At 44.7% G+C, this 72,089-nt stretch overlaps 1 long non-coding RNA gene and 1 other non-coding gene across 2 annotated transcripts; both read right to left on the bottom strand.

Annotated features, from left to right (window-relative positions):
* Positions 1–5,076: 5,076 nt before the first annotated feature.
* On the bottom strand, positions 5,077–54,020 carry LOC148110658 (uncharacterized). The gene is made up of 3 exons (XR_015726476.1): positions 53,912–54,020; positions 40,631–40,761; positions 5,077–5,189 (listed from the first exon to the last, which is right to left on the bottom strand). It is a non-coding gene; the product is annotated as an uncharacterized LOC148110658 (long non-coding RNA).
* On the bottom strand, positions 46,026–46,132 carry LOC123785880 (U6 spliceosomal RNA). Its single transcript, XR_006777801.2, has one exon. It is a non-coding gene; the product is annotated as a U6 spliceosomal RNA (small nuclear RNA).
* Positions 54,021–72,089: the final 18,069 nt, after the last annotated feature.

Here is a 72,089-nt window from a genome sequence, read left to right on the forward strand (position 1 = left end):
AACACGGGATGAAACACTTTGCTGGAAACCCATTTCTCCCACAGTCAGCCATCTCCCTGCATCGGCTCTTCCCTCTTCCAAAGACAGCTGCCAGCCATGGAAGACCAGAGTGCACACTGAACTCACCGGAGCCCCAGCCCAGGTCTGCGGCAGGGCCCTGATCTCTCCCGGCCGGGGGCCAGCTGGCCAGCACCCACCACGGCTGCAGGAGCCCCCTGGGTTGCCGGTTTTGTGCCCATCCTTGCAAGCACGCTTCCGCTGGAAAAATCGCAGACCTAGCCATTGCCGTGTTGGAGGCCCCAGGGGGTGGCTGTGGCCGACCAGCCGCAGGTGTCTCATCTTCCCTGATTCCGAGGGTGGAGGTGGGTCCCTGAAGACGATCTCAGTCACTCTGCCAGGAAATAACTGCTTCCCAATCAGGAACAGGGCCTGGTATGTATTTCCTGTGGCTGGACGTGCAGAAGTCAAGTGAGTCTGCTTTAAACATTTCCCTGCAATTTCGTCCAGGGGTTCATCACTACCCATGCAACTGTGGGGTGTCAGGTGCTTACAAAACACAGGGCCATGAAATAGGTTCTTGCCAAACACCTCTGAATGCAGAGCCCCAGTACTGATTTCCCAGGACCGGACTCCGACGCGTCTGCTGTGCCCATTTCCCGGTGGGGTCACTGGGGTCACACGTTCGCCCCACGTGGTAGTTTGCACCACTTCAAGAAAACCAAGAAAACCAATTCCACAGCAGGTCAGAATCCAAGCCGCTCCGCCCACCACCCCGCATCCCTCAGGGAACAGGACCCACCACCTTCTCTGGAAGGTTCCGGCTGATGGCTCTGGGAGTTGGAGTGTCAGTGACCACACTCTGCCCTGGCCTGATCCCAAGAGCACAATGACATAGCAACCTGGAGGGGAATGCGTGACCCCCAAGAGAGTAATTACGTCGTCGCCAATAAATACACAATCACTAGAACAATTAGTGCTCACCACTTTGGAATGTGCAGCTCACCTTAGGACAGCCTTGCTCTCCCACCTTGTCGATACATTGATATGTTATAAATAAGTGGTTTTACTGGGGGTGAGACGCAAGCCAGCTTGAAGCTAGCTAAGCGTGACTAGAATACACTATCCCTCACCACCCAGGAAATGATTTGCATGCATTCTGATGCAAGATGATGCTAGAATCCCAACCCTCACCATGGTCCCCAGCAGCTAGTAGGGAGCACTGACCCAGCAATGGGCTGAGTAACGTTCCTGTCGGCGACACTGAGCGAGGAAGAGAAGGAGATAAAAGAGGAAAAAGGCAAGCCATTATCTGGGAACGTGAGATGATGGGGGGAGGGAAGAACATCCGAATAGCAAAACAAAGAAGGAGCAAGAGACAGAAAGGGTACACGACAGGGTGCCATGGAGGGCCATTCACGGCATGCGGTGGTCTCTCCGTGTGGCCCAGTTTTGTCCACTTAATTAATTCAGTACAAATAGATTACAGGAAGGCTCTCTGGAAATCCCCAGGGATGAGATTCAAGGATGAACCAAATAGATGATTTCTCACTTCAAATTGCATACAGTTCCGTTGGGACGAAATCATAGATACAGAGACCAATACTACGAGTTGGACATTGCCAAGTTTAATTTGGAAGTGTACATTAGTTTCAGAGGAAGAGAGATTCTGGGCCGGGGGCAGGTTTGCGGGAAATTTCATGGAGGAGCTAGAATCCGAGCGTCATCTACGCTACACGAACACCCTCTTGCCTGGCACTAAGGAATTTCTCGTTTCCAGGGATTCGTGGTAAGAAGATACAATCCTAATGGCAGACACATGCACAGCCACGCATCTCACTTACTTACATAAGGCCTTCAACATGTCTTTCTGGCCGCCCCCTCCACTGTCATAAGCGTTCAGAACATCTCCGTTTCCTGTAAGAGCCCCAGTTTATGTCCAGGGCTGCAGCAAGATCTTCTGGGAGCCTGTCAGAAAGCAGGTGAGTAGGCCCTCCGCTGAGCTCACTGAATCAGAACCACAGTGGGTGAGCCTGACTTTCTGTATTTATAACAGGATCCCAGAACGAGTCTAACGAATCTCTACAAATCAAGGGCCAGTGCTTTGGCTGCAAGCTCTTTCCACCTGTTACATTGAGAACACTAACCTTTCCCGATTATAATGTAGAAATAACGGTGACATCTCCCTTCTGAAAACCAACACATAATGATGACGGCAATGCTTCACTTAATATTTTTCATTTTTCCAAGGCTTCGGACCTTCTTGGAGAACAAGTTTGGAGCAGGAGTTAGAACTCAGGATTTCTTTGTCCAGCTTGGCTGCAAAGCCACCTGTGATCTGGGTCAGACCTCAGTTCATCAGGTCGCCCAATTAGTCTGTACCGGCCGCATAAACCCGAGGCTGACAAGTCTCAGGTGAAAGGTTCTTAGAAGCAACACAAAAACCTTCCTTCCCTCTGCAAGGAATTCTCCATCCCGGGGATGTTATTTCTACCCAAGCAACACAAATTAACTAGCTGCCACTAATGACCTCCAGACCAGCACAAACTCATTTCCCCTTGAAATTAACCTTCTATTCTGAATCTAAACAATGTCTAATTAGCCCCAAGCACTGGTGAGCTTACTGGAAGAGAAGACGGTAGGAAATTAAAGCAAGGGGATAGCTCTACTGGTGGGGGGAAGGAGAAGAAATAGCAAAAAACCATCCTCCAATTATCCTCCTTCTAACCTCCACCCCTGGTTCCTTATCCTACATCTTCATCTGTCTTCCTTTCTATAAACCTTGTAAAGGAGTCTGCTTTTCAGACAAATATTTTTGCCATCTCATTTGACACTGAGAAGGCAGGAAAAATATTGCCCATCACGATAAATATCAGTATAATATTCCAATTTTCCAGCATTTGACAGCAATCAAGGGAAGAGTAATGTGTTCCCCCTGTGACTAAATCATTTAGAGACCAAGGTATTCTGTCTCATTCTCATTAGGAAAAAAAATATTCCAATAATCTCATTATCCCAGTGTGAATAACAGTAAAAAAGCACCAAGACTAATGACTTCTTCCTCGCTTGCCTCTGCAGATACCAGCCGGGCTGTGCTTTTAGGGGACATGCCATGGTAATGGGGTCTCCTTTAGCAGCGATCCGGCAGCATCTGCCGCGATGAAAGTCTTGCCACCCACGTCCTGCTTTGTCTGCAGCAAGGCTCACTCACATCCCTGGACTCCAAAGACTCTTTTTATGTACTTTTTTAAAAAACTAACTCCAATGGAAAAAGAATGTGTCATGGCATGTTAAACTTTATGGAACTTCTTCTGGAGAATAACATAATTTCACGGCACATTACTCTGAAATGACCTAGTACTTGAACAATTAATTTTTAAGGGGTAGCATTGACTTCCCCTTGCTGTATTTAACCCATATCCGAAAATGTCAACAATGCCAAGGGTTGGACAATGAGTTGGGAGAAGAGCTCAAGCCTGAAAATTATTCCCCATCTACCGTGTTTGCTTTTTATCCGACATACTGCTACCCTCTTTGGTTCAAAATGAAAGAAGAAAGAAAGAGCAGTTGCTCTAATTAGGGGCACTTCATATGCAGGGCAGCCCGGCAGAAAAACAGGAGAGTCTAGGAGACATAACCTCTGCTTCTTGCCTTAGCCACAAATGTAATGTGTAACCTTGAGCAAACTTCTCCTCTGTGGGCTTAGGTGTGGAAAGGAGAGACCTTGTTATGCCCCTACAAGGAATTCTATAGTGGTAAGTGAATAGATTTATAATGTGTCCTCTGACTTCTTAGGAATAAAAGCTCAGAATTTCTCTTATTTTTGTTGTTGTTGTTGTTGTTGTCCTTTCTATACCCTATTTTTGTTCTACCTACTTGCTTTCCCCACCTCCCTTCCTACACCCACTCCCCCTCCACATACACACAGATAAGCAGAGAATTGGTATGCAAAAGCATCTTCCTAAGACTCACATGAGACTATTTAAATTCATAGAAAAAAGCCATGGTAGGGTAGAGTTGGAAAGAATCTTATAAAACCTCCATATGAGTTCCTTCACTCTGGGAAATAAAAAGACTCAGAGAGAAAAGATTTTTTTCTCAAGGTCACAGAGTTGCTTATTGGTGAAGTCACCAGTTCTTAATCCAACACTCTGCCCTCTTGACCAAGCTAGTGACACAATGATTGTTTCTGTTCTACCAAGCCCAGAGTTCATGAAGGCAACACCGGACGTACATATACAAGCATCAGAACAAAGGGGTTTTAGGGTTTGAGAAAAGCTTCACGAATCACTGAGGTGGACCCACTAGGTGGGTGACCAGACATCTAGGTTTGCCTGGGGCTGAGACATGGGGTTTAAAACCAGGAGAGTCCCAGGCATACTGGGATCTGCTATTCATCCTAAATAACCCCCAAATGATGCTTAATTTTATTCCCCAACCCTCAGCATCCTGGCATGAATCTTCAGCACAAGGACATTGATGACATTGTCACTTAGCCAATTGAGTTGCTGGAACTCAACCTGTAACTACGCACCTGTATTCCGCCCTTTGGGGCCCCACTGAACAAGAAGATGGATCTGTAGGCAGCTGCACACAGCCGTCCTCATACACACCCTCTCTCCAGGAATCTGAGAAGATATTAAGATTAAAAGCTAGATGGACACAGCAAAATATTCTAAACATTTTTTTTCTCTCTCTCTCTGCCAGTCTTTGATGAAAACAATCTTGTCTTTCTTCTTGGCTACTCATAGGAAGCATTATTAAGTGACCATAGAACAAGATTTTTTGCTTTGTTTTGCTTTTTACTTATCTGAAATTCCAAAGTGCCTGATCCCATTCTGAAGCAGTATTCCTCTCTGGGGCTGGCCTTAAGGTGATCAGAAAGCATGAGGACATGGATTTCTGAGGCAGTAGAATGACAGAATCTGTGGTTTTTTGTAAATCTTTCTGGGACCCAGATGACTTTTCCAACCATATATATCTGATAGGGCAAGAAAGAACCCCCCTACCCCCACAAGGATGATTTTCTCTAGTACTCTGATCGGATGGGTGACTGCTACAAACTCACCAGTTACTATTCCCTTGGAAATTGTCTTGATCGGCCATTAGTTCTGTTCAAGGGATTGGCGATTACCTTCTTCCCATAGGTCAATGACCATTTGGGTGACTTTCCAGAGCATAAAGACAGGTAGCTGAGTCCACAAAAAAAAGGGGGGGGGAGAAAACAAAATTTTCAGTTGATCCTTCTCTACTCCTAATCTTCAACTTTTCCCTACATGCTTCTCACTATTACAGGGAGATGTCTTTCAACTGCCCTTCAGCTACCCAAAGTGTCCCCACTCTCTGATTACATATTTTCTTTCTCCAAAATGCCATGTGCTCCAAGTAACCACCACCACCACCCCCCCAAAAAAAAAAAAAAAAAAAGTTTGATTAAAAAGGAAAAAAAAAGATTCTCTCAGTTTGTGATTCTGCAGTTTGTTCAAAAGAAAGCAATTTAATTATCTGATTAAAGAAATTCCTGCTAAGGTGAGAATAGGAGGTTTAACGTTCATAAAGGTTTTGTCTTAAAGGAGGAGCTCCTGGACCATACAGCGAGGTCCCTCATGGTTGTCCAAAACATATGGGGAGAATAGGGGTCTTCCCTAGGCTTTGCCTACTCTGGCCAACTGCCCCCCTTTCTGTCTTGCCCCATTGAAACCTTCCCATTTACATATTGAGGTAGGATGGAAGCAGGCAACACATTTGGCTGATTCTTTCAAAATAATAATCATTGTTACATACAACCTATTTATTTGTAGAATAACCTATATATTTGTAGAATAACCTTCAGTTATTCTGTTCGACATTTCCTCAGAAATGATGCTGTATGCTTCTAAATGAAACATATCAGGAAGCATACCATCTCTATTTGTCCTATTACTGGTGATGTTAACTTATATCTCTTGATTAAAATGGAGTCTGCTAAAAAAGACTCCACTGTAAATTACTAAGTAAATGTACTTATTAATTAATAAGCAACTTGTGGGAAAATGCTTTAACAGTACATAAATATCTAGTTCCTATTCAAACTTTTACCCACAATTTTAATATCTACTGATGATTCTTGTTTGAATAATTTCATATTATGATAGCACTGAAGTGTTGATTTTTCTAATGCCTATAGTACTTCTACATTTATTAGTTGTCATCCTACCATAAGATAGAGCTTCCCTTTCTCTTCCATCAATTCATTAATTTATATTAATATAAAAAAACACCCGATTCTTATTTTATCCAATGGATCATAACCTGTTACTATCACTATTTATTGTGATGTTCAAATTGCCGGATTTGGCTAGCAGGAGTTCACATAAGCATGCTCTTATATGCTTCTGTTTTATCTTCCAACATTCTCAGAGTATTTTCTTGCTTTCTGATGCATGAAATATTGCATATTTACCTTGAACTTTCCCTGACCCAGTCCAAGAATCAACGATTTCTTCAAGAAGTTATGGTTTCTTTTAGTGGATAATAGTATTTAGAAAGCAAAATCTAGGTATGTTTATTGTTCCTGGAATATCATTGATTCTAGGTCCTCTCAATGGGCAAAACTAGAAAATATATTTATGTATATACCCACAACATCTGTATTTATTTCTAGTTCCATATCTATATGTTTATCTATATACCGATTGTTAGATAGATAGATGATAGATAGATAGATGATAGATAGATAGATAAATGTAAAACCATGAGCTCACACCAATACCTCCCATCCTAACCCAATACCAAAGGGTTTATTATGGCCTTTCCTCTTTCTATATTTATAACTCTAATAGTCAGACACTCATTCCCACTATTCTCAAAATATTTGCTTTTTGCTCAATCTCCCTGCATTTAATCAATATCAGGTTCTCTCCCCGACTACAGCCACACAAACTGCCTCACCGGCCTTGGTCCTGCAAGACCCCCCCAAACCAAACTCTTATCCCTGGTCCCACAGGATCCACCAGACAACTGGGAAATTCTTCACGCTCAGCCAACAATGCTAAAATTGTTATGTTGACAGCCAATGGCCCATTAGAGAAGTTTAAAGAAAATATAAAGATCTCTTATATTTACTCACAGTTTTACCCTTTATGGTGCTCTGCATTCCTTTCTGAAAAACCAGACTTCTATCTGGTATAAGAATATCCTCTCTAGGGGCGCCTGGGTGGCACAGCGTAGTTAAGCGTCTGCCTTCGGCTCAGGGCATGATCCCGGCTATGGGATCGAGCCCCATATCAGGCTCCTCCGCTATGAGCCTGCTTCTTCCTCTCCCACTCCCCCTGCTTGTGTACCCTCTCTCGCTGGCTGTCTCTATCTCTGTCGAATAAATAAATAAACATCTTTAAAAAAAAAAAAAAGAATATCCTCTCTCATTTTCATAGTTCAGGTCTTCTGAAGAGGAATTATTTCTGCTCTATTCTGCCTGAAAAAAAGCACAGATAATCTTCCTGTATCTAGAATCTAAGGTTGACGATTTTTGTTTTATCTTGTTAAATCTTTCAGCGCTTTAAAAATGTACCCATTGTCTTCTCCCCTCATTATTTCTGATAAGCTTTGCCCTTCATTATTTCTGATAAGAATTCAGTCATAATTATTATTGTCCCACATCCCATGAGTCTTTTATCCAGCTGCTTTTAAGACTTAATTTTTATATTTAGTGTTTATCAATTTGATTATGAGATATTTAAGTATTATTTTCTTTCTGTTTATCATTCTTGGGGTTTGCTGAGCTCTTAGGAACAGTGAATTGATGTCTTTCATCACCTTTGAAAACTTCCAGACCATTATCTATTCACATATTTCTTCCGCCCTGTTCTCTCTCCCTCCTCTACTTCTGAGATTCTGATTACATATGTTCTTGACCTTTTGGGATTGTTTCAAAGGTCTCAGGCACTCTGCGTGGTTTTTTCTATTGTCTTTTTCTCTTTGATTCTTGGTTTGGATAATTACATTAACCAATATTCCAATCCACGGATACTTTCTCCCACGGTACCCGGATTGCTAATGGAGCCATTGAATGAAGTCTTTATCTCCAATATAAACTCCTCATTTCTGATACTTTCATGTAGTTCTTTTTTATACTTTTCATTTTTCTGTCAAAATCCTGAATATATTTATAATGATTCATTTAAAGCCCTTATCTGGACTGTCTGGGTCTCCATTTGCCTCTTCCTATAAGACTTCACATATTCTTGCCTCTTCTCATGTTTTGTAATTTTTATTGCTTACAGGATATCATGTATAAAAGAGCGATAGATACTAAAGAAATAATATTAATCCCCAGAAAAAGCCATCCCTCTTCCTGGACCAGCTGGTTTGTGGATAGAGTGAGGTACTGAGCTGGATCTGGGCTTTTTTACAATTTTAGTTATAGTCACCTTACCAATTGTTTGAAATATTGTGAAGGCAGGATCAGGTCTGTTGGAGATTTTATTTATTTTTAAAGATTTTATTTATTTATTAGAGAGAGATAATGAGAGCAAGCACAAGTGGGGAGGAGAGGGAGAAGCAGACTCCCTGCAGGTCTGTTGGGATCCATGTACCGGTGACGATCTGGACATCTCTCCAGGTACTATCTTTTCGAATTGTGGGATATTCCACTCCTTTATTGCCTAGATGTCAGATTTTTGGGTCACCGGAGAGTTTTCCTTGCTTTCCAGTTCTGATGCTGGCTCTCTGTGCCTTGGAAGGGCTAGCTGTTCTGCAGGCCCATCCCTGGCATTTACTGGGCCACTAAACTGTACTTAGTAAAGCTCCAGTGAAACTTAAAGGCATTTCTGTCACATCCTGCACTTATGTCCTGCTGGTCCCTGCCTTACTCTTAGAAAAGACCTTTTGCACCCAGGGGTAAATCTCTCTCAGTTCTTCTGCCCTGCTCCCCCACTCCCCAACTTTTGGCACACTACCCAGGTGTGGTACGGTGATGTGGAGAAAGTCCACGGAAAAGAGTTGGTGGGTGTGTGCAGAATCGTTTTGTGACGGAGACTCTTCAAAATTCTGGCCCATCATGCCAGTCCATATGCAGTCATGAAACATTCATTAAGAGACTGGCTTCTCATTACCCTTTTTATGGGGGGGTATATGTCCTTTGCCACTATGTCTCCAGCATGTAAAGCATTTGTGAGACTCTTTCCTCTTAGAAAGGGCTCATCTCTTTCTGGATTTAGTTCATTTAGGTTTCTTTAAATCCTCAGATCTCAGATGGATTAAAAAAAAAAAACAGTATAATTTTACAGTTTATCTGGATTGTCTTCATTGCTAGGCTGAATATAACTGTCTCCTGCATCAGACCTATCTTTGATAGTTGCCCCCCCGCCCCCGATTTCTACCACTCTAATCTTATCGACTTCTCTGGCTTTTTATTCTCTTTCTTTGTCTGAATCCTCTTCAAATCGAGCCTTGAAAAAAAAACATAACTTGTGGGATCTATTCAAACTGCAAACTGAATTTTGGTACTATGCTATTTATTTATACCTTTTTATTGGGAGATCTCTTTCCCAAGTCCCTGGATTTATTTAAAAAAAGGGGGGGGGCGCCTGGGTGGCACAGCGGTTAAGCGTCTGCCTTCGGCTCAGGGCGTGATCCTGGCGTTATGGGATCGAGCCCCACATCAGGCTCCTCCGCTGGGAGCCTGCTTCTTCCTCTCCCACCCCCCCTGCTTGTGTTCCCTCTCTCGCTGGCTGTCTCTATCTGTGTTAAATAAATAAATAAAATCTAAAAAAAAAAAAAAAAAAGACAGTCAGTCTTGGGAAACAAATCAAACAGAAGACTGATTTAAGTCATAGAGTCTCAATTTGGAACTTAGGAATTCCAAGTTAAATAAGTTAATTGGCATTTCGATCTTCATTCAAAGGTATAACAATCCCTTTCCCTTCCCCCCACCTCCACTCCCCAAATAGCGCAGGATTGAAAGCAGATCTACTGTTTTCAAGAAAGAAGGTGAGGTTCACTTTCTCTCTCTTTCTTTGTCACCTCCTCCTAATTGCTATTTTTAAACTTCCCGCAGTCTAATTGGGGATAGAATGACAAAAGAAGGGAAGAGGAATGAGGAGGCTCTGCCCTGCCTAGTACTGTCTTAAGGACATTCTGTTGTCTCCAGACTTGACAGGAATGTAAAGCCCACTCTTTCTCTCATGAGCAAATTAGTGAGTGTTTTGCAGGACCCCCTACCAAAGCCTCCAACTAGAACTCTCTCGGTCTTCTGGTCGAGACAACTTTTTAAATGACACCATGTGAACATCTTATCATGAGGTCCCTAGGATCATGTACTTTGGACACACCATTAGAAGAAAATGCAATTATTTCTCACTGTGCTGCTACCACAGGCCGGTTCAGCTGGCCCCTCCCCCACGTTATGATTCCTAAGGCATGTGCTGGATGCCAGGCGATTGACCCTGGACTCCAAATACAAGATTTGCATACCAAGTTCTCCAAAAGATCTTCTCTTAGGCTCTTCCCAACAGACCTGAGTGAGAAACAATAGGAATCCCGGAATAGACTTTCGTCAAAGAAGTCCTCATTATAAATTCTTCTCCCAATTTCTACAGATTCTTTCATATTCTCCTTGTTGACATGAGAGCGAGCAAAACGTCCTCAGACACCTACTTTTACATTACTGTCTGGTAATCTAGTACCTAACATGTCGTTTCCATATCTATGTTTTCTCATCTCGGGGAAAATTTCTAGTATAACCTCTCGTTCCATCTCCCTGTCCTCACCCACTGAATATTGGAATTCGACGGATTTCTGTCCTTGAGCCAATTATTGTTTCTACTCAATACTAGTCTTCTTTGAGCAGTTTCCCACTCGCGTCGTAACAATGATGGACACGCAAATCCCTGCGAAATCCTTATGTCCAGTTCCATGCCCTCACCTGAGTCTCTGCGTCCTAATTCCAACTATGTACTGAATACTAACATTGTGGAGGCTCAGTGGGAACTTGCCATTTAATAAGTCCCAAAGCAAACTTACCATTTCTTCGTTCTAACTTGCACACAGATGACTTGAGTTCTGCTCATCAGTCTCCTTGGAACGCCCTTGCCTCCCCCCACATATTCCATTTCTTTCTATGCATTAAGAAAGCTACGCAGCTTCTAGCATAGATGTCAACTTCTCATTTCCCACACCCAGAAAAATTGATTGCTTCTCTTCTGGATGCCTCGGATTTTCCTTCCCTCTCTGAATGGCATTGCCTTCTATATATTCACACATGCACCTGTCTCTGTCTTCATACCGTGGGAGTTCCTCAGAGGCAAGGGCCGTATCACACTTATCTCTCTATTCCCTATTGTCCAGGGCAGTCCTGGTGCAAAATGGGCTCTCATCAAATGTTGGTTTTATGTTAATTTTGGCTTCTATACATAGCGTCATTTGATTCTTACGACATATCAGAAAAAAATTTTGAGTATCCCCAAATTCCAGACAGGAAAATTATGGTTCAAATATGTTAAGTCACTGGGAGCAAGGTCTCACAGGTAGGAAAGAAGTGGAGTCAGCTCTTTTAAACTATGTATTTTACTCACAGCCAAGTATTCCTCTTTTCTAGGGTGTTTGCTTTCATTCCAACCTCACAGTGTCTGGCCTTTCAAGCATCACCAAGATTATTCAATACCTAAGATTCTACTGTACATTTTTAGATAAAAGATTTATGAGGACTCTACCTCTATTCTTCTGTCCCCTCCCAATTCCTTACAAAGGACAGGCCTAAAATACAGCAATCAATTCATTTGACTAATTGATATATCATAGGCTTTCTGTTTTGTTTCCTCATGATATCCATATAAACTGTTTATAATCCTAGTACAATGCCACCTCTATGCTTCTCTGCCTCTTTTGTTTACACAAGCAAGCCATCTACAACTTGGCCTGCAGTTAAAAGGGCTTTACAGAGCCATATATCTCCCCGAGAGCCAGCGGTGGGAGATGCTCCGGGCTGTTTGCTTCCCAGCCGTGGCCTATGATTCATGGGTAGGTATTATAAAAAGAGACTGAGTTTGGTCTTACTGAATTTTTTGATTCTGACAAAGATTTTCCTCAGCTTTGCCAGGTCATATCGTTGGCACATGTCTTAGCAGAACCTGAGGCAGAGCGCGCACACAGGTAATTTATTCTGGGAAGTGATTCTAGGGAACAGTAGTCAGAGAGCAGAGAGCATAAAATTAGGAAGGGATAAGAGCCAGCGTGAGGGTATGTCATCGAGCTGGTCACTCCTGTGGGAAGCCACTTCCACTAGGACACTGTGAGGAACGGGTATAGAATACACTTCAGAAACATCCACCTCAGAGAAAGAAGTGGGGAGATTCATCACAAGCTCCCATTTCCAGCTCGTCAAAGATTGTTCCATGGAATATTAACTTTCACTCACTTCTAAGGTGTGTATGCTGCCAATTACTTTCTGCAGCAGCCCCCCGGTGGTGTCGCACGATCCTGAGGTAGAAGGGAAGCAAGGGGATCTTTGGTGGTGCCTGTGTGAAGCTGGCTGCCCTAGCAACAGCTGGGGTAAAGAGAGGGCTGCAGGGACTGGGGACGGTGCACGTGACGGGTCCTGTGTAACACGTGTCTAAACTGGACATCCCAGCTCCGCTGACAGGCTGAGCCAGAGTTCCCTTTAGAAGAAAGTGGAAAGCAGGGAAGGGAGTCAGGATGCATGTCAGGGAGTGTGAGAGCTTCTCAGAAGCCATACCATCAGGCCAGTGCCATTGACAGTCGGAGTCAAAGGGCGCAAAGAGCTGTCACAGAACTGCCAGCAGAGCAGACAGATGGAGAGAGCCGTGCCTTGGATTCAGCAGGTCACCTCCTCCAGGATTCTCTGAGTTCTGCTTTGTCCTCCGCTGCTGGCCCACATGCCTGAGAGGCCGGGGTCTAGACAGACATCCACACGGTCCTCCGAGAAGTCGGGTACTCCGGGGATCAGCCTACCCCGTCTCCCACTAGCTTTCCTCAGCAAAGTCAGTCCAGGTAAATTTAAGAAGGCAATACTGTCCTCCACGATCTCTGCGTCCAGCTGACATTCTCCTTTAAATTCTTATCTGCCACCCACACAGGGGACCCGTGCCTCCTGCGCTCCCCTGTCATTCCTGCCCAGCACTGTGGTGTCCTCCGGCGGTCCCTTGGCTTTATTACAGGCAAACTCCAGGACTTGGCCTGCCTCTCTCCCCAACCCCTTTCATAACCTTTCTCGTGTGTTGTTTGAACTTATGGTACAGCAAACAACGCCCCTCCCCACCTGCCCACCCTGCAAAACGTTCATGCCTTACATCCCGGGACCTGGGGATACATCGTATTACATGGCAAGGGGACTTTGTGGATGTAATTGTTGCAAACCTTAAAACAGGGAGCCTATCCTGGATTATTCACGCAGGCCCGGTCTAAGCTAAAGAAATTTGTCCAACTGGAGTGAGTCAGAGATATGACAAAGGGAAGCAAGAAAGATGAGACAGGAGACTGAAATATGCAAAGGACTTGACCCGCCATTGCGGCTTTGATGAGGGAGGGGGCCATGAGCCAAGGAAAGCAAGCAGCCTCTAAAAGCTAACCAACAACCAGCAAGGAAATGAGGACTTCAGTCCTATAACCGCTAGGAATTGGATTCTGCCAACAACCCATGTGGGCCTGGAAGCAAATTCTTCCCCAGAGCCTCCAGTAAGGAACTCAGCCCTGCAGACATCTTGATTTTAGAACCTGCAAGAGCCATTTCTGACTCCTGAGCTAAAGGCACTGTAAGATAATAAATTTCTGTCATACAAAGCAGCTAATTTGTGGTAATTTATTACATCAGCAATAGAAAACTAGCTCCAAGCCTTAAGTGCTTCAAAAGTAACTGCTTTGTTTGTCCTTAATAAGCGGATTGATTCAAAGTGCTTTATATTGGCTATCTTGCCCTTCTCAGGAGAGGGTGCATTTTCAAACTTAGAAGCAGTATGGAAAAAATAGAAGATTCTGAGACATGGGTACTCATCCCAAAGCGGGCCTTCTCTCCGCCATCAAACTTAAAATCTCCAGATTAACATTATCAACATGAAGATGAAGAGCAAAAGTCTTTTAAGTATCCCCAGTCCGTACAACTAACATCGTCTCAACTGGCCATCTGCCCTCCACCCCATTGCTTGGGATCCTGAGAAATAGGCCATAGGGCTGCTCCAGGTAGTTGTACACCCTGCACCCTGACATTCTCCTGTCCCAAAGATCTAGACTGGGCAGGATTGTACTTCCTGCTTCTTGACCTCCTGATTCCCCCTTGTTCTTTTTTTCCTTCTTCTGGCCCTTCCATAATTCTCTTAGACCTTGCAAGGCACTTCCCCAACAGATGACAGGGAGTGTTCAAAACTTCATTCTGTCAGCAAAAGTGGAGAAAGGAAGCTAGGGAGCATGAGAAATCCCGTAACAATCTACTTCTCCCATCAAAGGATTCCTGATCCAGAAAAGGAGGCAAAGGAGGGGAATTACTCCGTGCTGTCCTCTTCGGATCATTTTGTTCATGACCCCACTTAAGCCCCTCTCTGAGATTATGGAGAGAAAAGAGAGGGGAAGAAATGATGGATGTGACCAATACCAGCAAAGCAAAATAAGAACAATGGCAACTGGGCTCCAATTATGCACCCCTTAATGGATATGGTAAAATATCCTCCACGAGTAATTATAATATGTGCTTAAATTGAGTGTTTCTCCATTATTACAGAATCTTATTTTGATTGGTGAAAATGCCCCTCCACCAAAACCCTTATATAATCGTCCTCCCTGGTAAACCCCTTTCCTCCTGCACACCTTTCATAGTGCTTTAGGTAGCTGTAGTCGCTTCTCTGTCTGACATTTCACCTTCCACCCATATCTTCAAATTGAGTAGTTAGTCTTTATCATTTTGCATGGTTTTAGCTTATGTGTCTCGTCCAAGTTTTCTTCATATGACAGCCTGGTCTTAAGTCTGGATACTATTTGCATCTGGGTTTCATTTACACTTCTGATCCATATTTCTAGGTTATACCCTACTCCAATACACCACCTTTCTACATCAGTTCAAACTCATATCAACTCTTTCGTCTGATTTCAACATAAACCACTCTATATTGTCACTTTGGTCCCTCAGGCAGAATGTGAAAATTTGATACCATTCTCTCTTGCCAGAGAGATTTGCTTTATAAAAGATAAAATATAAAGGAAGCAACCAACAGATGCTAAAATTAGGGGACAAAAGATTATGGAGAAACAGGAAAAGTATCTCCCCCAAAATAATCTCAATCAGTCATGAGAACACATCAGACAAACCCAAATCAAAAGACATTGTGCAAAATACGTGACCAGAAGTATTCAAAAATGTCTTGGTAGCAAAAGATAAGGCAAAACAGGACTGTCAAAAACTAGAGGAGACTAAAGAGACAGGAAACTAAATGCAACAAGACATTCTGGATTGGGTCCTGGAACAGAAGGAGGAAATCAGAGCAAAAACTGGTGAAATCAGAATAAAATTTGTAGCTTAGCTAATACTATTGTACCAACACTAACTTCTTACTTTTGATCGCTGGAATATGATTACAAGACAATATTAACAGTAAGGGAATTTGGGCTAAAGGTGGAAGGAAATTCTCTGTACTATTGTCAACTCTGTAAGTCTAAACCTAACTCTGTTACGAGTTACCCGTATGACCTGCAAACATTAAACCCTTTGACTCTCTGTTTATTCATCTTTAAAAAGAAAACTTTTAGATCAAATGATCCCCAAGGGTCCAAACTGAAACTAAGAGAGAAGGAATATAAACAAACAAAAACAAGAAAATGATAAATGTCTGAAATCTGTAAGACAAATCTTTTGCATATAATATTTGTCTTCCAAAGAATCGTGTATGACGTGAGGAACATTTCAGCAAGATAATGAGTAAAACAGCACAGATAGTAAGCATTCAATAAATGTCATGGTTTGTGACTCAGCAAAGAGATTTAGCCTGGAAAGTAGAAAGGCTTTATCTTGGATCCAGACCTTCCAGACTCCTAATGTGGTTCAAAGAGGAGTAATAAATTAGGAGATGTCTGAAAAATAAAAAAAGAATTGACATCTCACAAGAGACAATTTAGATCTGAGAAAGAGGTAGAGAACTGGAATGTCAATAGTGACCCAAGAATAGAAAGATGAGAGAGAAAGAGAGAGAATAGAAAAATCCTTAGCACAGTAAAATCTGAGGGTAGAAAGAATGATTTAGGTGTGTGAAGGAGTCATTTGCAATCCTGTGCCTACAGAACCATACCTCTAGCTGGACTAGCCAACCGAGATCAGGATCACAAGACCTCTCCCCCTACCCTCTGTCAGGATCAAAACCAGCCAAACGGGTCAGACTGCAGGGGCTGTATGCACGCTGCTTCCCTGTGTGCCTCTGAATAAACCAGTAGAGACTAAGCAGGCTCTGACTTTGCTGCCAACAATTCTGAGGCTAAATGGTTTTGCAAATGGGCTTTTTGGATTGGTAGAAAAGATGTATTGACACATCTTTGAACAAAAAAGCAATCAAGGACAACTTGAAAACATATAGGAGACATCTGCTTCTAGTAATGACACTAGGTCATTCATTGTCCAGTGGAAAACAAATAAAATACTGGATGCATTTTTCTTTAGTATTTTCTTTAAAGTATCAAAGAGCTGAGACAGTGACATCACCAAGATGGTGGAGTAGGTGACCCCAGACTCCGTCCGCCAACAGAATCAACAATTAGACAGCTATCCTTGACTAAAAATAGCCCTGGGAGAGCTCAGGAGTCCAGTGAAGAAGCTTCCACAACACAGCAAAACAAAATAGCTGAAAATACCACACAAAAAAGGTAGAAAGAAAAATTTCATTTTGCCTACATCAGTCCGTCCCCCAGGCCAGTCCTGCTCAGCACCAACAGGGAACGCCTCAGGTCAAGAGTTTCCCTCGCCAGTAACGGGAAAGTGAGGTGAGCAGCCACTTACGCCAACCTTTCAGGGCACTTCACAAAAGAACCTGCTTCAGTTTCATCCCACCCAGAGATGGAGAAGGGCTGAAGCATCTGGAGAAAGCTAGGAAGAAGACAGAAGGGCAGGGGTACAGATCAGCCAAGCAGTGGGAGCCAACGCAGTTCCCAGTCGCCTGCTGTCCACGAGACCCTGACAGGCTTTACTGCCGAAGGTGTCACAGCTCTTGTCCATACTGCAGGTAAGCCCAGCTTTCACTGAGGACCGGTCATGGGCCCCAGGTGTGAAAAGGATCCCAACAGCTTTCTCCCATGAAGACACCAACAGCCAGCACCGTCGTCCTGGAACCCCTGCAGACTTCACTGCTGAGGTTTTCTCCCCACATGTTGTCATGTTCCCCAAAACCTGCTGCTCGAGTCTCTTCCCACCCCCTTCCCTCCCCTCTCCGTGGAGCTGCGGATTCCCACAAGAGCAGTCAGCCCCGCATCTGCGGCAGCAGGCATGCAAGGCACCAACCTAGAAACTGGCAGCCGATTCTACTGCCATTTGCCTACTCCTGGCTAGCCCAGCAGCCACGGGGCTGCACGCAGAGAGCCAGGGCCCCCACAGCTGTTCATGGGCCCAGATAGATCCAACCCTGACTCTTGTCACTAGCCAGCACCCCTGGGCTCACTCCACCTAGCCCCCGCAGCTGTGCACCTGCATGCTGCCCTCCTGACTCCCCATCACCAGCTTCCATGGCCCCATTTGCCTTTGGTGAGAACCTAAAACAACATGAGTTCATGCTGACAGCCAGGACCCCCACAGCTGCAAGGAAGCCCACAGTTGGCCTGGTCCCCTACTGCCAGCTTTATCCCTCACCACGATGCGTATCTGTAGCTGGAGCCCTGCAACAGAACATATGCATACCCACTCTACCCACTCTGCCCACCACTGCTGCCTGCATTGATCCCTAGCCCCTGGATCCAGACATGCCGTTGAGGACCCCAAAAACCCCTGCAGCCACTGCGGAACCCCTGCAAGTCTTGCCAAGAACCACACAGTTGTTGGTATTGTGAACCCCAGTGGCCTGAACTGATGAGAAATCACACCCCTCCCACCTGGAGCCACCTTATGCCCCTGCACTTGATGCCCTGCACCCCTAAACTTGGGGTCACAACATGCTTCAGTGTGTCCCTGCTCACCCAGAAGTGTAGGTCCTTCTTAGTGAAGTCAGTCCATAAGGTCTAGAAGAGGTGACTGCTGCTTCAAATGAAGAGATACCTTTGCAAAGCTCTAGGGATCAAGAAAAATCAGGGCAACATGACACTACTAAAGGCACACAGTAAACTTCCAGTAACCGACCCCAAAGAAATGGAGAGACACAAATGGCATGAATTCAAAATAGTTGTTCTAAAAAAAAGTATCAAAGAACTGAAAGGAGTTATTACCGGGCTTAAAATAGAGAAAAAGTTGAGAACTCAGAAGAGTAAGTTGGGATTCCATGCTGCTTTGCCCCTGGGGGCATTTGACAATCAAGAGGAAATCACTGTAACACTAAGCTAAAGTTTTGATGGCTTTTCTAGGTAAAAAGGACAAACTGAAAACCCAAATCTTAACCAAGGTGGACAGTACTATAGAACAATGCCCCTTTGGCTGTGCTTGTGCGTGTGTGCGTGCACGCACGCGCGCACACACACACACACACCCAGCCAGCCAGGATATCAAAGTGCCACCCTCTCAGGATAGAGGCTCCTTAGAAATAAATCTCCCACATCCTGACAAGAGGTGGGGGAGGGGAGGATAAAATGGTGACCTGGGAGAGAAAAACAAACTCATTTTTTAACTAGAGGTAAGCCAAGTTTTGACAATCTGGTAGAAATTGCTCAAATGGTTGTGGTCAGGGTGGCCCAAAAATATCAAGTCTGGCTCTATTTTCTTCAGATACCTGAAAACGCAAACCGAAATCAACTCTGGAGGAAGGTATCTTCATCCAGGGCCTCTGAGAACCTAAACAAATAATTCTCAAGGCCCATGGGTGGCACAGAACAGTTTCAGTGACATGAGGGGAAAAGGTAGTAGGAATGAGAACCAACAGACAACAACAAGAAATAGAAACAGATCCTTAAGAACTTCAGAAACAAACCCATTGGAATTATGTTGGAAAACCACTAGACTTACTATTTAAGGACAATGAAAACGAAGGGGTTCAGAACAAGTATCCCTAAAATGTGTCACTTTTAAATGTGGACTATTTTGGGCTAAAGTCAATCAAGACCCATCAGACTCAAGAAACACTTATGCCTCTCCCTTAAACTGCCTAAAACAATTTAGATAAAGCACATGGCTCAGAAAGAGAGCTATTATCAAGAGATGATTTTTTATCTAAATGACCTATGTGTCTGGCAGAACGAATGTCTAATTTCCAAACAACTATCTCCTTTTCTTATCATCCTGTGAATCACTCTCTCCCCACTGAAGTCCCAGGCCTCTAATCCATTCCTTAACTAAAAATGGCATATAAGCCTCAATTTCACAGCTTGTCCTTGCATCTCATTGTGTTTGAGAGGCCCCTGTATGTAATTAAATTCATTTTCTCTTGTTAATATCTCTTATGTTAATATAATTATGAGACCAACCAAAGAACCTAGAAGGGTAAAAGAAAAAATGTTTCATCCCCACAACAAAAGTTAAAGTATCTGCTTTTAAAAATGACAGCATTAATAAAATATCTAGGAATAAATTTAGCTGAGGAGGTGAAAGACCTGTACTCTGAGGTCTTTCACCTATAGTCCCGGTACTATAAAACATTGTTGAAAAAAAAACTGAAGATACAAATAAATGGAAAGATATACCATGCTCATGGACTGAAAGAATTAATATTGTTATAATGTCCAGACTATGTAAAGCAATCTACAGATTCAATGCAATCCCCATCAAAATACCAATGGCATTTTTCACAGAACTAGAACAAAGAATACTAAAATTTGTATGGAACCATAAAAGACACCGAATAGCTGAAGCAATAGCTACAGAAAGGAGAACAAAGCTGGTGTTATCATGCTCACTGATTCCAGACTATACTATAAAGCTATAATAATTAAAATAGTATGGTACTGGCATAAAAATGGACACATAAATCAATGGAATAGGTATAGAGACCCCTGATAAACCCACACACATATGGTCAACAAGTCTATGACAAAAAAAGGCATAAATATACATTAGGAAAAGACAGTCTCTTTAATAGATGGTGCTGAGAACACCAGACAGCTACATGCAAAAGAATAAAACTGGGCCACTATCTCACACCAGATAACAAAAGTAAATTCAAAATGAATTAAAGACTTGAATGCAACACTGGAAACATAAAACTCCTAGAAGCAAACATCAGCAATAAGCACTTTGACGTCAGTCTTAGCAATATTTTTTTTGGACCAATCTCCTCAGGTAAGAGCAACAAAAGCTAAAAATAGACATGGGATTATATCAAGCTAAGAAGGTTTTACATAGTGAAGGAAACCATTAACAAAATAAAAAGGCAACCAATTGAATCGGAGAAGATATTTGTAAATCATATATCCAATAAAGAGTTGATATCCAAAATATATAAAGAACTCACACAACTCAATAACAAATATGAATAAATAAAACAGGCACCTGGGTGGCTCAGTTGGTTAAGCATCTGCTTTCAACTCAGGTCATGATCCCGGGGTCCTAGGATCCAGCCCTGCACCATGGGGCTTCTTGCTCAGCGGGGAGTCTGCTTCTCTCTCTGCCCCTCCCCCTGCTCATGTCTCTTTCTCTCTCTCAAATAAGTGAATAAAATCTTTAAAAACAGGAGCGCCTGGGTGGCACAGCGGTTGGGCGTCTGCCTTCGGCTCAGGGCGTGATCCCGGCGTTATGGGATTGAGCCCCACATCGGGCTCCTCCACTGTGAGCCTGCTTCTTCCTCTCCCACTCCCCCTGCTTGTGTTCCCTCTCTCGCTGGCTGTCTCTATCTCTGTCGAATAAATAAATAAAATCTTAAAAAAAAAAAAATTTTTTAAATAAATAAATAAATAAATAAATAAATAAAAACAAAGAATCTGATTAAAAAACGGGCTGCTGATTTAAATAGATATTTTCCAAAGAAGACATACAGATGGCCAACAGGCACACGGAAAATATGCTCAAAATCACTAATCATCAGGGAAAAGCAAATCAAAACCACAATGAGATACCACCTCACGCCTGTCAGATTAGCTAGTATCAAAAAGACAAAAAACGACAAGTGTTGGCAAGGATGTGGAGAAAAGGGAACCCTTCTGCACTGTTGGTGGGAATGTAAATTGGTGCAGCCCCGATGGAAAATAGTATGGCGTTTCCTCAAAAAATTAAAAAATTAAAGACCACATGATACAGTAATTTCACTTCTGGGTATTTATCTGAAAAAAATGAAAACCACCAATTCAAAAGAGATATATGTACCCCTATGTTTATTGCAGCATTATTTACAAAAGTCAAGCTATGGAAGCAACCCAAGTGTCCATCCGTAGATGAATGGGTAAAGATGTAGTATATACGTACGCTAGAATATTACTCAGCCATAAAATGATTGAAATCTTCTCAGTTTCAATAACATGGATGAACCTAGGGGGTATGACGCTAAGTGAAATAAGTCAGATCGAGAAAGACAAATAACCTATGACTTCATTTACATGTGGAATCTGGAAAACTAAGCAGAAATACCCATAGATACAGGAAACACACTGTTGGTTCACAGAAAAAGGAGGCCTTGGTGGAAACAGGCAACAGAAGTGAAGGCAACTAAGAGGTACAAATTTCCAGTTAACAAAATAAATAAGTCAGGGGTTATAATGTACTGCATTGGAGATATTGTCAATAATACTGTAATAACTTTGTATAGTGACTGATGGTCACTAGATGTATCATGGGGATTATTTCATAATGTATAAAAATATCAAATCACTATGATATACACCTGAAACTAACAGGACACTGTATGTCAGTTATACTTCAATTTTAAAAAACGACAGCATTTGAAGAAAAGTGTTTCAAAATCAGCACGTAAGAAGCTTGGAAGTCATGATTCCCATCACACACACACACACACACACACACACACGCACACACACGCACACATAGCTAAACAAGCTGAGAGTCAACAACCCTTCTTAGATCCATCAGAGAATTGAGGTCACAGAAGCAAACTGATGCCTCCAGAATTGGAGAGACAGACAGATAGAAAGAACCACCACTTAAAGGAGCAAAAACCTTTACAGAAACCGGTACTGGGGTAGCAAAACCTAAACTGTAACTGACAAATTGCTGGGTGCTCAGCAGACAAGTCTGAGAATTAAAGACTCCATGGGGCTCAGTATTTGCAGAGGTGTGGTGGTGGGAGAGGAGGAGGTGCACTGACACTTTTGTGAGTTTTACTTCCACCAACTGTACCCAGTTCTCATAGTGAGTATTGGAGAAAAATCTCCTCTGCTACCAGAGGAAAAGAGGAAAAGAAACCATTTAAAATATACAGAGCATTATGTTCTTGACAAGACCTGCCATTAAGAGAAAGTATTTTAACAGTGCCTCATCTACTAGATTTTTAAATAATCATATACTGAGACATAGAGCAAAAGGACAATTACAGAAAGCTACAGAATACATTCTCTGACAACAATGCAATTGAGCTAGAAATCAATAACAGAGAGATAGCTTGATAAATCCCTGTCAGGCAGTCAGGAAACATACTTTTAAATAGGTCAAAGAATAAAGCATAATGGAAGCTTTAAAATATTTTGAACTGAAAAATCACAAAATAATGTAAACACTGTGACCTGGAATGAAGCTAATAGAATGCATAGAAATTTACTGCCATAATTATTCACATTAGAAAAATAGAAAGATTGAAAATCAATGAACTACACAGCCTTCAAAAGAAATTAGAATGAAAACATCAAAATAAACCCAAATAACATAAAGGGAAAGAACTAATATAAGTAAGAGCTAAAATTTAATTTCAAACAAATATAAAAGAAGAATGATGTACTCTTTTGGAATGATAGCCAAGTCATTGTGCTAAGGAAGAATTAGAACTAAATGTTGCAGTCTGCTACCATTTGTGTAAAAGGGATATGGTTTATTTTGAGAATTTTCAGTGCTAATATCTAAGTTTTAAATAAAATGAAAGTTGCATTTTTTAAATTAAGTAAATAAAAATTTTAAATTAAAAATAAATGATCAGGGGCGCCTGGGTGGCACAGCGGTTAAGCGTCTGCCTTCAGCTCAGGGCGTGAACCCGGTGTTCTGGGATCGAGCCCCACATCAGGCTCCATGCTCTGCTGGGAGCCTACTTCTTCCTCTCCCACTCCCCGTGCTTGTGTTCCCTCCCTCGCTGGCTGTCTCTATCTCTGTCAAATAAATAAATAAAATCTTTAAAAATAAAAAAAAATTTTTTTAAATGATCAGTTGGAGCTCCCAAAAGAAAAGGAACAAGAGGGAAGGCAGACTGATCACTACCTTATTCAAATATAAGGAAGATGCCACTGTTGCTCATTTACTGATCTTAAATGACTGAAGGCACAATGCTAGTGGTGATGGAAGTGAAGGTGGTAGGGCTGGAAGTGGTAGCAGTAGTGGTAGCGCGGTGGTGAGGAAGGTGGAGGTGGAGGCAATCGTCAGGGCACTGAGTGTGAGGGTGGAAATGGAGGAGATGGTGGAGGCGATCATCAGGCATTGAGTGTGAAGGTGGAAATGGAGGAGATGGTGGAGGTGGAGGCAATCATCAGGGCCCTGAGTGTGAAGGTGGAAATGGAGGAGATGGTGGAGGTGGAGGTGATCGTCAGGGCACTGAGTGTGAGGGTGGAAATGGAGGAGATGGTTACAGTGATCATAGTGGCATTGAGTGTGAGGATGGAAATGGAGGAGATGGTGGAGGCGATCATCAGGGCACTGAGTGTGAGGGTGAAAATGGAGGAGATGGTGGAGGTGGAGGCGATCGTCAGGGCACTGAGTGTGAAGGTGGAAATGGAGGAGATGGTGGAGGTGGAGGCGATTGTCAGGGCACTGAGTGTGAGAGTGGAAATGGAGGAGATGGTGGAGGTGGAGGTGATCGTCAGGGCACTGAGTGTGAGGGTGGAAATGGAGGAGATGGGTGAAGCGATCATCAGGGCATTGAGTGTGAAAGTGGAAATGAAGGAGATGGTGGAGGTGATGGTGAAGTTGGTGCTGGAGGTAATGATAGTGTTCTGGCATGGGTTGAAAGGGCAAAGCTCTTCGTGCTGTTCCAACAAGATATAGGGATTCTATTTGCCAAACTTCCCGGACTAGCCTCATTCATCAAGATGAGACAATAGGAGAGCATTCTACCACATCACTCCAGTTAAAATCACCATGTGTTCTCTCTCTCTCTCCTCTTTCCTTTGTGCTCTGTTTTGGTGAGTAAAATTCAGTCTCCTCATTAGTTCCCAGCTGATGCAGAATTGTCATAAGCCTGAAGGGTAACCGATCATGTGGACGTTGGCCAGATAATATAAAGGGTGGGAGAAGAGGTGAACTATAACTTGTGATTGCTATTTGGACCAGAGAGCCAGAGAGCAGTTAGCAAAAGGGCAGTTATTCAGTTTATGTCTTGAGGAACATCTGCCATGTGTTTGTACAGGGCCGTGTACCTGGTGGCAGAAGGAAACCTGAGAATGAGTCTTTAGAAGTGAAGGCCAAGTCCCCGGGTGATGCTGCAGTGAGGACATGTGACCAAATTGCTGAGGAGGGAATAATTCGTAACCTCAGGAGAAAAGCCAAAGGCTTGCATAGGCCACAGGGGTTTTACTATTCCTTCTCCCCATCGGAGGCTCCAGGTCAGAGGTGAGGTGACTGAGTGAACTCTCTTCCCCAGAGAAGAGATTGCCTCCTGAAGAGAAACATTATCCCTGTATCTCCAGCCGGCAGCTTCAATTTCCCTCTAATCATGCTCCTTAATTGGCCCAAGCAGAGGGGGCTGATTGCTCAAAGACTTTAAAAATGCTGGATGAAAAGCAGAATCCTTAGAATAACATTTTATCCACATTCAGTCAGTCATTTTTCCCTGTATGCCTCCCACAATCCCACTTAGGCGACAACACAGGAGCTGTCTGATTACCTCACTGGGTTCTACTGCAGGCTCGAAAATTTCTCAAAATCAGATTGTCTTAATTTACTTTTACTTGGAGAGAAATGCCGAGATTGCATTCTTCATTATAGTATTAAGGGGAGAAATACAACCATAAGCCCTGAACAAACAACCGGAAGAAGGAAGGAAGGAAGGAAGGAAGGAAGGAAGGAAGGAAGGAAGGAAGGAAGGAAGGAGGGAAGGAGGGAAGGGAGGGAGGGAGGGAGGGAGGGAGGGAGGGAGGAAGGAAGGAAGGAAGGAAGGAAGGAAGGAAGGAAGGGAGCAAAGGAGGGAGGGAGGCAGGAGGGGGTTGGGGGGGAGGGAGGGAGGGAAAAGACCCAGAAAGTTGATGTCCCAAAAGTCTGGGACTTGCTGCCCTAGGAAAATACAATGGCCTGCATTTATCTGTGCTTTCACTTCCGAAGTTCTAGGTACCTGGGTCTAAAACAGATGATCCCCCTTCTGACAATATGGGCAATGGTAGCCTAATAGTACATCACAATGTCTACGTCATCCCCCCCACTTCATCTCATCACTAGGCCTTTTATCATTTCACATCATCACAACGGTGAGTACAATATAATATTTTGAGAGAGAGAGAGAGACCACATTCACATAACTTTTATGACAGCATAGTGTTATCATTGTTCTAGTTTATTATTAGTTGTTGCTGTTAATCTCTTACTGAACCTAATTTATAAATTAAACCTTGTATGTGTATGTATGAATAGCAAAAAACATAGTATATATAGGGTTGGGAACTATGTGAAGTTTCAGGGGTCGCCGGGGGGCTTGGAGCAGATCCCCTGTGCATAAGGGGAGATTCTGTGTTAGTCAAGAGGAACTTTTCTACCCCTTACTAGTGTGGGGGTAAAATGAGAACGTGTGAAAAGGCAAAACTGAAGAGGTCGGGTCTACACAGGACTAAGTTCTCTCGAAAGTCAAGGCGAGGGACGTTTGCCACTCCAAGAGCATTTTGTTATTATTAGCAGCATTATTGTTACTCCACCTCATTCCAGAGCCCTTCCTTAACATCAGGAAACTTCCTGAAAGTGACTTCTGTCTTCTTTGGTCCTTTCAGGACACTTGCAGCTGTCTTTGCATTATAAGGCACAGGCTAACAATACTATCATTTTCCCCTATTGAAATGCGCCTTCTCCCCACCCCCCAAAATAGACTAGAGGGATGATTGAGTAGGTCTGGGTACTTTGTGCTTCATATTTTCTTGCGGTAACTAGACAGCCCTTTTTTATTCTTATGATAACTGAAACATTTGGACAATCATTGTCCTACAGAGAAGCGGAGCTTGCGCGCTTGTAGCCCTCCAGCCCCTTTGGGAGCAAGATCCTTTTTAAAATAATGACTTCTCCAGCAGTTTATTACCAGCCTGGAGTCATTTTCACACCTCAGAAGTGAAGGCTTAATGAGCAGAGAAATTAAAGAGTAAAACTCTGCGAGTGTCTTCTTAAATGGTGGCATTTTGGCCGCTCAGGAGAAGATGGGCTTCCAAAGAGAAGTCACATCATGTTCCTCTTGTTCTTCGAATGACCTTTAGGTAATGAACCTCACCGGTGCCTCCTCCCGCCCCACAGCTCCAGCCCTTCTTTCCCGGCCTGGAGGAGCCGGCTCTCGGGAAGGTCAGGGGGTGCATATTGGAGTGGTACTGGCATAATGAGTTCATCTGGCACAATGCTGAGAACAACAATGGCTCCACGTACTCCCAGACCCTCCCCACCACAGCAACTCCCCATTCCAAGTTGCAAATTCTTAGGTATCTTTTAGAAACGCACTCTAGTATCACTTGTTCTTATAACGCTGTCCTAACCCTCCCAGTTAGTCGCTCCCTGTTCAGTGCTCTTCAGGATTCTTATGCCAATTATTTACACATACTATTATGACTATAGTGGATATAATCGTCCATTCACATGCCAGTCTTTCCCTGTAGCCCTGGAGTTCTGCAAGGACCGTGGCCAAGCCTTTTTCATTTTTACATCCCTAACATCCACTACAACACTAATGAAGGAAGAACTTAGTAAATATTTGGTGTATGCATATGATTGAAAGATTCCAATGACGCTTTTCAAATGAATGATAGTAGCAAGGATCATCCTTTTTGATTCAAAAGACAGCAATAAAGACCAGTGGGTAGATATAAAGGTTGACCGTGTTCTGTGCCCGAATGCCACGTTTAGGTTAAAGAAGAAAGAGGATTCTCCGGTCCGCATCCAACCCCTTGCATAAAACGTTCTGTGTCATCGCTACAATGCAGATGGACTGGGAAGCACCGTGCACATCTGTGAGCTTTCCCACCTGCCTGCAAGGATCAAAGACCTCATGTCTGAACGGCCTTTCCCTCATAACATCTGTAATCTTCGGGGATCCATTTCTGGCTAAGAAATGTGCTGTGAGGGTATGACCAAATTGCCCAGGGTACGCAAGTCAAATTAATGAAGTAGTAGAAATCAGTCTACATCAGTGTCTGCCCAACCGGCACCTGCCTGCCTAATTGCATATTTGGCTTGGTTGGATTTGAGGCTCTGATCGAAATTTGGACTCTTTTTCTCTTTCTGTTAATGTTGGTGCAGTGCTGGGCTTTGGTTTCCAACACTGTTATTTCTTTCCTCTCTGTGACAGCGAAAGCCATTGAGAAAACGAGTGGAAAGGGAACGGTTGTTGGGAGGTGGGAGGGTATATTGGCTAAGAAAGGGAAACACAAGGATAGGAGAGTCCTACCCCGGGGAGGCCCTGGGGAGCTTGAGATCTCCTCAAGATAATCAGCGGCCAGTGCTATCAATACACACGGAAAGCATTTCCATCCCATCCCGGGTTCCACATGTTGTTTGTTTAGCGGGGCTTATTGTCATCAGAGGCAGGAGAGCCACCCGTCCTCTGCGGTAGATATGAGAAATGAGGCTGAAAAGCCAATGGAATTAAGCTGGTGTTTACGGTTTCATAAAGGAATAGTGGACAAATTACCCGGCTAGACCATATTGGGTAGAATTGTTAGTTAACAGTGACAACCAGGCTTATAATTTACACTGCACTTTGGAAATTTAAGCTGAGAGGCTCGGAGCTCTCAATCGTGCATTGTTAAACTTCCTTTGTACTTCTGGCTCATTTTGTGCTGGGAATCATTTAGCCATTGACTTTAACTGCTAATACAGTTCCATCAAATACCAAGTATAAATCAAAATTACTGGATCATTCAAAATCTGTCCTCGCAGTTGTTTATATATATTCTTTCCACCATTACTTCTGTATAGTTACAAGAGAAGCCGCTAAATGATGATATATTGTCCATGCCTTGTTGCCATCTTGCTCGAACCTCCTGCAAATAAGATGTAATCCATGACAAATTATTTTTCTAGTTATACAAAACATAAATAATGATAATAAAAAGGGAATCAAATTGTTGAAAGATGAGGAAGAGAGAGAGAAGAGAGAGGTTTCAAATAAATAGCTCTCTTCTCGGTCTTGGCTGCCCCAAACAGGTGGGAAAGACAAAGGAGGAATTTTAAAGCTAATTTCATCACACACGGGCCTAAATTCCCATCTGTCTGGTCCAGCCTACTAGCAAGCGATGGAAGACTCTCATTGGTCACATCTGTAACTTACTGCTTGAAGCTGAATCTACTAACTTCTTTGCCCTCTACACAGAATCTCCACGCATCATTTGTAAAATGATTCCACCCGAAGAAATATTTGGTGTGTACAAATTATCATGGATGATGAAGATATCAGTGCAAGAGGCCCAGCCTGGTGATTCCAGGTCCTCTAATATCCCTACTATGTCAACAGATCTCAGATGATAAAAATCACTGGAGTATTCAATCAGAGCAAATGTGCCCTCCTGCCTGAATCTTTTGTTTTATGGCTTTTTAAACTGTCGTTCAAAGGTTGGATGAGTAAATAAATTAGCATTAGCTTTAGTCACAGTGGAGTAAGAAGTCTTCCGGCAGGAGGAAATTGCTAATTCCTAACATGGTCTCTCTGCCCCTCCCTACTTTTACTTCTCAAATTTCCACCAGATGTGCCTGAAGACTTATGAAATCCACCTATAAATGTTAACATTCTCTTGTTAATTGAAGACCCTACTCTTCTCTCCTACTTAAATCATTATTTTCTCTCTTTGTGCCAAGGATACATTTTGCAGATCCGTGTGATATCAGGAGGCTTAAAGAAAGCAACACGTCAGAAAAAAATCCCATCTCAAGCCCTCCTGGTCATTAATCTTTAATTAACACAGCAAACTAAAAGATTTGGGAGTGGGCATTTATCAAATTCTACTTTCCCCTGACTGGTATTACAATACAAGAGTAAAGCTGATAGATGAGACGCGAACTGATGTCTCCAATAGCGGCATCAACAAGGACCATTAGAATGGTAATAACAAGACCTCTTTTGTTCAGATTCCAGAACTCAGGAATGTCTGTTTTTGAGGGAGGTTTCAGAAACAGTTATGAGTCTTGTAAATTTGGATCGTTACTGCTCTAACCTCCCAGGCATCGATAATCAGCTGCTATCACAGGATGCTGCCTTTCCAGGGCCCCAGATCAAATCAGCAAAGCTTAAGAAATCTAAAGAGAGAGACGAGCCTTTGCAATTAAAAGTGTTCTGCCCATTTATAGAATCAAATTTTCCAGGAACACTGCTTAGTATAAACCACGTTTCATGAACATTTCAACCTAATATAACGAACACAAGCGTTTCAATGAAGCAGATAGCAGAGCAATTTGTACTAGCAGATGGCTCACCCTGGGATCAGAGCAATTATCTCCTTACTCTACACATAGGGGTAGCCAAAGATTCAACAGTTGACTGTTCAAAGCAACTTAGCAGTACAAATGAATTTCTGAGATATTAACACAAACAGGGTTTGCTCCTTCCCGTTTCCACAAGCAAGTCCCGGAGAATGTTCTGAAGAACAGAAGAGGATATCTTTGCTGTGAATACATGGTCACCCCCACTGAGTTATCTCAGGAAACTGGACCCAGAAGATGTGAGGGCCCAGACAGCAGCTCACCCTTCTGGCACTCCTGAAAGGTATAGGCCTCTTATAAGTACTGTCTAGGAAAATGACTCTTCGTCCCTCTTTCACCCCTCCACTATGTCATCCTGAGTCTGTGGACAGATCAAATTGCCCTACCGAAAACAAATCAACAATTACCAAAACAAAGTTTGCACTTCACATTTCAAGTGGTGAGGAGATGAATTTGCATGGCATCTTTTGGTAAGCGACTATAGAATATAGGCAGCCAGCATACCCAAACCAGCTAAAAAAAAAAAGTTTACTAGGGAAAAAATGGCTAAATACAGAAAACAGATATATAATCTCTGTCTAGATCAAAATATTAGTTCAAGTCACCTGTGTTATGAATATTTCCATCAATTCCATTGAGTTGCGGGGCAAACACCCTTAATTTTTTTTATGTCTGCTTGACTTTGGCAAAAGTAATTACAACATAAATATAAAATTAAACATGTTACATATGGGCTGGGGAACGTCTGTGCACCCAGGTAAAACAAAAGCTAGAAGTTAAATTAAACAAAAACAGTTGGTGGTAGAGGGTTGGAGGTGAGGGGAATCATGAATCAGGCCACCCTACAAATTCGAGAGTTACAGGGAGACATCCCCCTGAGGAAGGCCTGAAACAAAGAAACAAAACCTGGTCACAGAATTTATGAGTTGGAAAAAACAAAATAAATTTAAGAAGATGTTTAGCCATGGAAAACCAAAGGCCCAGGGACCCTCTGAATGTTGAAGGCTGCCTGGATTACACGTAATTCCTGAAGAATCCAGCCAGAAACTCGACATGCTAGCTGTCTGCATCTTCATGGAAATAGAAAGAGGTGTCCTCTAGTTTGGAGCAGAGTTAAAAGCCAAGGAAGAGTTAGGGGATAAAATGTAGAGGCTCCCCTAAAATCCTGAACGTTGCCTACAGCAGAGTCTTTTTGGATTCAATGACTCCTGATGTCCATAAATTACTCCCAGGTATGACCTTCAGCCCTAAGATGAGTACAATAGCTTCATATGCCCTATGATGGACCGAGTAGGGCCTTAAGTATATTCTGTCTATAGGAGGAAAGCATCAGAGAGATATAAAAGGGAAAGCCTGTACAGAGACCAAGTGGGAAATCCCTGGGCCTTAGAAACTGAGCCAATTTTATTAGATTAGTTACAGGCTAGTTTGCTGAAGCAGTGCTTTACTCTTGGGCTCCTACTCAGAACCACCTCAGACCCTCCAAGATCTTCATACATTCTGGTGCTGATGAGAGAAATAAAACCAAGAGGGGCGCCTGGGTGGCTCAGTCGTTCAGCATCTGCCTTCGGCGCAGGGCGTGATCTCAGAGTCCTGGGATTGAGCCCCACATTGGGCTCCTCCACTGGGAGGCTGCTTCTTCCTCTCCCACTAACCCTGCTTGTGTTCCCTCTCTCACTGGCTGTCTTTCCCTCTGTCAAATAAATAAAATAAAATCCTTAAAAAACAAAACAAAACAAAAAAAACCCCAAGAATAAGAACAAAACTTTTTAATTTTCTTTTTAAAAATTATTTTAAAACATTTAGACATCAAGGGTCAACCCTAGTTCTAATTACTTTGAAGACATTTACATTTTATTCTGTGAGATAAGTATATTTTTAAAGATTTTATTTATTTATTTGAGAGAGAGAGAGAGAGAGCGAGGGTGAGGAGCAGAGGGAGAGGGAGAGAGGGAATCTAAAGTAGAATTGCACTGAGCGTGGAGCCACATATGGGGCTCGATCTCAGGACCATGAAATCATGACCTGAGCTGAAACCAAGAGCCTGACGCTTAACCAACTGAGCCACCCAGGCATCCCTATGAGATAGGTCTTTTAATTCCATTTTCCATGTAAGGAAACTGAGAACATTATTTTATCCTGTGGGTTCCTGGACTAAACTGCTGAATATCCTTTTAATATATGCTTTTGTTATTTGAATTAAGGACACTTCTATCACTATTAGATCACCCACAGAGAACTTTTATCTTTCACAATTAACTTTTATTTAAGCTAAACAGTTTCACCCAAGATCATCAGGACAAGAAAGCACGTATTGAGGTGTGCGTAATGAGATGGAGACAAAGAAAGGAAAGAGGAGGGAAGAAAGTTGCCCAAGCACCTCTGGTGATTATATCTAACTGATTAAGAGGGTTTATGGCTGGCCAAGAGTAGAAGTTTTTTGACTCTATCTGTTTAACGACAACAATAAAAAACACCTCATCAGCAACAACAAAGCATATTTATAGTAGAAGAGCTTGCTTGTGCCTTTCATTGTCCTAAGTACTCAATGTAAATCATTTTATAAATTAACTCATTCACCAGAATTAATGCAGCACTGTCTCAAAATTATCATTTCTATTTTCCTTTATCTAGATAGTCACAGCTGTGAAGAATTTCCCATACAATCAAATATCTGTAATTTATTTTTTTCGAACAAACATATTAATGGTTGTAGAGATCTGAAATGCAAGTTTCAAATATTTTTTGCATTGTAATTATAGGTTTTACTTTTTCAGCCACCCGAGGAAAAAAGACTATTTTGCTCTTTTTTTAAATTTCTGTTGAGTAACAGATATATGAACCAATTTCTAGTACAAGACTAGAAATCTTGAATTTGAAACTGCCCTGTTTTTTACTTTATTATTATTTTTTTCTGATTTTACTTTTAAAATCAGTTATGTAGAGAAATCCCTGTACCTGTCCTTTTCTTTTTTTAAGATTTTATTTCTTTATTATGACAGAGAGGGAAAGAGAGGGGGAACATGAGCAGGGGGGAGGGGCAGAGGGAGAGGGAGAAGCAGACTTCCCACTGAGCAGGGACCCCCGATGAAGGACTTGATCCCAAGACCCTGGGATCATGATCTGAGCTGAAGGCAGTCCCTTAACTGACTGAGCCACCCGGCCGCCCCCCTGTACCTGTTCTCAAAGGCCTCAGGTGGCCCTGGTATAAGCTGAGGAAATGCCATCTTACTTAATGATTTCAAAAGCACCAGGCATTAGGTTTTCTTGCCAACTCACTAGCCCCTTCTTCATAATGATATTGGTACAACAAATGTGTAACAGCTGGCTCATGAACTTCAGCGTCTCCGCCATCTCTTGGCACCCCTCTCAGTGTTTTTGCTCAAAGACCAATTCTAATTGGTTAGCGTTGGACAACTCTGGGATTTGAAGTTTTAAATACACTACTCGGTTATTGATTTTCAAGTTATATGATTCCACACAATAGGTGGTAGATAGTTAAGCACTTACAGTCCAGCATTGCCTTATTTTCCATGAGCATAACTTGCAGGTTATAGGACTTCCCCTGATTAGCTATCCTGCGAAGAATCATTTCTAAGGTTTATCCAAGAGTATAATTTTTTATGGTCATGTTGTAAAATCTTTGAAAATAAGATTTTATAATAGGAAGTGACAGATCCTACCTCAGTTCAACTATCTGCCTTTAATAAATACATGTTCCTTTCCCCCTGCAAACCTTGACATTTTCTTCCCATGACCCAAGGTCAATCAATCAGAGAAAGAGAGAGGATGGTAATTAAAAAGAGACTGTTAGTAAATCAGCAGTGTGAAAAAGTTTTAAATGAAGTGCATGGATCTCTGAGAAATAGCACTGCCAGAACCTTGCCTTCAAACATTCTTCTCTAATATTTACTATTATCTTCATTAATAGATTTGCCTCAAGTCCTGGCAAGCTCTTTAGTACCATGGACAGGGACACATGCAGGAGGCAAACTCCTCAGGCATATGGCAACATCTAATGTTGAGAGTTTTGAATGACAATTACATGCATTCATCTTAATTTGGGGGGGCCATCTGGTTTGTATGAGCTTCTGGGATTTCAAAACTCAATGAAGATCGATATTGCCCAAGAGGCTGAAGAAGACTTCAGGCAGACCAAGGGCAACTATGACTGTCCAATAGACAAAATTATTTTTTTAATCATGATGTCACCAGATTTGCTAATAGTAGTGTTATATTTAATTCAGCAATTTTGTATTTTAGGAGCAGAGTGCCAGATCCAACAACACTAGGTTTCTGTCTTGTTCCCTTGGGGGGATTGATAGAGCTCAGGCTGGCATCGTGGAGTCCTATTTCATAAGTGGATTTGTTTTGTTTCCTTCAGTAAGCTGTTTGGGGTGCTATGGAGAGATATTTAGGAGTGCCGTGCTGTGAACTCGAAGTAGAAATAAAGGGGCAGGAGCTGTAATGTGCCAAGGGGGCAAGTTAGAAAATAAAATGAAGACTCTTAGTCGTGAAAGAACTTAGATATGCAGTTCTCAAAAGGAAATTTATATTGAGAGATGGAAAAGATATAAACGTAGATATGGGCATATTGAGAAAATTATTATCTTTATGTCAAATAGAAAAACTGGATACGAGGATGAGTCAAGGAAACAGAGCGAAGAGTACAGGCTCCACTTTAAGATTTTATCTCTTTATGTCTATCTATACAATTTTGTCTCTAATCGTCTTCTAATTCTGAGAAATGGATCACAATTTTATGCTTGTTGGATAGAGATAAGTGAGGTATTGTGACTTGAAGATGTTTATGTGGAAATCACTGTTACTTGTCATCATAAAGTTTAGATTTTTTATTCCTAATCCAAAGAACATTCATTCCAATGTTTTTCCTGGTTCCACCAAGCAAAGCAATTCAGCTGCTTTGCTCACTGCTGAATCTCTAGCATGTGAAAGAGTGTCTGACGGATATCTACTACATATTTGTCAAATGAATGAACATTTCTGCCTTTCAAATTTATATTCATTCTTAAAGGATGCATCTTCACTCCTTCCTCTACGCTTTCTCTGACCACCTCCCTCCCTGCTGAAGGTGGGTGGGTGTCTCTCCCTCAACTCCCACGGTCAGTCCCCTGGATGTGCCTCTCCTGTTGCACCGCCATTATTCTGGCTTGAAACAAAGTAAGTTGCATGAGTTTCCTATAACTTTTACTCGGATCTGGTCTATAAGAGAGCAGGGAGTGTGTAACTTGAACCTGGTGGGTGCTCAGTGAATACTCTTTCAATGGACTTAGTGTTTTAGCCTCAATCCCCTGCAATAACCAGACACCCCAGAGGATTCCTGGTGCATGCCTTCTCCTTGCTTTATAGCTCTCTTCTAGAAGGGTCCAAGGCTCTGCCATACACTCTTTTGCTGCATCATCATCATCATCATCATCATCATCATCATCATCATCGCTAACATTTACTATTGAGCACTGAGCTAACTTTTAATTTTATTATGAAGTTTCATCATTGCACTAAGGACCGTTATTATTCCCATTTTGCAACTGACAAACTGAGCCTAAGCAAAGACAAATAAAAGTGGCCCCAGATCACATAGCTTATAAACACCAAACCAGCCATTTACAGGGGGCTGAAACCAGCTCCATCTGATGGAACACAGCCAAAAAAAGAAAAGAAAAAAAAAAAAGACATTTTGAAATCAATGTCTAACTGAAAAAATGAAATCCTTGTCCCTAGATGAACATGTTAGCATTTTGTTTTGTCAAGATTCTAAAGCAAACGTCTAGATTTACTCCATTTCCAAACACGTAGGAACACAGGACACTTAAACACATTCAGTCAATGACTTATTCTGATAATGTCATCATGCCAAAAGAGAAGATCTAACTTGTGTATTTCTCAATTAAATGGTATTATTTGTTCTTAACATCATTCTTGTTTTATTTATTTACACACATGCATTTCACATGAATCAAATAATAATTTTGCCCCCTGTCACCTGATATTTGGAACTTGCTTTCCAATGTAAGAAAGGACTAAGGGGGGAAAATCTTTAAGGCCTTCTGAAATGAGGTCTTATTTACAAAGTTATGTGGCTGCGTAGCTGTTACAGACAGAACTGTAGTCAATGTATTTGAAGGCTTATATGTGCTTTTTAGTCTGGCCTTTGATCCTTCTTCTCCTAAAATGCATGCACTTATTCTGTTTACTTTGGGATTTCAATTCTGTCTTGCAGATACTGTCCTGATAGTCTGAGTCATTGGTCCTGTTCTCCATAAAATACAGGAGATGGATAGCTTTAGCCCTTCTCTTCAGCTCTTGTAAATCTAATAAATGGTTTCATCCATATTGCCTCTTTTGGAATCCTTCACATTGCCTTGGCTATTTTTGTTACAGATAAGAAAGGGGAATGTTTGCCAACTTTGGTATTGATGAGGTTGAAACAGCTACTCTCATAATTCTACATCTATACAACTCTATTCTCATTGTTCCACCAGCTATGAGTGACATTTCCTAAGCGGAAAAACAATGTGGCCGAAGCAATAGCGTCAGATATCATCAGGTCATTGGGTGCCTAACTTAGGCTGGGCCAGGCAACTCTTAGGGGCCCCTGAAGGCTAGAAATGAGCTCCTGGCAATTGCTGCCACCAAATGGTTTTTTCCAGACACTCAGAGGAGGAGCTTAGACAAACTTCCTGAACTTGTCCAATTTCTTTGTTGAAAAACAGGAGAACTGTTTCATCAGAATGAACTTCCTCCAAATAATCAAGGTTCTAAAATTGGGAGACACAATATGTTTCAACAGAAGAAAGAAATCACAAGAACCAGACCCTGAGCAAGAAATATTTTTCTTTGCTTTATCCCAGATCTCACTTATCTTATATTTTGGCACAGCATATGCTTTGTAAAGCTAATTTCTTCCCCCACCCTCTACACCAGGACTCTGCAGATGTAGAAATGATTTTTCAACCCATGAGACTGAGTTAGATTATTTTAGATCTCAAGTGGGTTTTTTTTTTTAAGGCAGGTGAGAAAAACATAAAAAGGAAAGAAAAGGAAGTTACTTGTCGTCCTGCTCTGATTGGACTATAATTGCAACGAGATACTTTTCAAGTTGAATCATATTAGAAAAAGCTATCTTGTCATGAGTTTAATAAAACTCTCAACACTGATGTGATTGCTTTCTTGATATCCTTTTTGATCATGTTCTGGGATTCCCAAAGCTTTCAAAAAGATTCTGTATGTCCCTTAGGTTTACAAAAAAATAAAACAAAATAAGCCTTACCAGGGTCTACCTGGCACACTATAAGAGAAGCCAACGTCTTTGTGTTGTGTTGAATTATCAGATCACATGGACCCGTTAAGGAAGCCCAGTACACTCACATTTGCCACTTGGTTTCACACTGACAACAGTGGGGCAGGCCCAGCTGTTCCCAGCAGCTGTTCAGTATAGAACTGCCTGAGCCGAAATGCCTTCCAGCTGATGACGGTCCCCAGAAGCGCTAGAGGACAATCGCCATGTCTGGGAATGGACGCCGGCTCCAAAACCCAAAGCAGAGAAGTGAGGAGACCTCCCTCCCCCATCCTGTCTTCTGCCTCTCATAGAGGGAAAAATAACTCCGTAAACCTGTTCATTCCCAGCCTGCCCTCCCGAGGGCTTCACCTTTATAATGAGCTAGACTAGTAGAGGAGATTCCTTTCCGCTCCAAATGAATTATCATTATAATAGGCATCTAGGCTGCCTATCAAAGATCCCAGAACCAGGGTAGCAGGAAAGTGGCGAGGGTAAAAAAGAGGAAGGGGAGAAATTTACATGCAGAGATAAGCATGGACAGTCATTAAGAGAACAGGCCTTCACTTCAAAACGACGTGAACCCGGCACAGGTCTCCTGCCTGTTAAATATGTACAGTGTGTGCTTATTTGATGATGAAAATCAGACGATGCCTATTTGAATGAAAATGAATTTTAATAAGCTTTGGAGGCAGAAGATGCAGAAACTCTCCATTTTCCCCTCTATCGCTAGGCACCTTCTTGACCATCATTACCACAAAGGGAAGAATGCAGGCATGCTAATCATCCCGTGAAGAACGCTCGTTCTCCTCCTCAGTCTTTGTGGGTGTTCATTAACCTTGTGGGCTCCTCAGCCCGCAGAGTACCGCTGTCCCAGGGACATTTCCATATCCCTTAAGAATAGCGGGATGTCGAGTTAGCCTCAGGGATTCTGCCGACAGAAAAAAGTGGGAGAAAGCTCCCTTTGGAGCGAAAGCAAAGGACTATTAGCGGTTAGCACTTACGTGGCCATTTGAAAAATTAGCAAAATTTTGCACTTACTTTGCACTTTTATAAAATTAAGTATAATATGGCTATTTATTACTCATTTTTTATTCTGACAGAGAGACAAAAGAATCGTCCTAGTATTGTAAATCCTAATCCCCACCTCCACGCTGAAATGAACACTAAAACAAATACCCTCGGGTTATTTATCTCTCATTGGTATTTAAGCACAGTCTGGGAGCACAGAAGTGTTCTGGTGACCTTAGGAGGTTATGAAATCTCTCCCCTTACGCCAAGCAAAACCACATAAAAACCATCCTGGTGGTGAAAACAGAGTAACTTAAAAATACTTTCAAAGAAGTTTGGTTTGAAAACAGCAGAGTTCATTTGGGAGCTGTCCTAGTAACTGTTCTTTCTGGACCTTCTCCATGCTAATTCACGTGGTTACTGTTTGCTCCCCACCCCCCTCTGGGTGCAAGTCCTAAGTTTATAAGGTCATTGACCCTAAATTAGCCCAAGCTCCTTAAAGCCTGACCTGAAAGGCACCATCATCCCACTTAAACCTTTTGGCAAAAACCCTAAAGCGGATTTTATTTCCCCACTGTCACGTCTAATGGTTCATCAAAGTCAGTAAGGCTCTTCTGTCTTACTTCATACTAAACCTGATCGATTGTGCATTTGTAGGATGGAAAAAAGAAAATATTCCTATTGCCTAGTAATGGACTATCTAATATCTTTGATATCTAGAATGAGCATTCTCATCAGCAAGAGCTATGGCTTTCCTACAGTCTACCAGCCATGGTGTTAGAGGGGTACCGCTCAAACTGCTCTCCACCCAAACAGAGGAAGAGAAGAGGATGGAGGACCTTCCGGTGAGCCTTTCCGTCTCCGAATCCTTGCTCCAAATAAAGCAAGTATTGTATTCTTACAAGCCTTTGCAAACAACGCTTACTGATAGGTGTGTCCACTATACAGTTCCTATTTGAGGATTTGTCTTATGAGGATTAAGATTTAATCACTGAGATGTTACCATGTCGTCTTTAACATTAAAAAAAAGAAACTAAATCTCAATATTGAATAAAGCAGGAAAGAGCAAGCACAAAAAGATTCCCACAAAAACAAATGAATCACCCCCCACCTCCAAGAAAACGGAAATTAACCTCTGCATTCTTTTTTTGCTAGAAAGGTGCCTTTAACAATGATCACTGTGTGTTTCATGAAGTTGTTCTCTCCCATCTTCGTTTCTCTTGAGCTACTCTTAGCCGCCCCCTGCCTGGGGTCCCGGAGTGGGTGGGATAGAATAGCAAGAAGCTGGGGCTGGGATGGAAAAGGTCTCAAGCCATTTCTTCCCCATTATCACCCCGTTAAGCCGCTCAGACTCTGACAGCCTAACAAGGTGCTAATGGGCCATACGTTCTAGCCCAGCTCACAGCAGGTTGTTTCAAATGGGTTGAGGAGGTTCATTTGCATTCGAAATCTTCTCTCTCTCACTTGCTTTTTTGTTTGGCCCCTTGATTTCTACTCCCCAGACACTCTTTGGAGGTTGACTCAGAATGGAACAAAATCACATCAGTTCAGAATTTGAATTGCCTGAGTTTGGATTTTAAATGTGCCCCATTATTTCATCAAGTTGTGTGTGTGGGGGGGGGGAGAGGTGAAGGGAAAGAAAGGAGAGCAAAGAGATTTTCAAATGAAAGGGAGAGATGATGACAGATGGATGCAAATGTTCCTTTTAAGTGGAGAGGAGCAGCTGATGTTGAGGCATGAAATTAAATTAGTACATCTGTGGCTGGGTGCGTGTCATTCAGCTTCCTGTTCCCTGCTCCGGAGGAGTTTGGTTACCTCATGACTGACTGGCTTCCTTTCACAGGGCCACGAATGCTTCCCTGCGCACAAGATGGAGGCCCCACTCCTGAAAGGGGGCTGCTTGCTGAAAACCCACCACACAGGACTGGCCCTCCAACCTCCTGGTGTCCTACCAACCCTAGAAGGAGGAGTTGGCTCAGCTGAAACTCCAGTTCCTCAAGTCAAAGGGAGATGCAGGGAAATGAAATCGAAGTCAGCAGATTTTCCAAGGAGGCCATGTTTACGAGTGGCCTGCGGTGTGCCGGGCAAGCGGACAATCTGCTTTTGAAAACCCTGCCAGCTGCGTGCGGGAAGCGCTCAGGATTTGTAAATGTTTACAGCCCTTTCTACGGAGTAACAGGACCGGGCCGTTGCTTCAGGCCCAGGCTCCAGGGGTGCCCCCCATAAATAATGGCGCTCAAGCTTCCACTTTCCCTCCGAAAGCCGAGCAGTCCTGAAGCTTCAGGGCCACTGCCAGGAAGGTTTATGGCTTAGTTCAGCTCCTAGCTCTCCAGCTTTCTCCCCTTCAGCCTGCATCTCAATTTCCAGTCTCTCACCTAAAAGCTAAAGATCGAAGCCAGTCGTTCCCCAAGCTGCCCTGCCTGGGTCACACACCTGTCATTGCATCACTTTGTAAAAAGCCAAAGGAGCAGGGGAGCCACATTACTTACAACAGAGTACGTGAAACTTTTCTTTTTATAAATGTTGAAAGCAGAAGTTAGCTCCTGGATATTTGCAGCAAATTCGGGAATCACCCTTGACCACTGGCCATGGCGGTATTCTAAGAATGGTCCACTTGAATCTATTAAAAAAACAAGAAAAACAACTGAAAAATATTATGACGATGGTTCCTTACCAGGTAAAAGAGCCCCCGAACTCTCTGTTCACCTGCCAAACTGTTCAGTGGATTTAAAAATGAAGTTAAAAACCCTCACTATTTTACTGTTCTTCCAGCCATGACAGGATTCAGAAAAAACTGCCCCCAAATATGGTGCCTTTGTGTCTGGAACATTTTAAGCCGAAGGAATTTAAGAAACAGTCGTTTCAGGGAAGACTTCCTGACCTTCCCCTGAAGCAGGTCATGAGACCCTGGTGTGGGAAGTACCTTTCCTACAACTGAAGGAAAGAAGCATCCTATCTCCAAATCTGAGTGACTCCAAGAAAAGTCCAAATAGATGGGCCTTGTAGAGTGTCTCCCTGTTGACTACACTTAGCTCATATTCCTGTGGCTGTCATATTTTCCACTACTGTCCACTCCTCACCAAACCTACTATAAAAATACTAAACTGATGGTTGTCGTAGGGAAGGTGGGTGGGGGTGGGTGAAAGAGGTGAAGGGGATGGAGAGTGTACTTACAGTAATGATGATGAGCACTGAGTAAATTTTGAATGAATGGATGAATGAATAACAAAAAATACTAAAATTTGATTGCTTTCGATCTTTTTTTCTCTTTAAAGATTTTAAGTAATCTGTACACCCAATGTGGGCCTCAAACTCACAACCCTGAGATCGAGAGTCCAAAGCCGTAGGGACTGAGACAGCCAGGCTCCCCTCAATCTTTGTTTCCTTATGAAAGCTCTTTTATCATGTAAAACTTATATTAAATAAATGTGTATGCTTCTCTCTCGTTAGGATGTCTTTTGTTACAGAGCTCCAGCCCAGAAACTCAAGAACCTTGAAGGGTAAGAAGAAAATATTTGTTTCCTCCACTACAGCAAGCAAAAAAGAAATAAGGAAAAAGCCATGCCCCTTCTAATGTCAGGGAGTAAGAATATCCTGATCCCTTCAAGATCCTTCTAGCTGAACTAAGAATCAAATTGACATGAGACAGATTAACAGGGGAAATCAAATTTAATAGTGTACGTACAGGGAATCCACCCAGATATGGAAATGCCAGATATGATCAAGTGAAATGAAGGCTAGATGTCATCCTGAACTAAGGAGAAGGGTGTAGGTAGGGGTCTGGGACTTCAAACGGAAAGAGTGTAATCTTCAGGGAGAATGAGAAAGGGTAAATGATAAATGTTTGCTAGCCTACACTGAAACAATGGGACAAAGAGAGGACTTCGCTAGATTCCTCCCTGTCCACCACACATAGTTCATACCAAAAGGTAGTTATCCATGCGATAGCTCTCTTCCTGGAGCGGGTCCTCTACCTAAATTCTTTTGGGCAGTTGTCGGGGAAGTAAAGATCTTTTCCTGAATCTGCTGGGTTTTGATTGCCTTCTTAACTCCAAATCATCTTCATACTAAAGTGGCCCATCTTGGGGCGCCCTGCCCTTGGCCTCCAACACTACACACACTTCGGCATTTTGCGCAAAAGACTTTCTCCAAATGGCGTCCACCTATCAAGGTGCATGAAATTGGGAGGAGGCTTGGGTGTTGCTGTCCGCATCATCTGCTCAGGTTAACACACACCAGGTGGTCTCTCTTCAGGCAATTTTCAAGTTGTCTTTTCTGATTTCTTACACTGTAAATGCACACACCACAAAGATGAGAATCGTTTAACACACCAGGGGTAGAGAAAGAAGAGAGGGAGAGTCCCCTGTAATTCCATCAGTGCAAGGTTTCTTCCTATAGTCCTTCACCTTACATTTACTTCAATTATGCCTTACAGCCCAGGCAAGCCCCCCGTAGCATTTCCCCATAAGATCATCGCCGTACTGTTTGGCTCCCCCTTCAGAGGTGATTAGCCAGCCCGTCCTTATTTAGCTCCTGTTGTTAGTCCTTTCCCAGCCAACTCTATCATTCCCTGAAGCACTTCTGATGTGGTTCTTGGAACTGTCTTTAACGTGCTAGCTCTGATCTGCCCCGAGCAAAATGTTTTGCCCATCTGTGCCAGGAAGATGTTTGCATTGTTTCCCATCAATCTTTCCCTCTCCAAAGAAATTGGAGAAGAAGCATGTCTTATTCCATTGTTACCACTGTCCCACACCAAGAATCCTTTGGGGTGGTTCTTATTAAAGGAAAGTCAAGCCTGGGTTAGAAAAGTCAAATTGCAGTGCCCTGGTAGCCAAGCCCAGACGGGTGTAAGACAGTGACGGATGTGAGGTGTGTCTTGAGTTCTTTCTCCTTTCTCCCTGCAGAGCATCCCCAGGTCCTGGCACTGTCCCCACAGATGCCCACAAGCAACCTTGACCTTTTTTACTGTCTCTGACTCTAAGATTTTTTGTCTTGTTTTCTTCCCCATCAAAATTGAACTCACGTCTATTCAGTGTCCATTTTTCTTAATTATGCTAATGTAACTCACATGACAGTTGTCCCAACTGATGTGACAAAGAATTTGAATCCAAAAGACTGACTCGGATAATTTGGAAGTCCCTATAGGCCACTCCTGAAGTGTTTTGTTTTTTTTTTTGGAAGGAGCAACTATACCGTCTTATCTCTTCACAGCACAGAAAGCGATGCAGACTCCCCTGTCCAGTAGGGATTCAAGAACTATTTGCTGATCTCATTTTAGCAATACGGGACAAACCTTTTCATGCTGATTTTCACTAAGGTTGAATTGTACCTAAAGATACCATGATTCATTTGAATATGAAACAACTCTGGCGAAGCATCTGGTCACATTTTTAGATGGCTGTCTCTTGAACTTGACTCAGCGTGGGAGTCACCTCCGAATCTTGCTAAAACGCAGAGTTTTGCTGTTTAGGTCTGGGGAGGGGCCTGAGATCCTGCCCAGAGGTGATGTGTCTGCCACTCTCCCTGGCCTGCACCTTGACTAGTAACATTCTACAGGGTGAGAGCGGAGCTGACTTAGAGGAAGTGAAGATGGGATAATGGAGGTGGGAGGGTACTGAGTTAAACCTAAAATGTGGCAGACTGTTCAGATTCTCAGAGGAAAGACCTCTTCCACTGGTTTCTTCTTTCATTCATCTATCCACAGATACACAAATGACCAATATGCACTTAAAAATGCTTGACACCACGTGGCGTGCCTGGATGGCTCCGTCCATTAAGCGTCAGACTTTTGATTTCAGCTCAGGTCATGATCTCAAGGTCATGAGATGGATTTTCATGTTGGGCTCAGCACTGGGTGTGGAGCCTGCTTTGGATTCTCTCTCTCCCTCTGCTTCTGCTGCCCCCCTTTCCCACTTGCACAAGTGTTCACTCTCTCTCTAAAAAAAAATTAAAAAAAAAGTGCTCAACACCATGTTTCATTAGGAAAATAGAACCAAGACTACAATGAGGGGGAATGACATCAGCAAAACAGCAGCAGCATGGAAATTTCTAACACTTGTTCCTCCCCCAAAAACATCAATGGGAACACCTATCCGCACAGGAAAATACCTTCACAAGATCCATAGGTTCCAGATGAGGGGTTCTAGCACCTGGGTGAAGCCAGAAATAAAGGACCCACTGGGATCAAGCCCCGCGTCGGGCTCCTCCGCTGGGAGCCTGCTTCTTCCTCTCCCGCTCCCCCTGCTTGTGTTCCCTCTCTCGCTGGCGGTCTCTCTCTTTAAAATCTTGAAAGGAAGGAAGGAAGGAAGGAAGGAAGGAAGGAAGGAAGAAAGAAAAGAAAAGAAAAGAAAAGAAAAGAAAAGAAAAGAAAAGAAAAGAAAAGAAAAGAAAAGACAAGACAAGACAAGACCCACTGAGGAGGTAGGAAAGAGAAATTTGCATTACCCCCACCCCTTCTCCCAAGCCCAGGTAGCCCAGTGAAGAGAAACACCGGCCCCATGAAAGGAGAGTGAAGTGAGTGCCGGACTTCACCGAAGACCCCAGAGCCAGCTTGCCCCAGGCTGACTCCCACAACCCTCGATGTTTCCTACAGGGTCCCATAACTCCAGGCCCCCAGCTCACCCTGGCACCTGAGGAAGGGGGAATGGGAAGTGACTGCTAATGGGTACAGGTTTCTTTTTGGAGTGATGAAAATGTTCTGGAATTAGTGGTGATGGTTGTACTAAAATCTACTGAAGGGGTGCATCTACGGTGTGTGAATTTTGTCTTTAAAAAGAGTAGGATAAAAATAATTTTTAATTGCTATAAGATGAATAAATTCTGGGGATCTAATGTACAGCATGGTGACTACAGTTAACAGTACTGTATTATAGACTACTTGAACGTTGCTAAGAGAGCAGATCTTAAATGTTCTTATTACAAAATAAAAAATGGTAATTATGCGAGGTGGCGGAAGTGTTAACTAACCTTACTGTGGTTAATAATTTTGCAGCACATACATGTATCGAATCGTCACCTTGTACAGCTTAACCTTACACAATGTTATATGTCAATTACATCTCAATAAAGCTGGAAGATATAGATAGATAGATAGATAGATAGATAGATAGATAGATAGATGATAGATTTTTAAAAGTAGCTCAATCTTGGCACCTAGTAGGTTAGCCTCGACCAGACTGAGAGATAAAGAAGAAAATGCAGATGGACCAGCGCTGGTAATTCAGCTATCCCAAATGCACTCATGAGCATAAAGCCGTACTGGGGGCTAATCCTTCGACACCCCTCTGTGGGGCTTCTCATAATAGGCTCCAGTGGGAGAGGCTAAGGGAGCCGCTGTTAACAAACAAAAGTCAACAGCCCTCGGCTCTGCTCCCCAGTCTCACAATCCCACCTGTACCCTTCGGATAGGCAATAAAATTCAGCGCCGGTTTGTCCATTTAAAAAGAAAGAAAGAAAAAAACCCTTTTATTTAAAAAAAATTAAAAACACCTTTTCTGCTTTCGTTTCTCATTAAAATGCCACTTTTGAGTCATTTGGAAAGGGTCAGGCGGGATGTTGGCTTTAAAACCTTTGACAGCTACTATAATTGCCTAGAGGTCCAATAACAGTGATTGCTCTCACAAGTTTAATTTTGAAGTTTCTGCCAAGCCATTAGCATGTAGCCAGGCTACGGAAATCAAAGGAAATTAGAGGCTAGGAGAAAAACTAATCTCATCTACTTCTGGACTGTCACCTGTTCGCTGGGCCAGGACAAGATCTCTTCTAAGCTGCTGGTTCCTGGTGTCCTGAGAGGAGTCTGGGGATCTGATTCTGAGTTCTGCTACTAACTAACCACATGGTCTCAGGCAAGTTATTAAACATTTGGTATTCTTTTTTTTTTTTTTTTTTAATATGACATGCTTCCCAAATTTATGTGTCATCCTTACACAGGGGCCGGGCCAGTGTTCTGTTTCTCATTTCAATTTTAGCATATGTGCTGCGGAGGTGAGCACTACACACTTTGATATCTTTAAAAATGGGTACATTGGGGGCACCTGGGTGGCTCAGTCATTAAGCGTCTGCCTTTGGCTCAGGGCGTGATCCTGGCATTCTGGGATCAAGCCCCACGTCAGGCTCCTCCACTGGGAGCCTGCTTCTTCCTCTCCCATTCCCCCTGCTTGTGTTCCCTCTCTCGCTGGCTATCTCTCTCTCTGTTGAATGAATAAATAAAATCTTTAAAAAAAAAAAGGGTACATTGTTGCCTCTCCTGCTCTGCCCTCTTCTAAGTGCCGTCTTGACAAGATCTTCTATAGATCATGTCTATGGAGCAAGCCAGGGCAGAGAGACGTGTGCACAGGAGCCCTCTGAATGGGTGCTCGTTGAGTTTAGAATGGGGCTGGGCAAGCTTCCTGCACAGAGGCTGAAAGGCATTAAAATAAAACATTGTATCACATGGATCTGGTCACTTTCAGGAAGGATAAGAGAACACATCTAAAAGCCCCGTGTAAAGGGCGATTTAATTAACTGTGGCTCACCCATCATGGTGGCAATTTCAACTCCTCCATGGTCATTTGATCACATTTAGTCCTTTCTTCCGATCCTTACAACAAACAATCGAAGGGTTATTATGCTCTCCATTCTACAGATAAGAATACCGAGCCTGCGAAGTTTACATAACTTCCTCAAATTTCCCTTGACTGGTCAGTGGCAGAGATGGACTCTGAACCATAGTTTTCTGACCGTAACACCCATATTCTTTCTGCCCGACCAGCGGCTCCCTGATGATCACTAAGACAGCCTTGGGTACTCTAAGGGTCCACAGTACAAGACCCACCGCTACCTTCTGTTATCCATCTAGTCTATCCTTAAGGGACTTTGTGAAATTTTATTTTTAACAAGGAAGAGCAAGCCTGCAGCCCTGGTTCCCAGAATATTCTCACATAACAGTAGAAAACCAAAATTTGTTGTCAGCTCTTAAAGAATGGAGAGAAGTATACAAAAACCTTACAGAAATTGAAAGGATACATGTGTTCGTCCTCTGGACTGAGCCCAGCGTTGTATGGTGGGCAAGTACACGAGCTTGGAGTCAGTATGGGTCTTTGCTAGCTATTTGACCTTAAGCAACTTATTTGACTTTGTTACACCTTCGTTTATTCACCTACACAATGAGAATAATGTCTCCTTCAAAGGATCCTTACAAAGATTAAACCAGCTAATGATGTAAAGGTGGGTAACAAGAGCTAGGCAAAGTCTAGGTGTGAAATAAATTCCACTTTGTAATGTTCTATCCCACCCTCTTTAGAGGAGAAGGAAAAGGGGTGAAAGGAGCCAAAATCCAAATCCATTTGAGCACCCTGTCCCTAATAAGGATGGCATCCGGAACAGCTCTGCCACGGGATGTCCCAGCTAGCACTTGAATGTTGCTTCCGCAGATCCAGAGGTCTCCCATGAATTCGCTTCCCAAATCAACCTCGAGACGGCAAGACAAAGTGCATGCTACTTCAGAATTAGAGATTCAAATGCTAATGAAAATCCAGTTCCATCACTATTTAATGATCACCTACTATGTGCCAGTGGGTGGAAGATAGAGAGATAATAGGCAGGACACAGTCCCTGCCTTTGAAGAACTCATGGGTCAACAGAGAGTGCTTGGTAAGACCATAAATAACAGTAAAAGGTGCCTATAGGAGAAATCTTGTAAGAGAGAAGAAAACTGCTCTGGGAGTTCCAGGGAGGGAGAAGTTACGTGTAAGTAGTGGGAGGAAAGGCAGGAGAAGTGGGTGGTGGCCCCATGGTCGAAGCTTTCAGTTCTGGGTGTGGAAGAAGGCCAGACCTTCCCTCAGTTTTAATATAAAGAGCCGATGAAGCATTTTGAACAGAAGGCAGTATGATTAGTTTGATCAGAGTCACCTGGTCTCGGGAGGTGATGAGGATTAATTGAGTCAAATCAGTAAAGCCCCTAACAGAAGTCAACAGGTGCAAAAATAATTCCAATTCTCTCCTCCCTTCTCTAAGCACCCAGAAAATCTATTGTTTCTGAATCGAGTGCCTGTAACCTGGAAAAAATGGGCCTAGAGTCTCATCAAAGCTCTCCGCTGGCTGTGAATTTCTTCCTCCTTCCCAGAATCCAGCTAAAGAAGGGTGGCCCTGTGACCTGGATCTAGAAAATCCCTAGGCAGAGGCCAAAGGATAAGCTGTTATGACCTCTAGCTATTTCCCGCAGCCTGAGAAATGCGGGATTGCAGGGCTTCCGGGCAGCAAACTCCCCCCCTGCTGACCGCCTGCCTGCAGGAAAGCCGCCCCCCCCCATCTTTGTTAATCTCTCTCTTTAGAGGCTCATTTGGACTGACCAGCCAGTGTCACTTGGCATTCAGGAAGTGTGCCTCCCCTCACCCTCTCCACCGCACTGAGCCTGGAGGATGATTTGGGGGTTGGGGAGCCTTTCATTTTTACCCCCTCTCCCCTTCTCCTGCTGCTGGGAGTCTTTTCTTCCTGATAAGAACCTTCTACCAGCTTCATCAGAGCCATTGTTAAGAGAAGGCGACTCTGCTCACAATGGATACCTGATCACTTCTCCTTTCTGCAGACAAATCAGTCCTTGAGAAAGGTCTCATTATTGCTCTGGTGCCATTATTCCGAGCACGGTGGCTCAGGGCCCCTCCCTCGGTCCCCACGGCCGGGGGGGGGGGGGGGGGGGGCAGGGGAAGGCAGAGGAAAGAAAAATCCTGTTTCTTGCCATTCACTTTTTAAAAAGGTGCTGTGAAAATCTTCTCTTTCCCCACTAATGGGATTTGGAGGAGACACAACTTCTGCACTTGGTACCTTCATGCATTCTGGAAAAGTCCTTTGCAGACTCAGAGGTTAACTGCGCTTTTCTGGGGTGCCTCCTCTCCTACCAACTCAGGATGTTTCATCTCCTCAAAGTGTGTTGACCTCTACCCCTGCAAGCATTTCACTGTGGCCTAAAATCGAAAAACCATTCTTTCTGCCCCTGTCCTTCTACGGAGGTTCCCTTTCCTTCTGTTGGCACGCCTGCAGGCTAGCTTCCATCTGTGCACTCAGAAAACCAAGAATTAAGTGACCATCACGGTTAGGGCACTGGGACAGGCACAGTGGGGGATAAACGACATCTCCGGTTCTGGGTCTCACACCCTGTGTCCCAGAGATCAAGGACAGGCACTTTCATTATAAAGGCCCATGAGCCTTTCACCTACCTGACCTGCCTTGTGATGCCCTCCGGGCAACAGACACTCATCCGAGTTATTATTTAACTAAAGCTACTCATTGGGGAGTTTTAAGACGAGATATCCTAACCCATTTCCCCCCATGTTTCAAGACTAAACCCTAATGAGTAAGGGTCTTACTCAACCTTTAGCTGCTTCTTAAAAAGGCAGAATAAAGCAAAGCATTTCAAGTCCAACTGGAGAAGTGAACACAGAGATACTCACTGATAAGGGGGATAAAATGTATTGGCCAGCAAAAGAGGTAAGCTAGAGGTCTCCACTCATAGGCGAGCGAAGAATAAAAAGAGAGAGAAGGAGAGATTGAGTGTTATAACCGAATCACTTGAAGGAAGAACAAATACAGATTTTGCTTATGTAGACCTCGAAAGTAGGGAATCTGAAGGACAATCAGACAATTTTGAACAGGGAGTCGACGGCATTGACTTTGGTAAATGAACATAGAAAGGCAACACGGTTTTGATTACGGAGCCACATCCCTCCCCCTGCCCCCCTTCATCCCTGTCACCCACAAGAAGTGAGCAGAGACAACTCTCAACTACCTGTGACAAAGGAAGGGGGCCCTAGATCTTCTTGAGATGACACGGCCTCCTCCGTGGGAAGTGCTGCCTTGCCCATGTCATCTCTCCTTTCTAACTGCGCAATTCAGTGAGTGGCATCTCTTTTCATACTGAGGGTCTCCCTCACTCGCTTCCTTATTCTGAGCTACATTTTAATAAGCTGGGGTCACTAAGTAAGTGACACTTTGCTTTAGTCCTGTTAAAGATTAATATGCAAATGCTAAAGGAGGAACCAGGACTTTCCCTTAAGCAAATGGCCCATTTCACAGCGGCTTCACAGAGATTCACAGAGAAGTCCCTACGGAGTCACTAGATGTAAGTAAAACAGAGACAAGCCTTCATGCCACCCCTACTCTTCTAGCCCCTCACATAGTTTGGGAATGAAAAACTAACAATCAGGAAAGAAGACGTCTCCATAGTTTAGGACGGTAGCTAAGGAGGTAAATTATCTATCCTATTAAGACAATCCACTTCTAGGCCCCACTTCCTGGATCACATTCTCTACTGTATGGTTGAGATGGAGTGGGGTTTCCAGTCTGAGTTTATGGACCTTCAAGTCTTCTTCTTCTTCTTTTTTTTTTTAAGATTTAATTTTTTATTCGACAGAGATAGAGACAGCCAGCGAGAGAGGGAACACAAGCAGGGGGAGTGGGAGAGGAAGAAGCAGGCTCATAGCGGAGGAGCCTGATATAGGGCTCGATCCCATAACGCCGGGATCACGCCCTGAGCCGAAGGCAGACGCTTAACCGCTGTGCCACCCAGGCGCCCCATCAAGTCTTCTTTTAAGAGGGCTGGTGATTCCTTGTCTTCTGTGATACCAGTCTGGCCCAGAATGACAATACTGCCAAGGACCATGTCTTTGCCCCACTTACAACACCACCAACTGTTACTAAGTCCTGGGCACAAGCAGGGGTGGTTTCCTGCAAGACATCTGCTGTGCCCTTTAGTGGCAGCTGTGGTCTCGGGCAGATATTTGAGGGAAAAAAGGTAATGCACTGTACTGAAGGTCTAACCTCCAGCATTTTCTTTCTTGGACTCCCTGATGCAGAGAACACCCTCAGAGATCACTGCAGAGCGGAGCCCTGAAAATGTTCCATATTTCAATGTATATACCTAGGAATTCAGGGCACCTCATAAAAACCTCAGGTTCCTCTTCGTTTGTTTTCCAGTGAAGACCAAATGTACACATGCAATAGAAATTCTAGCAGCTATCCTAGACACATAGGTCTCCAGGATAGAGAGGGAAAATAAATGCTAACAGCACCGGTGGCAGAAGCTGGTCATGGCTCACAGCGCTGTTTCTTTTCCTGGCCAGCCTTCAGTTGGGTTTGGCCAGCCACTGAGTCCTAGCTTCTGGAATGCATGAAGAAACGGTGGACATAGGACCCCAAAAACTCCCACGCCTGCTCTTTCCTTCTATTTTCTGTTTCCCATTTCCTAGCCGAATGGAGAAGCATGGTGGAAGTATAACAAGGAACAGCATCTGCAGGGGAACGTGTACATTGGACCGTGACAGGAGTGAGAAGTGAATGCTTACTGTAGTAAAGCCCTTGACGTCTGGGGTTGGTTTATTACAACAGCAAGGATTACTTGGCCTAACTAGCACAGTGACCCTTGTGTTTTCTTTCTCTTTCTTTCTTTCTTTCTTTCTTTCTTTCTTTCTTTCTTTCTTTCTTTCTGACTTTTTTTTAATTTATTTGACAGAGAGAGAGACACAGTGAGAGAGGGAACACAAGCAGGGGGAGTGGGAGAGGGAGAAGCAGGCTTCCACGGAGAAGCAGGCTTCCACCGAGCAGGGAGCCTGATGTGGGGCTCCATCCCAGGACCCTGGGATCATGACCTGAGCCAAAGGCAGACACTTAACGACTAAGCCACCCAGGCGCCCCCCTTGATGTGTTTTCAACACAGCATGCTGATAAGAGAAATAGTGATGCATATAATAATAATAAGAAGAAGAAGAATAAGAAGAAGAAGAAGAAGGAGGAGGAGGAGGAGGAGGAGGAGGAGGAGGAAGAGGAGGAGGAGGAGAAGGAGAAGGAGAAAATCCGAAGGAAAAAGTCACAGATCTTTTTCATTAAAAAAAAAACAAACTAAAAAACCTGTCCTTGCTTAATGGTCCACAACATAAGCTGACCATACCAGAAATGATTGTTAAGCACACGGTATGTTCATAATGATAACCATTATAAAACCAGTACAGACGGTCCCCAACTTACGATGGTTCAACTTACGATGTTTCCACTTTAGAATGGTGCAGAAGTGATATGCATTCAGTAGACACCACGCTTCAAATTTGGAATTTTGATCGTTGCCCCGGGCTAGCAATACACGGTGCGAGGCTCCCTCGGGATGCTGAGCAGCGGCAGCTCTTAGCCAGCCACGTGATCAAGAGGGTAAACAACCGATATGCTTACAACCATTCTGTACACAACCACTCAGTTTTTCCCTTCCAGTACAGTATTCAATAAATTACATAAGATATTCAACATATTATTACAAAATAGGCTTTGCGTTGGATGATGTTACCCAACCGCAGGCTGGGCTAAGCTAAGCTATAACATGTAGTAAGATAGCTATATCCAGGGCCGCCTGGGTGGCACAGTCGTTGGGCGTCTGCCTTCGGCTCAGGGCGTGATCCTGGCGTTCCGGGATCAAGTCCCACATCGGGCTCCTCCGCTATGAGCCTGCTTTTTCCTCTCCCACTCCCCTGCTGTGTTCCCTCTCTCGCTGGCTGTCTCTCTGTCACATAAATAAATAAAATCTTTAAAAAAAAAAGATAGCTATATTAAGTGCATTTTCCATTTATGATATTCTCAATTTACGATAGGTGTATTGGGACATAACCCCACCATAAATTGAAAAAGATCTGTGTGTGTTTTTCGGAAGAAAAAACAGTCTCCTGTGTGATAAAATTACATGTGCAAGGACGTAACAAATCTTTCATGAATCAAACTTACAAAAGAAAAGTTGAACAACATATCCCACTCATACACTATCATAAGCCATAGAGAAATTATTAGTAACATTGCACATTATTCTAGATTTCAAAAGAAGTGTCTGGATTATATCAACAGATAAACATTATTGAGCTGTCAGAATTTCTCTTCAACAGTCTTACCAGGAAGATTCTGCCCTTTGTCCAATGGTGACTGCAAGAAAAAGCTGCTTGACCATCTGGCAGGGGTCCTTGGGTGGGCTTGCCTGCCCTGGATGAGTACAGGCTGGAGGACATCTGAGTTCTCTTTCAACCCTTAGAGTTTGTGTCCTAGGAAAGGAGCCAAATCTCCAAATTCCTTAAGATTTACATAATTACCAAACCTTCGGTTTTACAAATGCTATTTTGGGGATTCCTGGGATGACTTTGTGACTTATTTTGTGACCATTCCCATCTAAACAAGTCAAGCGAAAACAACGCCAGCAACAACACACACGTGTGTATGAAATAACGTTCTTCGTAGCTATTCCCTTGATGCTCTTTTGGAAAACAAAATTGTACTGACTTCGCATTACCCGGGCTCTTATAAACTCAGGAAAGAAAGGAGGGTGGGAGAAATGCGGATTCTTTCATTCTAAAAGAGCTATCAGCATTTCAAAAGCAGGAAGGTCTTTCTACAACTTCCCGATATATCTGGGAGGGGAAAATGCAGTCGAAATAAAGTAAATGGTTAAGAACTAGTGTTAATTGAAGATCAATCACAAGTTAACCTACATTACATCTGAAATTATGGTGCTAATTGATGGAAAGCTTGGATTCAATTTAAAAGCAGATGGTTCACATGCAAATTTTCACAACTCAAGTAATATAAAAGATTTAGGTACCCTGCCATATTTGTTTACCCTTTCAATATCCAGGAATGGACATCCTTCAAAGACATGCTTGTGAAAGAAGGAAACGTCCTCTTTCATTCCATTGGCTTAATTTCAGTGGACACCTATGTTGGGGGATGAAGGTAGGGTAGGCGCAGGGTCTGGGCAGGGAGTAGATACTCACCGATTATCAAACATAAATTACCAGCAAGCTTTCTGTTTAACTGCTGTAGCACCCCAAATCTCTGTTCCCAGCGAGGAGAAATTTGCAGGCTGGTCGCATTCATCACCAGGAAAAGCCCTGGGTTTTATGCTGTTGTTGTGTTTGGTGGCTTGTTTTAATTAGGGACCGGGAAATTGATCAGTTTTAGCCTACCAAGCACGGATTCAGGCTTAGGTTCTTATTCCTTTCCCTGCCATTTTCAGAATTAATTTCTACACTTCTTTGGCTGCATCAGCACTACAACCCTGAGTTCACAGGAATCCAAAACAGCTGGTTGAGTTGGCCAACGCAAACAAGCAAATTTGTAAAATAAAGTCAGGAGAATCACTGTTTCCGTCAAAAAATTTATCTACGCGCGATACAAAGGGCTTAAAGTCTACCCCTTTAATGAGAAGCAAACAGCTGTGAAGAGAATTCACACCGAAGGCATCTTATCTAAGGCAAAATTTAAGATAAGACAAATGTTTTTAAAATGTCACTATCTCAAAAACCTAAAGAGCCTACCACACTCTTCCCACCCGTCTTTTCAACAGTGAATGAATTTAGCATTCCGGAAACACTTGCCTGTATTTCCGCTCTCCATCCCAACACACAGACACACAGACAAGACAAAGCCACTAGTTTTAGATGGAAAGATTGCACTCTTTCCTTAACAGATACATTCATCGTTTAATGGAACCCATTATTTTGGAAGCAAATAAGTCCTTTAGTTCTTAAGATGGTATCAAGTGTAACGCTGACTCGCATTTCAGAAAGCACTCCCACGCACGTGGCCTGGAATTGAAAGCAAGAAAAAGGAGGAAAAGAAGGCTCCAAAAGGAAAAGGTCTTACCGGATGGAGAAAGGAATGCTCTGTCCTGGTTGGCCAATGAGAAATAAAACCCGTACCAGCTATAAAGCTTGGCCAGACACTACCTGGACTGTTGCAGGGTCTGTCTGACTGCTGAAACACCCGAATGAACCTGCAATAAGTTAGCATTGCCTCAGTCCGAGAGAGCAGCCAGTGGATGAGGACTCGGGGACACGGGTGCGTTCGCAGGACCAGCCAGCCACATGGGACATCGGCCAAGCCTCTCTCCCTCTCTGGGCCTGCTTCCTCATCCATAGAATAAGGACATTCGTCGGGATTGGAGTCGCCCAACATGAGTTTCTCAGAACTCAAGTCCCACGGGTGAGAGTCTAACGTAAAAACAAAATTAAAAAATTAAATTAAATTAAATGAGTCTAAGTTCAAAGAAAGGAGGGCAACACTGGGGCAAACAGGTGTCTTCACAGCAGACCCGTTCAGCCTTCCTGGCACGCGTCAGTACACGCCACACTGCGATTTTCTTCCAGGCACGTAGTGACGTCCTGTTTCTTTATAATGTATCACCCACACACGTCCTCCAGTGGGAATGTTCTGTTACACGCACGGAACTTCATTTGCAGGAACTCAGATTCCGTGTCCACACTCGGAACCGTTTCGTCATACCGCTTCTCTGATCTTGTCGTGCTGGATGTCCTGATCGATCTCTTACAAGCTCACCTGACTCTCACAGAGAAAATCTCTTCCAATCCCCAGTTTACAGGTGAGAAGGATGAGGTTCAGAGTGGATAAGTAACGAGCCAGCCAGTGAATACCGGGCAGAGTTAAGATTTAAACCCAAGACCTTTGACTAGAAGCTGTTCGTGTAGCTTTCTTTCTGTGTTGTCCCCTCCAATGTCTGTGAGAGGAGCCACTGAGAGTTGAACTTGTCTTGATTCCCCGCATTCCCACAGTTCCTAACATAGGGCTAGGCACACGGATGTTCACTGGCTGAGGGACTGTTCTCCTTTCTCTCTCTCTCTCTCTCTCTCTCTCTCTCTCTCGATGCGGTTCTTATGGGTAGCTCGTGTGAACTTCCTTTCAGCCTCTTATATTGATTTTTTAAGAAATCCACAAAGTCTCCAGATAAGAGAGAATACACAGGAAGACAAACATCAGACACAAAATAGCTAAAGGACATTTGCTTTTAGAATAGTCTAGGGTGGCTTCATTTGGCCAGATAAATGTTTTCGCTTTAATGGGAAGCAAAGACTCTAGCTACATACAGACACCCAAGTCTTCAAATAATCACCCTTTCACCTTTAGAAAGCCAAAGGCCAAATAGGGAGCCAGAGCCAGTTCACAACCACAAGGAGGTGAGATCTGGGCATCACGGGGCTTCAGCCACCACTCACATTCCATGGGAGTTTGAGACCGTCAGACATAAAGCACCCCATCCCTGCTGGCCATTTCTGGGACAGCAAGCAAGTGGGCTCCCACGTGCATCTCAGAGAGCCATCCCCAACATGGGCATTTCCCCCAGCTGCCTGTCTTTTTCCAACACTCTTTTCAAGAGACAGCAGCAATTCACGGTGCCCCAGAGATCAGCAAGCGAGTAAGGGGCGCACAGAGAGCCCCCGAGGCCTCAGTTGCTCCTGCCACCAATTAGAAAGGGAAGCAAGACACTCAGCTCAGTTAAGGTTTGACTCAACTGTGGCCTGTTTGCTTAGGCAGCGTGCGGGAGAGCGGCAAGGTGTGGGCTCCCGAAGCAGCTCTGCTTGATATTTCGTTTAAAAGGGAAAATGATGCTAATGTTCTTTACTCCCTTTAAAAAAATGGACCTGACCGTTCCTGAAAGCCAGTCTCTTGTACAGCCTTGTGCTCTCCCACCTGCGGTCTTCCGTGCCTCCAGATAAATGAAGCCAGCTCCGTCCTCTGCCTGCCCCAAGCCATTTCTTACTCCTCCCTCCTCCTGCCATGGCACTGCTATTGGGCCCAGCTTTCCACCCTTGCTGGGCTGGAGAAACACTTCAGAAGCCTTGGAGATGACTCTCCAGACCTCGGTGCAAAGCCACCGAATCAGAAACTGAAGGCAAGGAAAGTTGCGGGTGGCGGAGTCCGTCTCAGAACTTGTTTTTTGGTTTCCTTGGCTTGTTTTGGTTCGTTTATGATTTTAATATGACTGATCAAAACCTGCCTGAGTCTGTAAGTCACTGCTGTAAAAGAAGCTTCTGGCTTGGGATGAGCAATTGAATTAGGTGACATTTAAAGTTCTTTCCTACACTAAGGTTCTGATATTCGGTGGTTGGGATAAGACACCCCAAGTCCATAGGGTGCAAAGAGTGGTGCAAACAGATATTGGGTCTCGGTTCCATGACTTACTATGTGACTGTCACCAAACTGCTTAACCTCTCTGATCCTCTATTTCTCCGTCTGTAAAATGGGGTAGCAACTCTACTTACCTTATAAGGTGGCTAGGAGATTTACCTGACACTGTGCATGTCGAGGGCCTGATACATAGTTAGGTACTCAGTGCATGCTAGTTCTGATCAGTGACTTCAAATTCATGAATAGATCACTTAAACGCTTCACCTAAGAGTTTTTGCTTTTGTTTTTTAATTTAAGCAAGCGCTGTATCTATTCGTTTTTGTTGTTTCCTGCCAGTGGTCGCCCAGACTCCTTTGGAAGGCTCCCATAAGCTGTGTTCGCTGGGTGCAGCGCGGGAAGGGAAGGCCGTACCTGGCCGGCGGTGGTCAGCCGTCCAGGGCGTCCCGAAGTTGAAAAACTTGCATGCATAAACCCAGAGATGGTTGGCGTGGGTCTCCTGTCTTCCAAAGCTCCAGGTGCTCCAAAGGCCAAGTGTAATTCAGCAAAGTCTCCCCACGCACGGAGTTCAGGGAGGGGAGGATTATACAGGCTGCCTGCAGCCTCCCGGGCAGGCTCCGTCCCCCGCTTCAGCCTTTCGTGTGTTTACTCATCAGAGCCTAGAAAGGAACAGTGGAAGCAATCTGGTGTTATGATTATAATTGTTTATGCTTCTTAATATTATCATCATCATCCGGATCATTTCTGTTGTTATTCTTACTTAATGTCTAAAAGACCCACAGGGCTCTCGAGGTTTACACAGTGGAGATGCCAGCGAACGCGGTTGCTGTGCCCGAGGTCAGGCTCCTGGGCTGGCGAAGGCGGCAGAGACCGTCGGTGTCCCTCACTCCTGCACGGTCAGCTTCCACCAACAGCCCTTCGCCCACCTGCCAGCCTTTCCCAGAGACGGTCTGTAAGTCGTTTCCCAGGGACTTCAGGGAATTGCAAATTTACCCTCCTGCCACTAGATGGCAGGCAACACGATGCGCATTTTCCAAGTAAGGTATTCACGGCAAGCCATAAAGGATCCCCTTCTGTCTCCAAGCATTTATTCCCTATAATAAAATCAGTAAATCTCAAGCTCATTTCTGATTTCAAGCCCAACTTGCTCCATGTCTGCGAGTACCCCGAGTCTGCCTGCTGTAATGCTCTGCCTTTCAGGGATTCATAATCACAACCCTGATAATAGCAAGCCCGTGTGCCTATAGTTTTTATAGTTTACAAAGCTCTGTAGGGTTGGCAAGGCTCTTTTGCATGCAGCATCTTATCTGACAAGTGAATGTACATACACAGCGAGCCCGGCCACAATGTGACTTCATTATGTTGACCAACAATGCACGTGCAGTGTCCCGCGGACGCATTTGCATGCACTTTATAAGGAAACAGTTGCTATACGAGTTCTTGGGATGAATGGCAGGATTTTAAGGTACTCGGCAAGAGACAGGCATCCATTTAGCTCTGTCTCTCTGGGACCTGAAGCTGCTCCACCGTGGGGAGGCTGGCTGCTGAGAGGCCAAGTTTACCGGGCTCGGGACGTTGGGTGCAGCGTTTTCCAGTTGGGCCTGGTAATGCCACGCGATGGGGTTTTTTTCGTCCTCTCCACACAGAAAGGAACTAGCCACAGCTTGTCATTTGCATACAGCCAGCATGAGTTAAGTCACCCTTGCTCCTCAGGAATAAATTAGTTCATTCAAGAAGAGAACAAATTGTGTGTGTGTGTGTGTGTGTGTGTGTGTGTGTGTGTGTGTGTGTGTTCGGGGGGGGGGTGTTATTCTGAGGGGTTGAGAGTGGGTAAGGGAACAGAAATCTGCTCGTATGAGATTATTTTCATCTGCTCAGTTTTATAACTTGGCCTGAAAAGGTCTGATTCGTTTTATTAACAGATGAAGGTTATTCTCCCAGTCTGAAGTTCAGAGTCACACCCACTCTGCATAGGTAGGTAATGATATTGCAGAACTCATTGTTTTCTGGCGTAAACGACAAATGCCACACATTTGTTTCATGAAATCAGCATAGAAGGCAAAAACGTTTTGGCTTGGGGAGCGAGTTTGTCCATCAATGTAATATTCCTATTAGTGTAGCTATTTAGCTGTGGATTAAAAAATCATGGCATTCCAATCATTAAATACAGCAGGTGACTGTAATGGCTTCCACATTCGAAATGCTGCTATTTACATATTGCATATATTTTATTACAGGACTGGAGGGAAATTAATTTTGCATAGTTTTCAAAAAAAAAAAACCCCAGTTGCCGGTGGAGGTTACAGAACTTATCTGTTTCCCTAGACTGATCTTTCTTCAAGTTGCGTCCTCTCCCAGCAGCCGCTGAACTGACCCTGTTCCATCACCCTGGGTCGCCCACCGTCCTGAGCCTCCCAGCACTGGCCTCTGGTACCTTCGGCAACGTGACTTGCTACTTCCGAATGCCAGTTGCGTAGCAGGTGCAAATTCTGTGATGGAATTTGCAGAGTGGACAGAGCAAAATCTCACCAGTTTCATTTCATCTGTGCCCCGAGCAGACTTTATAAAGCAATAAAGACTGAATGTCTAAGGACTTAAAAGAAATGTGCTGTGTTATCATCATCAATTTATGAAACTCCCACAAGGAAGCAGACATGATACAAAACATACAAACTGTACAGTTGCTGCCTCCAGAAGTTTAAACGGCAAAGAACCAAATGTTGAAATCGGATATTACTTTCTCTCACCTCCTCTCTCCTCCTCCCCTTTTTTTCTTTTCCTTTTCTCTTTTGCCTTTGAGTTGGAAGTTTCCCTCTGGCAGTCGGAGCTTGGAGAAGGCTCTGAAGGTAATAGCTGGGAAGATAGTGAGGTGAGGTGTAAGCCAGTTCTAAACACTGGGTGGGGGTTAGGGAAGCAAGGGACAGTCTCGGGGTGTGTGTGTGTCTGTGTGTGTGCACTGCACATAAGGGTGTGTGTTGAAGAAAGGAGTGAGTTAAATGGAGATAAGACAGAAGGAAAAGGGACAGAGGTCCTCACTGTGCTGCTGTGTCCCTCTATCGGTCTATTCTATTCTATTCTATTCTATTCTATTCTATTCTATTCTATTCTATTCTATTCTATTCTATTCTATTATCATTGCATCTTCTAGGAATTACTGGCCACAGGGACCTTTTCAGTACCGATTTCCCTGCTTGTGGGCAGGTCTACAAGCTTCATCGTCCCTGTACAAACACCCTCTGGATTTCGATGTGGCAGGCATTATGGAAATGGGGCTCACCGGGGCACGTTCCCACCCTCGAGGAGGTCATAGTCTTGTGCAGAACACGATTCTCGAACCCCAGTGCAGAGGAGCACACTCTAAGAAGGTTGGACAAAGGACTATGTCCAGGACAGCGTCCGAGGAGAGGGGCCATTCTTCTAAGAGGCTGAAGGGGATGAAGGGATTCTTCGAGATCCTGGGCAGAGAGGATGGGTGCATGGTACCATAGCACAGCGTTGCACGGTGTGTTTGTGGTGATGGTGAATCCTGATGGAGGACACTGGGAGTTGAACTTGTGCAGTGGGTTGGGGTCTTACTCTAAAGAGTAAGCCAAAGCCTTTTGATCTCAGGCAACATAATCTAACTGAAGATGGGGCTTGGGGGGAGGGGAGGTGTTTGTAAGAGAAATTACTATAGAGGTACCAAAGTATCATGGGGAACTCAAAAACGAGGACGTAGCTAGGCCTCAGAAACAACAGGAAGTAGGGACCCAGAGATCATCAAAAATCCAGTTATCTCCCGTTGGCGAATTTCTAGCTCGCTCTCTCTCTTCTTCTGTATGTGGTGAGTATGCGTGTTGCTTGAAGGCCTCTTCTACTTTTCTTATCCGTAAGATGAGAAACATGGTCGCAAGAACGCCTGGTTTTCCATCTTACCATCCAGGAACCCAAAAAAAGATGAACTCCTCTTTTTCAATTTCCATGTCAGTCTTCCCAGGGAGGAATTTGGATTGACCCAGGTCATGTCAGTTACCCACTGTGGAACCATCTGCAAAGGCCATAAACTATTACAATGTTTGAACCATGTCAGAGACCAGTCCTGTCGTCAATATCACGTAACTGGGGCCTGAGGGCAGGGCTGTTCCAACGAGCTGGCCTCCTTTGCAGCCTCTGGTGGGAGGAGGGATAAATCCTTGGGGGGAGAAAAGAGTGGCACCATGCAGACAGTTCCATGGGCTCCCGATCCCTGCGACTCCGTGCTCACACAGCAAAAATAGTGCCTGCTTCAAGGAGGCCCGACCCGGCCCGACCCGGTCTGCTCCCAAAGAGACAGACCACCACTCTGTTGGAATTCATTATAGCATTGCCAGGAAGTGCTTCCTTTCCTCTAACTTGCTGTACTCTCTATTACCTTGACAGAACATAAAATATTCACCTCATGACCGCAGACTCAAAGACAGCGGCTAAGTGTTCTTCTAATCTGTCCCTTATAATCAAGAGACTGCCAATAACAAGCATCCTGCTAGGTTATAGGGTTTTTGCAGAGAATAAGATCCCATCTACGCTCACAAGGAGTTTGAAGTCTGGTATCTAGGAAGGCAACAAAGAAAAACCAACCCCCAACCAAAGAGCATGAGAGCATTTGGGGGGTGTCCATTGGGAAGAACTCATACACCTGCCTCTCCACCTCGACCTCCAGTGGCTTACGTGCTAGGTGAGGGTTTGGAGGAAACGTGGTCAGCCTGAATGGAGAGCCCTCTCCACACACAGGCGTTTAGTCCTGTCACCAGGGAAGCCCTCTTGAGCTCAAAGCGTGTGGGCCCTGGTGAGGGGAAAGCAGAGGGTTGCAGGCGAAGCAGGTCCAGCAGACGCCCTGGATGTCTCTTTGCCCAGAGGAGGATGGTACCCTGAATCTGCATTGCCCACAATCAACCTTCAGCACTTCCCACGACACTGTGGGAAGGAAAAGAGGCAGATAATTCCTCCTGGGAACTAGGGGACCAGATTAGAATGGCCATGATGGGCCAAATCCACTGAAAACCAAGGCCAAGAAAGAAAATCCCTGAGCGTCTGGATGGGACTGGGGGTGCGCGTGGATGGCACACGCAGGAGGCTATGTGACCTGGTGACTCTGTCATCCCTGGGGACAACGCGGTTCTGGGGACGCAAATCTCAGCACCCCAAACCTCAACTCTCACCCTGAACTCAGATGAATAGGGAACAAAATCCTCCCCTACCAAAGGATGAGGGCTGGGGGCGGGTCTTGGCATTACTTTTCAGCTAAAACTGGAATCTGAAACCTTTGTTTTAGCGGAGACCCCCACCCCCCGCCGCTAGCCCCTGGCTCGGGCAGGGCTGGGGGGCGGCCGCGGCTGGCCTCGCTCAAAGTGAGCTCGGCGCGCCCTCTCGTGGCCGCTGCGTTCACCGCCCGTCTCGGGAAGCAGCTGGCCACCACATACAAATGGACTCCGCGTAGTTAAGCTGTCAGGTCTAATGTATTTATTTGACTCTCTGCTGTTAAAATGATTTCTCTACAGCACTGCGGTTATTTACGACTATTGTCAGTACAAGGCGATGAGAAGGCAGCAGCAGAACAAAACAACAACAGCTGAAGGAAAGGTTCTGTCTGGGAGGGCCAGGGGGCTTGGCCACAGCCTTTCCTGGGGCTGAAGAGGCTGTTTGTTTACTTAATCTGCAGCGGGGGCTTCTGAGCGGCTCCTCCGAAATGCAGAGCACATGCCCTCTGCCCTCAGCACGGCAGCCCGTGGGGGAGCTCTGGCCCAGGGAGGGCAGCCCCAACCTTCTACTGCAGGAAATATTTTCAGAGACCCATTGAATGGGTCCAGACCATTTCAGATGTTCTGGGGTCCCGACCAGCTTTTCCTTATTCAGATAAGGGCGAGTCCTTGGATGGCTGGATGGGGTGAAGTTTGTCATCTTCTACTTTCTGGGGCTGTGTTTCTCAAGATGCGGTACCCAAACTGGCAGCCTCCGCACCACCTGGGAACCTGTGAGGCATGCAAATTCTCAAGTCCCACCCCTGAACAAGAGAGTGAAAATCAGGAGAAGGAGCCCTTTGTGTTTTCACAAGCCCTTCGGGTGGTTCTGGGGCATGTTCAAGGTTGAGAACCACTGGCCTGGTCATTTACCTTGGAGGTAAACCTTGCAATGAGTTTAGGGAAGTCAATGGCCCAATGCTCCTGTAACCCAGTCCCTCCTCCCAGTCCGTCCTCCCTCTTGGAAAGGCTCCTGGAGTCCAGTTTGTAAGCACATGGGCTCGGAGGCAGGATAGGGTAGTGGTTAGTGACACAGGCCTTGCAGTCTGTGCACAGATTCACCTTTGTAACCTTAGAGAAATGAATCTTTATAAAATAAACCTACTAAGGATAGCCTTATACGGTTATTATAAGGCTTGAATGAGTAAAGCTCGTGGAAGAGTGCCTGGCATACAGTAAGTGTTCATAAATGCTAACGAGTATTATGTTTTGTACTATTGGCTTTCACGTCCATCTGCCCAAGTGCCGGCCATCACTCAGACTTGTGGTTTGTGGATAGAGCACTTGTTGTCAGAAGACCTGTGTTTATATATGGCCTCTGCTGCTTATAAGCTACAGCCCTTGGAGCAAACCACTCAGGTTCTCTGCGCCTCAAATTTCTCATCTAAAAATCAATACCTACCTCAAGTTTTCATATAAATTATCCTATTTACTCCTCGCACAAACCTTTGCGCTAGGAAGAACAGCTCTGTCACAATGCCCATTGTACAAATAAAACAAGCAAGACTCAGAGAGGTCAAGCCATGTGCCCAAGGTCACACAGGGAGTGCGAGATGGCCTTAAGACAGGAATCCGTTTCCTCTGACTCCAGTCTAATGAATTTGTATGGGATCATGCATGTGAGAGGACCGTACATATGATAGTTATTATTGTTATTTTGGAAGAGCGATCAGAAGAAAAGCATCCTATGTTCTGAATATGAATCCAGGAAATTAAAATAACAAACCATAACGTCTTTCCGGGGGAAAAAAGAAAAGAAAAGAAAAAGAAATCAATACCAAAAAAGCAATAAAACAAAACAAAAACCAGAAGACAACATTCTGGTATCAAGATTGAGGGTAAATCACAGAATTAAATGGAGAAGCGACACCAACATTTTCCCCCTTCTCGGGAGATGTGTCTGTGTTCATGAAAGGTGTGGGATTGACAGCGGGAGCTGGCGGTCTATTTATCTGGGGACAGGCACGGCTGTCTGTTTAGCATTTATATAGTGCTTGTCTCCTCCGCGGCATCTAGTGCGAGTGAGAAGCGCCGTAGAAGGGTCATCGCAGGTGGGGGGAGGGAGGGAGCAGAGGAGCAGCCAGGGTGCAGGAACAGGGGACATCCTGTGATGACTGGAGGGTCTCTGGAGCCTGCTCAGCGCACCCCGAGTGAGGAGGAGACCCAGGCTTCAGAGGCACCTGCTGGTTTGCCTGCGCCGCTCTTAGCAGGGGATCCCGCAGATGGAGCCCAGGAGGGGAGAGCTCCCAAAATGCTCCTACTGGGAGGAAAACTGTCTCCCCCCTCCCCCTGGGGGTGATGGAAAGAAACCTCCTACAGCCCTCCCCCTGGTGGACCACCTTCAACATTGCTAACCCCAACCCTATTTCCCAGGAAACTTCCACCAGACCCCCTTCTCTCCCTGGATCCACCCTATTTCTCTTCCTGGTGCTCAGCCCTGCCCCTCCCTTCCAGTCTCATTTCCCTGGGCCCCCGGATTGCAGTCTCCACTTCAGTTGTGCTGGGATGTGGTGGCCAGACTGGGACACCTGGAAGTGACGATCTAGCCCCCAGTTCCCATTGTGTTCCTAAGAGCTCGGAGCCCAGAGCCGCCTCTTCACTTTGCCATGCCTGGGGTTCATCTGGAGAACGGTGCAGGGCGCCTTTGACGATGGAAATTCGTGGAACACCTGTAACGTGTCTCCCAGAGCTGTTCTTTTTTAACTTGTCCAGGGTCTAAGGAATCTCTCTGCCCCGAGAGGATTTCTCAACACAAGGAACGCAAAGAAAGAAGAGTAAAGAGTCAGCATCCTAAGCAGGAATTTGCATCCAGACAAATAAGGTTAAAATCTTGGGATGTGATTTTTAAAAATTTCTTAAGGTCTTTTTGGGTCTAGCATGAATGCAGCCCGGGAGACCCACCTCAGGGTCTCACTGGTCCAAGATGGCCGCGCCCCGAGACTCTGCTCTGGGGGGCCAGGGTTATCTCCCAGAAGGGCCGGGACATGGTGAGAAAAAGAAGGCAGAGAGGTAGAGAGACGTAGGAGAGGAAAGCTTTGGCTGGAAAGGGGGAGGTGTATCTGCCCCCATTGTTTTGCTCACTTACCTGTGGGGGCTGTAGCTTGGGAAGATGTTCCCCAGGCTGCCCTACGGTCACACCACGTCCACACAGCCCCGGTGACACAAACTCCCTGCAGCTTCACTTCCCTGGGCCTTCTTGACTTTCAGTGACGTAGGTGCGATCCAGAAGCACCCCATCCTCAGCGTCACCACTGTGTAGGGAAGGCAGCTGAGCTGAAATCCAGTAAGCCCGCCGTGGGCCCCCCGGCGACAAGGGGGGTGTAATATTGCTACGTGGATGTGTAATAAAAGGTCGGTGTTTGGTCGCCCTCCGGGTTTCAGGCTCCCAGCTCCTAAAACCATTGGAATTTCCTGTGCTGAGGTGTCTTTTATTATGTTAATGAGGAGACTTTGGGAAAGCCCTTGGGTCCCCTAGGGAGGGGGGCTGCTTGCCCCCTGTGATGAGAGGGTTGGAACATTCAGACATCCAGGGAGGGGAGAGGGGCCGGAGGTTGAATCAGTCACCAATAAGCAACGATTTACTCAATCCTGACTAGGTAGTGAAGCCATCACGAAAACCCAAAAGGACTGGGTTCAAAGAGCTTCTGGGTTGGTGACCACGTGGAGATATGGGAAAACTGAGTAATTGTCCCCAGATTCTGAGCATTACCTTCAGGGAGTGTTTGAGTGAACAAAATGAAGCATGTTTAAACCACGGTAGATTCAGCAGTAATCTCCCCGTCACCACTCAGAGGCGGGCCTTGCAAGGAAGCACAGATAAGCTAGACCACATTGACTGAGTCTCTGAGTCAGAGATAAGGAATCCCTATCCATCAGGGACTGCCTTCCCGACAGACACTGTGCGTTCCACTTCACCCCTCTGCAGCGTGGTTCTACTCCCCGGGGGAGCCTTCAACCCGGCCGGCTCAATCAGCCCCCCCACAGTATCCGAATCCCAGTGCATCTTCTCCAGGAGGCATCTCCGAGTCCTCCAGCCTTCCTCCGTGGCCCCTTCAAGTATTCCTCCCCTGTGTGTCCATTTGTGAAGCTCAGACCAAGTCCTCTCGTGCATCAGACACAAACATGGGTAAGGCACAAGGTGTTTGCAGACGAGGAGAAATATCCCGAGAGTCTTACAGCATCTAGAGACGTAGGTAATTAGAGTTTATGGCCATAGGGTTGCTCGTGCTTTGCCCAAAGTTGATCCTTAATCAACACCGGTTGAAGGAAGGAAGGACAACTTGATCTTGGATTCTTTCCCAGTTTGTTCCCCGAGTTGCGCCTGTGTAGGGCTGCCGCAGCACATTTCCTCCAGGGCAGGGAGGCTAAGCCTCCGAATCGCTTCTCAGGTTCCAGTGGGCACTACCAGGTACTTCTCTCAGCTTCGCAGGGTCACACCAGATGCTGTCGTGCAGGGAGCGACCACAGCATCAAATAAAAGGTTCAATGGCTTGGAACCTCTACCTTTCAACTGCGGATTTTTTTTTTTTTTTGGTTGCTTCTCAGCTCAGGGGAACGATAAAGAGAAAGACACAGTTCACATGGGTCCTCTCTGGTCTTTGCAAATAAGCCCACCAGTGCACCACTGAGACCTATCGATTCATCCTTTGGGGGAAACAAACATCTCTTCATTTCTCTTCTTCCTCCTTATCCTGTTGTCACCACATAGGACCAGTCTTCATCCCCCAAGCACCCTCAGGGTTCCCCAGCCTCCTGTTCAGGTAAGACTCGTCCCGCCCCGAGGTAGACTCTCCCTTCCAGTTCACTGACATTCCTAATCCCTTGTATCCTAATAGACAGAGCGCGGCTCCACCCTGCGTAAACATGTAATAAGTAGTTACCGAACAATTAGGCACATTTTACCCTTTGCGTAATATGTCAGGTCTAAGTTCTGCCACTGGAATTCAAGCACCTATGAACTCAACTACCTGTAGCCTCAGGCTTTGGAGCGAACCCCTGTAATCAGGGACACCTCATTACATCTGGCAGAGGCCAGGATGTTTCGGAGCTTGGGCTCGGTGAGAGTCTCATCTCGGCCTCCTCCACATTTGCCGCTTTCCCCCGCCCACCCGCCCCATCAGCCCTGTCTTTATCCAGCTCATTTCCACCCATGCTTCCACCTGCCAAGGCCCATGCTCGGTGTCCGTGCTGCAAAGTCCGGCCCACTTCTCATGAGGAGCGCTCTGTTGACGCCCGCCTCGGGGCTGGTTCCGATGGCCTGCGATGTTCCCCGTCGCCTCCGTTGGCTTGTGTTCTCTCGCTGTTTCCCTTGCCGCTCAGGTCATGTTACCCCATGTTACTTGCAGGTTCCCTGAAGCCGGGACGATTCCAGTCTCTTTTTTAATCCTCTTTTTAAACGCGCTCCCACACTGCACTGCCCTTACACCGCACAGGACAGCCACACTTACACCTCCGCCTCGTAACCGGCACAGCTCCATGTACACAGCAGGCGCTCAACCATTGTGCCTTGTTGACTTCTCTCTCTTGCTAGTTCCACGGCCAGGCCAGCTCTGAGTGAATTTTCCAAGTACCTCCCTCCTCGAAGTGCCGGCTCGGGGCACCTGGAGGATGGGCGCAGGCAGAGGGCTAAGCTCCACAGACCGTTTAGAAAGACTCTTCTTCCATCTTCCATCTACCCTGACCAAATCGAATTCCCCTTCAATTTCTAGCAGGGAAGACATAGGGAAGGATGAGGAAGGGAAAGAGGAACATGCCGGGGAGCCCCAATCTTCCTACTGACGCAGGTCACATGGACACCCATGGCAGGAAGAGAGTGTCCCACAGAAAATGCAGTCTCTGTGATGAGCAGCTTGCAGCCCGGGCCGGCTCAGGGCTCGGGGGTCAGCCAGGGCTGGGAAAGAGAGGAAAGCAGGTGAAAGGAAATGCCCCACCCTGGACCCCATCATTAAGTGGGGCAACAAAACCTCCCCCTGTGAAAGTGCCCTAAGAATACCCCTAACAAAAGGCTTAAACTCCATTGGTATTTGGATATTTTTCACAATTCTAGAGAGTTAGAGTTCATATAAAAATCACTCTCTTCACATCCTTCCTGGTCACAGGCAGGGACAAACACCTCATGACACATCTCCCCCCTGGGGAATTTTCTTTAACAGAGATCATGTTTGATCTGTCCAAGACAGGACTCTGTGCTGGTGGGAGTTCAGGCTTCAGCCAGGCCGACTGAGGAGGCAGCCAGTCCTAGAGCCCTAAACCTTGGGTCACCTTCTTCCCTGCCCAGCAGCAGGAGTGTCGATGGCAACTCCTACAGCCCTGGTCTGCACCTCCCTGGGCTTTTTTGTCGCTTTTCTCCCCCACTAAAGATTTATTTATTTATTTATTTATTTGAGTGGGGGGAAGGGCAGAGGGAAAGGGAGAGAGAATCTTAAGCAGACTCCACGCTGAGCGCACAGCCTGATGTGGGGCTCGATCTCACAAACCCTGAGATCACCGCCTGAGCCACAAGCAAGAGTCAGATGCTCAACGAACTGCGCCATCCAGGCCCCCGCTCACTGGAAGTTTTTATTCCTCTTCTGTGTGTGTTCATAGATTAGCACATGCAAAGTCGGGCGAGTCATAGAAACCCCAAGTAGGGGGGAGCTCTTGATAAGAAAAGAGACAGTCGTAGCACAGACCTAGGACTGACAGTAATCACAGCTGCATTTGCAGGTCAACCAGGTGCTCACTGTATTAGACTCTAAGCATATGTTCCCCTATATTCAGCAGAGGGCTGTCATTAGTCTCAAGGTACAGATGAGGAAGCTGAGTGAGGCTCAGAGAGGCTAAGTAACTTTTGCAAGGTCATATCAGCAGAGAAGGAGGGCACCAGGATTGTGAGCTGTCTGTTGCCTGCAAATCCTGGGGTCCTCTTTGCACTCTGTGGCCAGAAGCGTCCTTCCAGAAGGAGGATCCGGAGAGAACTGAAAGACTCGCCTTTGCAACCTGCAGCTTCTCCCACATTCCTCTCCTCCAAGCAGCAGGGCTTGGAGCCCACATGCAGACTGTTCCCGCCAAGGGAACACTGGCGAAGATGCCTTTTTGTTAAAGTGCATGTATATTTTTGGAAATGTTCTAGAGCATAAGTATATAAAAGGCTGGGTCAGACAGAGCCTGGGGCCGTGGGTGGGGGTGGGGAGGAGACTCTGCACTCCAAAGAAAGCTGGAGCAGCAGCTTCAAAAAGGGTTTGATTTTTTTTTTCCCCCTGATTTTGATCTTAAAAATGTCTGGAGCCCCAGACAGCCACCGGCAGCTTTGGCCAATGGGGGCTCCAACCCCCACGACCTCACTGCCTTACTGCAAAGGCTTCTAGTTAACAGAACTCTTTTGTGTGATGGAAAGCCAGTGAGCATGAGAGACAGAAAAACGCTGGGGTTGACAGAGACAGCTGGTTGCTGCGGCAAGGCTTCAGAATTGTCAACGGAACAACACAGTGGAGACAGCGAGAAATGCGAAGGCGCTCAGTGTGATCCGGGAAGCACGCTCCTTCTGCCGGCCCTGACACCTAAGGGATTCCAGTGTGATGCCCGGGCCTGTTTGCTTCCTCCTGGACCGAGAAAACAGACGACCCAGCCACTCATCTCCTGATTTCTCAATCTCTCCGTCTTTGACCAGTGACAAGATGGCATTGATGAGTTCCCAGAGGAGTGTGGCTCCTCAAGGGTGACTTTTTTTCCCTGTTTCATGCTTCCTCTTTTCTGAGTAGTTTTTTAAGAGTGGAGACAACAGAAGTAGACATCATGGTTATCCAGCCACCATTCGATCTCACTGTTCCCATCTGAGTGACGGACAAAAGACTTGAGTAATGCTACGTGCGTGATGCTGTTGAGTGCTCGTGCCAGGGAGAGCACTCAGCCCCGCGTCTCTCCGAGAGCTGCACAGCCAGCCAAGGTGTGGGACCTCCAGGGTACGGGGCGGGGCATACTACTTCCCCCGGATCTCATGGATCTCATCTTCCCGCTGCCTCTCCCACCCCCATATGCAAAATACTTCTGTTCTTCCCAGGTTCGAGTCCCAACACCAACATCAACATCCACTGTACGAACTGGCGTCCAGCTCCTACAGCCCCAAACACCTGCCCTAGAGATCCCGATCCTGCTACTCAGTTTCTTCTCTCTCTAAACTGTCCATACACACACACACACACACACACACACACACACACACCGGCCCTCAATCATATCCACTCTTCTCTGGCACAAGGTTGACTAACTATCTAAGAAATGCCCTGACCTTTCCCCACGAGCTAAATGTCTTCAGATGTTGCCACTTTGATTATAATCCCTGCCTTCTCTTCCGATTATCTCAAACGCCAACCCCAGGAGACACATTAAATACATAATGCATTTTGACTTGCATCTGGGCTATGCTGTCTGGTGTGGGGAGGTTACAGCAGAAGCATATGCCTTCTTCTTAAAATTCAATTATTCAAATCCAATTTCTTCTTTCGCTCCCAGTCCTCACCAGCACGCAGTCTGGGACTTTCCATCAGATCACTCAAACTGCCGACCCTGGGGCCAGGAGTTCCTGGCTTCTGTCCAATCCCATTCAGCTGCCTGTTGTTGGTATCGTGGCTGTTGTTACCATGCACTGTGCTGGGCACTGGGGGCCCAGAGGTGTACGAGACAGAGTAGAAACTCTGAAGAAGTTCCTGTCCCAATAGAAAGAGGGACTTATATGCATTTAACCCCCATGGCACATGACAAGGGCAATTATAGCATAAAAGATAAAGCAATATAAAAGTGCAGAAGAGAAAGCAATTAATTATTTCTGCAGTGGGAGTAAGGGATCAGTCAGATAAGATCTCCTATCTGTAGTAGGGGTGATGACACATTATATGCTCACAGGAAGTAGAGATTAGAGTCAACGAAAGCAGTATTAGGGTGCCGAGCGTTGTTCTGAAGTCCAGGGCAAGGGTGGGGCTTGGCCATGGGTATGGTAAGGACAGAAAAAGAAATCCCTGGCAACAAGTAACTGCTCTCGTTTCTCAGAACCACTGCTCAGCCCGTGCTTTTCCTCTTGCTTGTGCGTCCATCCATGGACCTCAGCCCTCTTTACCATCCCAAACCCCATTCATCCTTCAAAGGTCTGGTCCCTCCTTTGTGGATTCCTCACCCCTTCCAGAACCAAGTGCTCTTCCCCTGTCCCTTTGTTTCTGTGTTTGCCATTTGCTCTCATAGCATTTTTTGGCTCACTTCTCAAGGCATTCATCAGTGACTGCCTTATGTTGTAATCTGTGTGTGTCTTGAGAGCAGAAAGGCTGTCATATTCCTATTTGTACCCTTGCAGCAAGCCACAAGTGCTTAGCACACCATGGGCACTAAATAGATGCTCTTTGTGTTGAAAAGTCAGTGGCAAATATAAACCACGGTGGAAAATATGATGAGATATTTGATGATAATGAGAAGTATTTACCACTTTCCTGAGCTATAGAAATCTTTGTCCAGCTTGTCTGCTCAAAATCCTCTTGGATACCTTAAAGGGACCTCACACTGGACTCATTAGTATCTCCTGGAGCATACCAAATTTCCAGTTGTCCCTGTTTCTACAAAGGGTACTATGGTCTGCCCGATTCTACTGGATGGAAGCTGGGGTAACCTTTGGTACCTCTCTCCCTCATGCATCCTGTCACATCCCTTGGTTTTATTTCCCAACCATTTCTTCATCTCCATCTGTAAAACCACTACCTTGTTCCAAGGGGCCATTAGCTTTCTCCTAGAATACTGTGACAGCCTGCACTGG

This window comes from Ursus americanus, chromosome 2 (genome assembly GCF_024610735.1).
Source record: "Ursus americanus isolate L20-20 chromosome 2, mUrsAme1.1.p, whole genome shotgun sequence".
In the NCBI taxonomy this organism is placed as follows: Eukaryota; Metazoa; Chordata; class Mammalia; order Carnivora; family Ursidae; genus Ursus; species Ursus americanus.